The sequence below is a fragment of the Thermobia domestica genome, chromosome 16 (assembly GCF_964235325.1).
Source record: "Thermobia domestica chromosome 16, izTheDome1.hap1.1, whole genome shotgun sequence".
In the NCBI taxonomy this organism is placed as follows: Eukaryota; Metazoa; Arthropoda; class Insecta; order Zygentoma; family Lepismatidae; genus Thermobia; species Thermobia domestica.
In genome coordinates this window covers 96037141-96109229 of record NC_137469.1, presented here as the reverse complement: position 1 = coordinate 96109229, position 72089 = coordinate 96037141, and the positions used below count along the sequence as shown (strand labels likewise).

General features: G+C 36.6%; 1 protein-coding gene across 1 annotated transcript; it reads right to left on the bottom strand.

Moving 5' to 3' along the window:
- Nucleotides 1-36057: 36057 nt before the first annotated feature.
- Nucleotides 36058-38640, bottom strand: LOC145672543 (uncharacterized). Its single transcript, XM_081741702.1, has one exon. The coding sequence runs from the start codon at nucleotides 38638-38640 to the stop codon at nucleotides 36058-36060; it is 2583 nt and encodes an 860-aa protein (XP_081597828.1).
- Nucleotides 38641-72089: the final 33449 nt, after the last annotated feature.

Below are 72089 nucleotides of genomic sequence, written 5' to 3'. Positions count from 1 at the left end.
ACTCCTTAAATTGGGCATGTTGTTTACATAAGATGGATCCGAAATTATATCTTATTTATTCTTCGTTTCTATGACAACGAATCTCTATTATAACAAAACAGCAACGTATATCAACTGCAAAGAAATTACATCTACATATCCTTTATGTATATCCTTCTTCCTTTTCTTGAATAGCTTGTGCATAATTAAAAAGTATATTCTGCCCACAAATACAAATAAAGGTTGAAATACAAGTATCGTTATAGTAGAGCTGGCCCTGGGTAGTAGCTGTATTTTTAAATCGTGTCAATAGGTTCAGTCGTTTTATCTTGATGTGATCACGAACAAGATTATCTTCATTTTTAATCATATAGATTAGACAAGTGAAAAAATTAAGTGCTTTAAACGTACAGTACAGAGATTATTATTGTTTTCTCATATTTACTGCAATCAGTGCACGTACATTACTTTAATGAACCAAGATAAACACATATTTTCTCTTTCCATTTGTTCCAAGTTTATTAGCACTTCTCTATCCTCTTTTATGAGCTATTTTCACTCATGAATGGACCGCAGCCATTTTCTTTAGCGACAAACATTGCATGTAATGGGGGTCATCAGTTTATGACTCCATCACATGTACTTACTGCTACAAACGTCTACTATTAACGCTGCACTGATTTCTCTCTCTTCTTTTTTTTTTCTTTTTCTTGTTCTATACAACGACGCTAAAGTCAATAGGGACTGCCGCTATAAGATGTTATCGTTTGATGCATTTGTTCGCGTTGCGAGCTTGTATCGCTGTGTATATTGCTTTAACACAAAATAGTAAAACAAAAAGTAACTGCGGAACATAGAAAAAGATAACGCTAAATTATTCCTGTTACGTGCCTAAATTGTTTTTGTATTTTGCGAGATTTTGCAAACAGATGCTGGAAGTCTTTTTTTTTTTAATCTTTTTTTTTTTTTCAAATATGCCACATGTTATGTCGTATGATATATGAGATCCACAAGAAACAAAAATCGTAACAGCAAGTATAACCCTTTGAGAAGTTTAGAACATTGTGTAAATTTCGATAACGTAGATAGGTTTCCACCATACTGCATCACTCTCCAGAACAGAATATGTATATTACTCGTCATGACATATCACAAATCCTTACACACATTCAGTAATCACGGGACACAGTGGCTCAGTGGTCGAGATATCACCTTTGGTTGAGGATTCCCTGGTTCGATCTCTGGCCATGTAAGTTTGTGGTGGACAACGCATGAGTTTTCTCAGCTTCTGGTGTTTCCTACCGCTATACCAATACACATTTTCCCGCATATATGTTCCGTCTATCAATACAAAACTTGGGACACTCATTTTCTAACCCCTATAGTGTTTTCAGAGGTACATTTGGATTGTGTGTTTTTACCTAGGGTTACTCCAGAGGGGTCCAAAGTTGATGGTAGGGATTTCTGGAGGGAATTTTCCAGATATTCTCCCAATTTTCCCTGTTCAAGTAGTTATGGGCCCCAACACATAGAACCTCTGGAAAGCTTGTTTCATGTTGAAGAGAATGAACTATAAACCGTGACTTTCCAATGGACGCTGTTGATGCAATAGCTATTTCACTGCGAGTCTACGATTTTCTTTATACTAACAGGGTTAATGGATCCCCGGGACTTACTCCATTGTCCATGGACCTAACTTTTTGTGCATGAACATATCTTTATGTTTAACGAATGGACTAGGTTTGATTCGGATGTCCGGATGGCATGCTCCTGTAAGTTCCTTATCAGACGGGCAAGCTGATTTCGAAATTGCAAAGTTATACCTTTGAGATAGTAATTAGGAGAAAAGAAGCGAGAAAAAAAGGAACAAAAGGGATATCTTTGATTTTAAAAAAATAAACTAGGAGAAATGTAGGAGAACAATGAATAGATGATATTGCTAAGATGATGACATAAAACATTTAATTTCATAACAAGGGTAAATCTATACGTACAGTACTTCATATTCCAAATTGAAAACTCGTTTGATGAATGTTTGTTTATACCAACCTCAGAGATAATTCTAATAATGTGGTCAATATTTCACATTTATTTTTCATATATAGATGACTTATAATGTATATATATATATATATATATATATATATATATATATATATATATATATATATATATATATATATATATATATATATATATATATATATATATATATATATATATATATTTATCTATACCAATAATCCAATCAAAAGGAGACTTCAACGTATTACATTTGTTTTTAAAATTCAATTTTAAAACTAATTTTCTATGTCCCAAGCTCTATAATTGTGTGCTCGTCCCACAAAGCGCGTATTGAAATTGAAATATTGGAGACTCCCTACCAAGAATTGATTTGATGGCCACTTGATAATAAGGACAAACTAAATAATGCTTAACCACGCTAATTTACTATTTGCAGTACCAGAACATAAAATATTATATATATCCTGATCCTACCTTTCAGTTCTTTTTTTTTTTCAATTTTTAATTAAAAATGTCGAACCGTATCGGCAAGTTTATGTAATTTCTGTATTGATTTTACTAGGTATGTAAATAACTGATATTCCAAATTTTTTCTCACAACTGAAAGAAAAAGAACTGGCTTCAGTACTTCGTATACTTTTTATCCATGTTTTCTAAACATGTTCCTTTCTTTTAGCAACGTTTACTAATTTTTTTTAATTTTTTTTAAAAGCTTTCTTTCAGTTGAATACTGTTCAGAAAACTTAGAACTACTTTGAAATATTTCAAATGTATTCACTGAGCATTGATTTCGTTCATTTGCAAACATAGTCTCCCTTTTTGGCAGTACATAGGTTCAAATTCAGTGGAACGAAACGACTATCTCTTTAAACTCAGTTTGTTGGTTGCCATAGCTCATCCCTAAAAGTTTCTACTTCGACCATACACTATACCTATTCTTCGCATGGGGGCTGTATTTGGAATTCGACGCCTATGGGAATTTCACCATTCATCTCAGTAACGCGAAAATTATGGATTAGTCACCAATATCGGTCATTTAGAATTATTTTTACGTCTCGGTATCCCCCCTCGATGATCCCCGGCCCGCAGGTAAATGGGGTGAATTTGGAAGTTATTGCGATCGGAGTTTCACCATTGATCTCAGCGACCGCGAAAACTATGAATTCGACACTAATATTGGTCATTTTCTACTACTTTTACATGTCCTGGTAAACGCCCTTCCCTGAGAACCCCTTGGTTCGAATATTAAAAAACGCTTCGTCTTGGTCTGGGGTCTGAACCAAAGTACCCATGACCAAAATTTGATAAATCTGGGTTTACTCGTCTGGTTCCCAGGTCGGAGACAGACAGACACACAATCAAACTTTATTTTATTTATATTAGATGAGAGAGAAAGGTTCTACTGCAGATTTCCTCAGAATTTTCCCGTTGAATTAAGTTGAACTGCTGTGTTTCGTATTCTTATGCAACTTCAAGGTCAATAAATACAGGACCTACTATTAACCGGAGTTACGAACCACTATCAACCTTGAACCCACTCAAAGTATAGGCAGTTCCCTATCATATTATTTCGCCTACGACAGAACTGGATAACGGGACTAGGTCACCTTCCTCGGCTTAGAGCTCTGCTCCAGAAGAAGCTTTAATTATTTAATTATTTTATTGATACCGTCGTTTAATCCTGACAAGGGATGTATCTAAACCTGGACAGGAGAAACCAAATTAAGTATGTGCATAAGAGAAATCAGTGAACACAGAAACAGTCATCTTAGTCATTTTTACGCTAAACGCTGTGTCTGATAACAGCTGCTATTTTTTGTGTATAGACAATGAGAATAAACGGAAGGTACCAAAATAACAAATCATAATATTAAGAGGTAATATTTCTGTAATATTAAGAACAGAAATACAGATGCAAGAGTCGAGGATAGACGTAAAGTGACACAGAACTTGAAAATATACGAATTATTTTTCTACACTAGTGCAGATGTGGGATGTCAAGAAAATAGACAAAGCACAGTGAAAGTGGATGGCAAAAACTGATGATGTTAATACAACTCAGTTGTTACACAGGCCAATGGTCTCAGCATGACTACTACTTTAGCATGTAATTTCAACACCCAGTGACCGGTGTTGCGGTTAACACAAGTCTAGTGTTACTGGTTTGACACAGAGCCGGTGTTAAATTAAGAGACCGTGTTGATTTTGCAGCATGAAAATGATACAGTGGCAATGATGAAGAACTATATGGTTGAAAGTAGTATAATGCGGAAGTAGATGATCACTACGGCGTTCTTTCAATATATACGATCCTTTGTTGTTAGTAACACCCTGGTTCACATGATGAATACAAGTCACTCAGGTACTAATACTGATAGCTGTATTATTCATCACTGAGTTTATTTGCTAAGAATAATGATTCAACAAAGTATGATATGACAGCCGCTTCAAAATTCTGTGTATCTGTCAGATACAACTATACTGACATTTCTAGTGTGTATAATGCCTTGGAGACTGTTAGTAACTTGCATTTGGAACTGCAGATATTTACTGGAAGAAACAATTTGATGTGCTGAGTGAGAACTGGCGTTGTGGTGGTGAAGAATGGTGTGAAGACATGGGTTTGTTTTACACAATTCATTGATGATCTCCGACGAATAAATTGTTATATACTATTCAGAATTTACAGTCCTTCCAACTTCTAGAACTAGGTTGCCATGTTTGGTGTAACCGAAGAAACAATCAATCATTTGCTTAGCAGCACTTCTCCAATAAACACTTGTTTGTTTCACCTCACTTCGAAACATTCGAACAGTTGATTGCTTTTTAGTTTTGGGATCTGTGAATAGATTCAAGTTTTGTTCCCTATAACAATGTGGTACATTAAATTTTAATTAACTCGATTGAATCTTTTGAGCATTTCTTTACACAGATTGTTTCAGGGTTTTGCAGGTCATGGATCACGAAGTTCCTGACCAATTTCATTATTGCCATATGCACTGCATTTCTAAGGGATGTCACTACATATCTGTGTAGATGTATGTTCTTGGCTTACAAAGGCCCTTACATTTAAGTAGATTTCTTCTTTAAATAAGAAAAATTCCATTATACTTTCATCCTGAACTTTATTTTCTTAAGAAAAAAGGACAGTATTGTATAAGGTACTTGCGGCAAATAAGGTCCGGAGGGAAATAAAGCCCAGTGCAAACTTGCATAGGTTAGAATCACTGTAGGAGAAATCTGACAACATTACAAGTGGCGATTACTCACACAATGCCTGCTTGAGAGAGTTCGTCTTCTTGTGCATGGTTAGATGGAACACTGGCAGTATTGAAGCATCGAGAAGCCAGTTTCCATGTGTTAATATAATTTAGGGTGGCAAAGTAAGTTCATTTTCTTCTGTGTAGAATAAAGCTAACCCTAAATATTTTGTATACTTGTGAGGATCATAGCGTTTAGTATTTGGGATACTAGTTACTACGTTTCAGTTCGAAACATGTTTGTTGACTATGAGGTTTGAAGGTTCAAGTTCTGCGTTGTGTCTTTAATAATGTAAATCTCTATTTTTAATGCATGAGAATGGCTCATACCACTGTTTTTGGATATGTTCTAAGCACATTTTCGTGCGGTTCTGAGCGTTTGAGGTATCGTGGTATCGTTCATTATGCGACAAAGAATGGAACGATGATATGCGAAACTGTAACGAGTGCGGTGTATGGGTTTATGACAAATGCATTGGCTTGGTCGACGCCGAATATGAAGAATTCATTTGTTACAGGTATTATCAAGTCGAAAGTTAGTGTGAAATCTGTTTCCAATGGTGACTTCTTTATTATGTGTCCAAGCTTATTCTTTCAAATTCAATTAGTTGCAACGACATAACTAACGACTGCATACCACAAGGGAGATTACCTCTATCCTTAATATTTCATACCCATATTGTTACTAAATATCGTTTTATTATTAGTATTTGAAGTGCTGCAAAAATGTTAGGTATTAATTGAGTTTCAGTGGCCTCTCAGATTGTAAAATTTACTTTTCAAATAGTGTGCCTTATTTGCTTACGGTGCGGGTAATAACGCCATTTTGTATTTTCTCTTTCAATACGTTTTTCATACATTTAGCTCAATGTTTAATTTAAAAGATAAGACATTGACAAATTAAATGCATATAAATTTTTGTCTATTACATCATATGTATTTAAGTAATAAAGCATTTATACTTAGGTGGGCCTTATTTGCCGCAAGTACCTTATTCTATCCGATTTAAAGAACTCGTCCAATTATAACTAAACTTGGTAGGAACGTAGACTTTGACTAGTTTAGTGTGTAAGTCAAAGAATTCCCTCCAAAGTTCTTTGACTCTCGAGTTAAGAGCCATCAAAATTGGAGTTTGCAATTCGTCAACTTTTCACTAAAAGAAAAGAAATCCCTAATTGCTATTTAGAACAAAAATTTGTACTTTACGTACGCATATACATACCCACAATCGGAAAATTCATTAGTTTCCTTAAGGAAATACTATATTTTTTATGTTAAGAAACGAAAATTGACTTTCAAACTATTTGAATCGAATATTGAAACCTAGAGTTCCTTTGTGGCTAAGCGGTTAGTGTACGTATCTTCGGTGTAGGAGATCTGGGCTCGTTTCCCAGCGTAGTTCATGCGGTTCCCATTCCACGCTAATCAGTAGGTCCACGTCTCATATAGCCTAGTGACTGAAAGAGGCACTAAATTCAAACTCAAAATCAACCCAACGAATATTAAAACTGGACGTAGTTAATACATCTACACAGAGAAAAATCCGTTCTCCGGATAGCGGTATATTGTACAAATATAAGGTATGCTCTTGCTTACAATAGAAATCAGTACGGAACTTACGTTATACGTATACAACATAGGCACTGCCCCTAGATGTTACATCATCCCGTCGCAGGATGTCTGGCATCTAACAGTTTTCCGTATATCACATACATATACTTATGTTACCTTCGTCGGCTATATGTTATATACATCCATTTGTGAGATCCTCACCGCCTACATTGTTTCATACTGAAAGTGTGTATAGATGGAACACTTATACAGAAAGTATTATAAACACTTTCAGTTATACGTCTGATGTACGTTAAGTCCAAAAACTACAGGAATTGCACATGTAACCTATCTTTTTAAGTATGCCACCTACAATTTGTTTTCTCAGTGTACTACTTCCAGTTCCAATAGAGAGACATGATTGAACACATATAGAGACGCTGAATCCAGGCCCACAACCAGAGGGAGGCCTTCCCTCCATAAAATTTTCGTGGCCCCTCCAGACCTCAACACAAAAACAAAAACACAATTTAGATATGTGTAAGAGATTTTTTAATGACTTGGCCCTCCCTAACATATCCATGCCTCCCCAAACGTCTGTGGCTGGTTGCGGGCCTGGCTGAATCCGTACCAAAAAGAAATCTTTCTCATTATATTTACTACCATTTGTACGCTATGAAGATCAATATTGAAACCGGAAGTTGTAGTTGATATCTACAATATCCGGTTTCAGTAGAGAAATAAGAGGGAGATGGAATATATTTTTAGGGTGTTTAATCCATATACAAACAAGTAGCAGTACCATAATTTACACAACGTAAAAGAGTTTGGTTTGGTTTTTGATAAACCAAACTCCTTACAAACTACCAAGAATATGTTTACATATAGTATTTTACCTCAAACTAAATGAAGTATACTTAAGATCAATGAATATTTTAAATAGAAAAATTCAAGTCCTTATAGATTTGTCGAGTAAAAAGTCATTTAGTTTCATTTTAGCCTTGTATTCCATGAACAGATTGGTATTTTGTATCCTAAGCATTATACTAACCCGTTAATCACAACAGTACTGTGAGTATTCTATCAACAAGGATGATATCTATAATTCCTACCATAGCATTACACATGGGGAACGAGTATTGATTTTCTATATCTTGCAATCAACTGGATATATCCCTTCCATCAACAAACTCTATTCCTAATTTTTCACCCTCGATATCCTGGTCAAATTTGATGGTGATTCAAGAAATACTTCCTCAGATTTTGTCTCTCTTAGATTTGTTTGGGGGGGGGGAGTGATTCGTGACACCAAGATAAAACAAAAAGTATAGACCAACCTGGGTGCACAAATGCTTCCTTTCGGAGTAATAGGCTGCCAAGAACATGAAAAAAATGAATTTTAAAGGTCCATAGCTCCACAACTATGGAACCTACCGTAGTCGGGTCAAGACTTCACTTAGGAAATTATACGCACACTATCCAAAAATACATGTTTCAGAATCCTTCGATACTTCCGTGCCAATTTTTATAGAGGTCGTTGGTGAGTACTTCAAATTATATGTCCGTAACCAAACTCCCTCTATAAATATCGTTGTGTGAATACAGCAGGATTCTGAAACATATATTTTTGGATAGGGCACATATTAGTTCCTAAGTGAACTCTTGAACCGACTACGGTAGATTCCATAGTTATGGAGCTATGGACCTTTAAAATTCATTTTTTCATGTTTTCAGCAGCCCATAACTCCGAAAGGAAGCATTTGTGTACCCAGGTTGGTCTATACTTTTTGTCTTATTCTGATGTTAGGAATCATCTCTCAACGGTTGTCGGTGTTGTTTTGAAACACCCTGTATATAAAAAGATTTTGGTAAAGTAAATTCTTTAAATAACATTCCTAGCTATCTTTTGTCGCTTTTTCTCTGATACCTGTTTTTAGATGGACAGTCAAATAAACGGACTTCGTATGTATATGTGTAAATATGAAGTTTACAAAGGGAAATAAACTTTATATATGTATATGACGTTCAGTGATTCCAAAAGACAAAAATTTAATAAAAGAAATAGGTATTTCTAATACTCGTACATTCAGCTCTTGAAAATAATAACGCAATTAAATAAAATTATTAGTGATTAAATTGCATTCATAACAACTTTATTTTGTACTGAAAAAATTATAAATACATTTATTTAAAATATACTACATATAGGGTGTTCTAGATAAAACGTCTACTTGCTTATAAGTGTCGAACGATTGGAGAGTAAAAAATTGTGAAAGAAAAAATGAGATAACAAATAGTTACTTCGCTTACCCTACAGGTCTCTATCATGAAGCCTCAGGAATTTTCTGATAACTTTAAATAACAAAGTATGTAATTCCTTATACCAATTGTTTCCAATAGGTGTACTGCGCAGTCCCATAAGGTGTGTCACGATATTTTAGAATTTAAAAATCACTAAGCTTACTTTTGAGATAGATTTTACCAGTCACCAACTCCAGTGGCAGCAACAATGCTCAGCACTAACTACATTAAGTCACTACTTCATAGAATCTCATAGTTTTACACTATTATAACTTAAATTATTATTATTATTATTATTATTATTATTATTATTATTATTATTATTATTAATAATAATAATAATAATAATAATAATAATAATAATAATAATAATAAATCAAGCATGTAACAATGTAGGGAGTTGAGCAAAAGTATGTCGTCAATCAAAAAAGGTTGGGAACCACTCCCTTACTCCATTGAAAAGACCATTGAAAAGTTAACGAAAGTTACAAATAAATCAGTAATGGCTAAAAATAGAAGGATTAAAACAAAATGCCGGAAAGGAAAATTTCAGATGGCACTTAGAGTGGAGTGCTCTGCTTATCCAACAGGTTTCTCTATCATATTGAGGCCTTCAGAGTCGCCACCGAAAATTCTAAATGGTGATGGTGGCGACTGAATTTGAATCTGAGTTTCCGACGCAGAAACTTTGTCCACTAGCTGCCCGATCCTATTCACAATATGTAAATAGATTACGTAAAAGAGTAACGAAACCATATGCACAGTTAGTATCACATTTTTGAAATTATACTAATCGTTAGTAGAGATGCAAGGGCTCGGAAAAAAACGGCTTTTTTGAAAAAAAACTCGGTTTATTCTGCTTCGCTTTTTTGCTTGGGAAATTTTGGGCTTTTTTCAAAATTCTGCTTTAAATTGATAAATCAGATTTTGTTTCGCTTCTCTATAACACAAAAAGTCATTTACCTAGTGGTTCATGCCGATAATAATATAAAACCTCGAAAATAAACCATGAATTTCGAAAAGATATTTCAAGCAAATTTACTTCTCAACATATTTACATTATGAATTCCAAAGGATTAACCAATGCATATAATAAGATTTTTTTTAACCTCCTACATACAAAAGTGGGCAGGGTTGGCAAGAACCATGGTTGTTTTTGAAAATGCCAAAAACCTGTTTTGGGGGGGGAGTTTAAACTAGGCTTTTTTGGCTTAAACCAGGTTTTTTGGGTTTAGATATTTTGCTTTATGTATTTATATTACATATTGACAGAAATAAGTTTCTTTCGTCTTGGTGTTATTATGCAACAACGGGGTTATGCTGGAAGAGGTCACATAAGCTTAAAGAAGCCCGGTCAGTAAATTTCTTAAATTAGGAAACTCCCACCCTAGCCATCGGGAAAATTCCGTCATTAATCTAAATGTAAAGCAATAACGGAAAAATCCTGTTATTGCTTTGCATGTAAAATTTAAAGGTTAACGTATCATAATCAGTACACTAAAGCTGAGGTATTAAATTACAAATTTAGTACGTACACTTGTGTCCAAAATTGTTGTCGCATGTCTTTAGAAATTACATAAATAGAAATAACTCTCTTTCTTGTGATAGAAAATGTCATATTTCTTCTTGGAAATAAGCAGAAAAACAAAACACATATTTCCAAAAAATATTTCAATAAAAAATTAAGAAATAAGCAAGTTATAATTAAAAAAAGAAATCTCCGAAACTTTCATCGAAAAATTCTAAGTTCCATTTTCGTAAACGTGGCAAACGCGCAACGAAATTTACAAAGAGGGAGGGAATTTTATGCTTTGTTAGAAATACAACATAAATCTGTCATAAGGTTAGTTACTATACATGTGGCACAGCTCTAACAATCATTGCTATTAAGCATTTTACATTTAAACAAAGGACTAAATAGAAATAAGCTACAAAATGTGCGAAGCGATCAGGCATTTTGTGTTAGTGGTTTTGTTACATTCGTCTGCCAAGGTGCAACCTTTACTGTGCCCTTTGCAACCTTTACTGTGCAACCTTTGCCCTTGATTCAGAAATTAATTCTTGGCCAAGATCGCAATCTTTTAATTCATTATTTGGATCATTCCTAAAATTCTTTTATTTTTACGTTTCGACGATATAGTCAAGGTTGATTTCATTTACGCAATATACTACTTGAAATGCCGGTTCTTGTGACGGGAAGATTAGATGTATGGAACCTATTTGAAAGGTATATTTGGGGACTCTTCCCCTTTTAGGATGCCTCTATGAATTAAAGTGAGATGATAAAAACTCAGGTAGACGCAAGTCACAAATTCATTTTAAACGATGTAACCATTTTCACATTTTGGTTAATTTATGAACAGACTATGGGAAACTAGAATAAAATGGAATTTGGTATCCTCATACCCATAAATCGAAATGTTCGAAAGCGCTGGGACTCATACTAGCTTAGATTTAATAAGGAACTTATATACTGAGTTTCATCTGTTGAACTTGAGTGATTTCCAAGATATATTTTTGGCATACATTTTGAATGTCTCTAATCTTTTAGCAAACATATTTTAATGAAGGTAACATGATAATAGCTACGAATAGTTAGCACTGTCTTCCACCTCAATGTTTTATTCATTTATTTATTTATTTTACTTTAATAAGGACGGACACATATACTAAGGAGGGCAACATGATCCAAAGTATACATAAAAATAAAGTATCTTACGAGATCTTTAAGTTAAGAATATGAAAGTCATCGTATATATTCCTAATTTAAAATATATAGGTACTCGTTCTATTATTTTGGACAATTCCGTTTTCACGTAGGGAAGGAGCAATTTCTACCATGACTTTTTTCGCATTCGAATACAATACAGTCTCATCATGATAGGAAAATTTCTTAAGTGTTTAAATTGAAGTTATGAACAGTTAACTCGACATTGCTTTTGTCATGTTAATTTCATTAAAATGCTCTAGGGGGATAGTCGGTTTAAAAATTATGCAATATATATACTATATATATATATATATATATATATATATATATATATATATATATATATATATATATATATATATAGTATATCACGAACCCCAAATGATTGGAATATGGAATCTGGTATATGAACTCCTTGTTAAAACTCGATGGACACAAGAGCCAAAGTTTCCGAAAATTTCGCTTTTAGGAGGAAGCGCAATTATTCCTCTATGTTTTCTCAATAAACAGTATAAAATTGCATCGATATTTTCTGTTTCACCACGAAAAACGACTCAATCATTAGAAATGAATTTGTGCACATAGTAAGCACTTGAGTCGAGCTTAGTTTTCATCAGTTCACTTCAATTCAAATATGCATTCTGAGAGGAGGAAGAAGGTCCAAACAACCTTCAAAATATTTTTCAAATAAAACTACTTTTCCCGTACAATGAACGGACATCTTTGCTATTAAAGAAATAAATGTAGAAATTTTACGTTTTTCTTTGAAGCAATCAGATGCAGGTTAAAAAGCAAGCACGAAATACACCCTTGATAAATAGATTACAGCCTACTATTTCCTAGCGATGGCCAAAATTTTTCGCGATCCGGAATCCAGAAAATTTATTTTCCGGAATCGGTAAGTTTACTTTCCGGATTTCGGAAAAATTTCGATGTCTGAACAATTCCGGAATTTAGAAATATTCCGGACTTCGGAAAAAATACGAAACTTTTCCGACCGGAATTTTACTGAAATCCGGAATTTTTCCGAGTTCCGATTTTTTTCCAAAATCGGAATTTTCCGAAATCTAGAATGTTTCCGATTTTACTTTCCGGATTCCGGGAAGTAAAAATTCTGGAATTGGCCATCGCTATTTTCTATTTCAGTTGTACTTATTTTACCGGTAAGTTGTATACATACATTAAATAGGATTTATTGTTACGAAGAAAATTAAAAATGAATCAAATAGGGTCTATATGTGATTTAAAGTGGTTCAGGTATATATAATTTAAAGAAATGTTGCGTTCACTTGCGGCTAAGGGGTATCCTTGTGAAAGGAATGGGGGCTCTTTGGATTCGATTCAGGCCGGTAGCCAGCCCAAAAATGTAAAGGGGGTCCGACTGAAGTTAGGGGAGGCCCGATCCAACCATATTATAGTTCATTTGCAAGCCTACCGTGAAACGTTTAGGGGGCAGCTAAAATTTAGGGGGGACGGCCCCCTAGACCCCCTGGATACGGGCCTGATTCGATTATCGGTGAATGTGCATTTGTTCAAATTAAACGCTAGTCTGTAAGTCTACGTCTTATATAACCTCGGTGCTGTAAGAAGTATTCTAGATGTCATTGAATGAAACTGAGGGATATACATATATACTGTTACTAGTTCTGAAGTTAAGTGTGTTTGGTTATTGAAACGCCTAGAGAATACAAGTTACATTATGCACATTCAAAGGTAGAGATGCAAGGGCTCGGAAAGAAACCGGCTTTTTTGGAAAAAACTCGGTTTTTTCTGCTTCGCTTTTTTGCTTGGGAAATTTTGGGCTTTTTTCAAATTTCTGCTTTAAATTGATAAAGCAGACTTTGTTTCGCTTCTCTATAACACAAAAAGTCATTTAATTAGTGGTTGATGCTGATAATAATATAAAACCTCGAAAATAAACTATGAATTTCGAAAAGATATTTCAAACTATTTTTCTTCAACATATTTACATTATGAATTCCAAAGGATTAACCAATGTATATAATAAGAATTTTTTAACCTCCTATATACAAAAGTAAGCAGAGTTGGCACGAACCATGGTTTGTTTTGAAAATGCCAAAAACCCGTTTTGGGGGGGATGTTTAAACCAGGCTTTTTTGGTTTAAACCAGGTTTTTTTTATTTAGATTCTTTGCCTTATGTATTTGTATTCCATATTCACAGAAATAAGTTTGTTTCGCCTTGGTGTTATTGTGCAACAGCGGGGTTATGCCGGAAGAACTCCCATAAACTTAAAGAAGTCCGGTCAGTAAATTTCTTAAATTGAGAAGCTCCCGCCCTAACCATCGGGAAAATCCCGTCATTACTTGAAATGTAAGACAATAACGGAAAAATCCTGTTATTGCTTTGCATATAAAATTTAAAGGTCAACGTATCATAATCAGTACGCTAAAACTGAGGTATTAAATTACAAATTTAGTGCGTAGATATCATTGAAAGTCAAATCCAAGCTGATGTTAAAAGCTACGTAGACAATCGATAAATTTTGCCAATTTCTATCAATATATTTAAGCAATCTTGGCTTCTTTATAAAACAACAGGCATTTAGGCATGCAGGAATATACAATTTGGTTTCGTTTCGTATGTTTAGGCTTAACATCCTTACGAAATACCGAGGTTATCAAGGAGAAGACTTTCGCTTAAACTGACATCTGAACCGCTACTTGGTTTACGCATGAAAGAAGGGTTATGGTTCGACCGAGAATTGAACATGGGACACCTTGATTAAAAGGTGAAAGGGAAATAAAACTATTGCAGGTGGTTTGATATCTGGAAACGTCACCATGAAGTTCACACGATTCGCATTTTTCGTTCTTTTTATTTTCTGGTTTAAACCAGTTATTAAAAAAAAGTTGGTGTAAACCAGCCAACCCTAAAAGTAAACACTTCTTTTTAAAAAATACACAAATAACTAGCAAAATTGTATGTAGTATTTTTACTTCAAAATATTCCATATCCTCTTTTTGAAACAAAATAAAATTAAAATAAAACAAGAGAAATACTTCGATTTATACGATACACTTAAAGGCTGCACATCTAGAGCTTTTGGTTCTGTATATTCTTGAAATTCTACAGTTAAGTTTTACATAACCACCATCATGGTTTACCCAATCCTCAAGTTTTCTGAATTTTTAACAAGAGGGATTCAACATATCATTACGGAACTCCTCCCGCCCAAAAAAGGACTACGGAATATATGTAACTTAAGCTAAATACAACTGCACAACAAAAATGAGTGAGTGATTAGCTTTTGCGCTTCTATCGGGAAGTCCGGGATTCATAGGGATGCGCACGAGACGAGTCGAGACAGGATTTTCCTGACAAAATTCGAGTCGAGACACGGCTCTTCCAATAGAAAAATATATATTCTTCGAGTCGAGACATCACCTTTACAGCACATTTTCGAGTCGAGACAGTCATAAATCTTGTCTCATGCGCATCCCTAGGGATTCAATCCAGCATTCGACCATTCTGACAAAGCTTTTCTTCTTTCCATCTGTGAAGTAGAAATAGTGCGTGTACCGTGAGTTGGCCGACTTCCTTTCTTATTGTTTTTAAATCGTTATTATTACTAATTACCAGCAGTGACAGTTTTACGAAGGTTAGGGGGGCGGTCTTTCGGACTGAAGCCTGTACCCCAAAGTTACGGAATGTCTGCAACAAACGAAATATCTATTAGTTATGCCTTTAGTCATAAACTTTAAGCTACCGTCAAATAAAATTACAAATATTTAGAAAAACTAAACATTAGTAAGAAAAACCCTTCCCAAAATACTTTTCTAAATCCGCCACTGATTCTCAGTATAAAATGATCTTTAAGGCTGTATCCGGAAGATTATTGCTAAACATATAAACGAAACGAAATATTAGTTATGCCTGTACTCATAAACTTCAAGCACCTCCCAAATAAAATTAGGAGTTTTTAGAAAACGAAACAATCAGAAAAACCCTTCCTAAAGTACTTTTCTAAATCCGCTTCTGATTATTTGTATAAACTAGTATTCAAGGTTGTGTCCGGAAAATTATTGCTAAATCACTTCACAACTATAGTATAACAGAAATGTGGAAGTACGGTTTGACGGATATACTGAAAATCGTACGCTTTGACGGATAAATAGAAAAACGGGCAAGTTTAACTTTGGCGCTAGAAGTTAGATTACTAAGCTCTTAGAAATGAAAGACAGATGACAAACTAAAATGATCTAGAGAAGAAAAAAATGTCGATAACTCAAAAGTAAAAATAAAGTTAAATAGCCTCTAAAATTGCCCTCAAATACTACATTCTTCATGTTAGCTTTAATTCGTAAAACATGTGCTCCATCCATTTTGATGGTGAATTTCAGAGCGAAATATCGCATTTAGGTCATGAAATTCTTATCTAACTATAGAATATACTATAAAAAAGCTATTTAGGTAGAAAAATCATGAAAATGAAAAAAGCCAAAATTTCCAAAATTCTCGTTTTTTTCCAAAAAAGCCGGCTTTTTATGTGCAAAAAACCATCGATTCAAAAAAAGCCGGCTTTTTTGCATCTCTATTCAAAGGTAAAGCTGAAAGAAAACGCCTCTGGCTGTGTTTCGTGTGATACTGTAGGGCTATTAAGTAAGGACTCAATTCACACTACCAAATATCTGATATTGACAACCAATCAAAATTCGATAAAAGGGAGTTCGTGTCTAATAAATGCCACATAATACATGGGATTTCTTTTAGATAGACATTCGCTTACATTTGAGTGGTAGGCGTCATGGAGGAAGCAAGAATTCGTTTCATAACGCTTCTTGACGAAGGTTACAGGGCTAAGCAAGCCGCGGAACATGTAGGCATTCACCCTAGAACAGGTCAGCGGTGGGCACACAGATATCGTGTTACCGGGGAAACAATTCGTCGTAGTAGTAATGGGAGACGGCAAGTTACTACAAACGAGCAAGACCGTCGTCTGGTTGAACAAGCCAAGGAAACTTCCCATTGAAATTCGCGTCAACTGCGACAAGCCGCTGACTTTCCTGGATCACGTCAAACAGCTATTAGGCGACTCAGGGAGGCTAATCTCTTCGCTCGGCGTGCAGCCATTAAGGAATTTCTTTCTGCGGAACACATCAGACGACGATGTCAATTTGCAGAAGAAAATATGCATCGGAACTAGACAAGTGCCATTTTCAGCGATGAATGTATATTTTCTTCTGCAAATGATGGACCGGTCTGTGTCTTTCGTGAGAGAGGTTCCAGGTTCGATCCTCGATACATTGGCACAAGCGTTCCAGCGGACGCATATCAGTGGCTGTCTGCGGCTGGATCTCTGCAGATGGATTTGGATATCTTCACAGGATTGATGGGCGTCTTATAGGTGCGCAGTATAAGTTCATCTTGGAGAATATTATGCTGCCATCTGTTCGCGAACGTTATCCTGAGGGAGCAATCCACTTTCAACACGATCGGTCACCTGTCCATATTGTTGGGCAGAAAGTGTTTACAAATGTGATACTGGCGGTTACCAAGTAAACAAGAGTTAATCTGTGCAAATAAAGATTAGAGAGGATATAGATTTATGACAGTTTGGTTGAAGATGGATTATGTTTTAAGATTATAAAGATAAAAGAAGTATTTGTTAAGAGAATGATTTGAAATATAAATGTGAGTTCAAGGAAGATTAGGTGTTATAGAATTAGAAGAATGATACGGTGAGGATTAAGAATAAAAGGATATATAAGATATTGAGTTTTTTTTGAAATTGTAGAAGGCTGTCTTGGTAGTAGTAACATCTTTTGTGATATCACGATTATTTTAGAAACTAACACATATGTCACGAGTTGTCCAAGAGTGGCTGGCAGAGCAAACTGATGTAGAGGTAATCAATCCACGCGGAGCCGATCTTAACCCAATAGAAAATGTCTGGGCAGAGGTAAAGAGGTGTTTAAGGGAGAAATTGGCTAATGAAGTTCCTAGAACTTCCAATGAGCTCTGGGATTCGGTCGTTAATGCTTGGGAAGATCTGGCTACGAATGGCACGGGCTATGTCCGTCGAATGATAGAAAGAATGCCTCGTCGAATGTTAGCGGTTGTGAAGCAGGTGGTCACTGGACATCATATTAAGAACGTGTTTAGTTTCAAACAGCCCTTTTAAGGACTACATTTCATCCATAAAATGTTATGTGAATATGTGATTAAGCATGCAGAAACAACTGTGATGCAATCATCGAAATATATTTTAAAAAATATTTTTTTTGAGTGGGTTTCGATCTCGCAATCCTCAGTACGTAAAGCCGAAATGCAATCTCTGCTCTAGCCTCTCACTAGCGGTTACGGCAAGCCGCCAAAATTTCGTACGTAACATTCCTTCGTAATTAAAAATTATATACAAGAGAGATACCTAATTACTACCATTGTTTGGCATTATTAAGAAGACGTCTCTTGCATTGAAAATATATGACTTCATTATTGACTGATAAAAAAGAAAATGCAATAGACGAAAATTGTATTTTCTTTGCAAGTGATTTAAAGCAAATTCGTATTCATAACCAAACTTGAAATGAAGTTGGGTTGAGTTGACTTTGAGTTTAACGTCCCGTTCAGCAGCGAAGCTATATTAGACATGGACCTACTAACTCACGTGGAAAAAATGAAATCTTTGAGTTTTACGTCCCACGGTTATGCCGGTTAGGCTAAAGGAGACGGTGATGATGAGTAATGAATGAAATGATGGAATGAAGAAAGTGGGAGGAAACGGGAGAACACCGAGAAAACCCACGCACACGTAACTCACGTGGAATCCGAACCACGTGAGCTCCCACCGGGAATCGAATCCGAGTCCTCTACGCCATTAAAATAAAGTGGATTCGTATCTCTAAATTGGGATAAATTTCTTAAAGTACTTTTGAAATTCTTAACTAGATTTTCGCGTGTTTCCAAAGCAAATTTGATAAACCTTACTGAATTTTGATTATTATCTTTTTTATACTTCTGAACCATACCTATTATTTGGTATCAAATATACAGAATGTTTCAAAACAACACCGATAACGTTTGGGAGGTGATTCCTGAACCAAGACAAGACAAAAAATATGGACCAACCTGGATTCAGAAATGTTTCCTTTCGGAGTTATAGGCTGCCTTATACATGACAAAAAAAAAAAAAAAAGAAAGAATTTTAAATGTCCATAGGTTCAAAACTATGGGACCTACCGTAGTCGCGTCAAGACTTCACTTAGAAACTAATATGTGCGTTATAGAAAAATGCATGTTTCAGAATCTTAAGGTACTTACGCAACAATTTCTATAGAGGGAGTTTGGCTAAAGGCATATAATTTGAAGTACTCACCAACTACCTCTATAAAAATTGTTGCGGAAGTACCGCAGGATTGTGAAAGTTGGATATTTGGAGAGAGCACATATAGTTCCTAAGTAAAGTCTTCACCCGACCACGGTAGGTGCCATAGGTTTGGACCTGTGGACTTTTGAAGTTCATTTTTCATATTTTTGGCATACTATAACTCCGAAAGGGAGTATTTGTGCACCCAGACTGGTCTATACTTTTTGTACTACCTTGGTGTCATTAATCACATCCCAAATATTTTGTCGGTGTTGTTTTGAAACACCCTGTATAAAACCACTAACTAGAAGGATTGCACATGCTAGTATTCAATCTTATCTGAATAACTGAATCTCTGAAATTAGGGAAATTATTTGATTATCAGTATACATACAATATGGTATTCACATTTATTTTAAACGTTCATTTAGAATAAATAATTTATATTTACTGTCTTCATTGAGCTGTATAATGTTTTGTAAGAGTATGTTTTGACTTTACTCTTGTATTCAATGTGGGATCAAATTATGGTGATTGCGTTATGTGTTTTATTTATTTAAAAGATTTTAGATAAAGTTGATAGCCCAAAAGATCCAGGTGCACTGAAACATTAACAAAAAATGAACAGAATATTTATTAATTCAGTCATGATCTATATATTAAAAATATGTATCCCTGCCTCCGCGTAATGGGATGGAGAATCTCTAGCCAAGAAGGCATATATTTAATTGAAACACGGAGATCCCTGATTTTGAAGCGCCAGTGCTAACTGCACACCTACATTCATTAGTTACCATTCATGTGATAAAGTTTTTGAAACAATTGTTTTTGTAAAATATTTATTATTTTCTGCGAGAGTTAATTTAATTATGTTCCCTCTTCAAAATAGTGTTAAGTAATAAATAATAATTTAACAATAGAACAATGCTTAATCCCACACCCCTTAGCATTAATACACTCTAGAGCAACCTAATCATCAGATAGCTAAGGACTCTCTTCCTATAACTTTTACAGTATATAAACTCTCAAGCTGATATAACATCTATAACAAGAGTTATACATCATATTAAATTAGAAATAAGTGTGGTTATAATAATTGCTTGTTACGTCAGAAAGAAGTTTCTTTGATTAATATCATAGATATTAATCTATGTATTTTCGTGTACAGAAAAGAAATAAAGAATTACGCTAGGAAGCCAATTAACTCGTTAAACAAGAAACTCTGGTATTTTCGTCACTTAAAATATAGACGTCCTCAGATTTCTGAATTAAGAATTGCAATTAGGAATCCATCAAAGTATTTTGAATGTGTTTAAAATCGTCTTAATGCTCAACGAATTATTTTTCAATTGAAAGTTTTGAATAAAAATCTAAAGATGACACTGCTTTTTTACTTTCTTGTGCACTCTCCTTACGAACAATTGTTCGGCATACCTTACATAGTACGGCAAAGTACTAGGTATCCCCTGTAATCCATAATGTGTACGAAGTATAGATTTGAAGTCATCCTTTGTCTGAACGAAATTCTATTCAAAAATATTTCACTAAAACGTAAATTATGACTACCACCTCAGCAGATATGTCTACAAGATTAAAAACAAAAATCAGTATTCGGTGAAAGCACTGTTTCTTTCAGAATTTATATTCCGGGGGGAGGCACACTAACAAGGAGAAGGCAGACTTTGGTAAGTGAACTTCGGCGCTACATTTTGCGAGTTGTTAGTGCACATTTAAAGAATTAATATTGCAAACTGGGAGAGCGCAATGTCCAAAAATAACGGAGATAAACCGTTTTAAAGTTTTCTATTCTCGCTGCATATATTGTACGACACACACATTTACCAAGTGTCGGCGTGGCAAAGTGAAAAGTCTTTGACTCATGCGTAAAAGGTTCCGAATTCAATTCCTGTTCGAGTCATACATTTTTTTTTTTTTTTTTTTTTTTTGCTTCAACCAATAAAGTAGCCATTTGTAACTATACGTAAAATATTACTTCATTATATGTTTATAATGAATAAAACAATAGAAATTTTCAAATCACTTGTAAAATCTTTCAATGTTCCATTTTAACTATGGTAGAAACAAAATTTAATCTATTCCGTAAATATTATTGTTACCGCAGTCGTTGTGTAAAAAATGTTCTTGATACTTCGTGTTTACATCTGTAGACAGTGTGCGAATTACAAGGGGAATGAGGAGGAAATTTCCTTTGGTTATAGCAACATCCAGTATTAGCAAAGAGGATTTTCCCCTCAACTCCTTTGTAATTCGTACATTGTCAACAGATGTAGACACGAAGCGTCAAGAACATTTATTACACAACGATTGTCGTAACCAGTGGCGTATTTAAGGGGGCGCTTCCGGGCTTAAGCCCCCTGAAATGTTATTTACTATATATAAGTAAATTAAACATCTTGAAGAATTTTCACATTTCCAGGACTAAAGTTGGCAAAGCCCCCCCCCCCGAAATAAAATCGCAAATACGCCACTGGTCGTAACCATAATATAACTCGTGATATCAGTATATTTACGGAATAAATTAAATTTGGTTTGCCAGTTAACATGGAACATTGAAAGATTTTACAAGTGATTTGAAAATTTATATTGTTTTATTCATTATAAACTTACGATGAATTAATATTTTACTTATAGTTACAAATGCCTACTTTATTGGTTGAAGAAAAAAAAGAGATGTGTGATTCGGACAGGAATCGAATCCGGAACGCTTTATACACGAGTTACAGATTTTACTCACTCTGCCACACCGTCAAGTGGTAAATTCGTACGCCGCACGATATATACGGCGAGTAGAAAACTTTAAGACGGTTTTTCTCTGTTATGTTTGGCCATTGCGCTCTCCCAGTTTGTAATATTAACTCTTTAAATGTGCACTACCACCTCCCAAAAAAATGGCTCCGAAGTTCACTTACCAAACTCTGCCTTCTCCTTGTCAGCATTACGGGGGGAGGGCACTGTCAGAGCTTGTCCGGAAGAAGCACTGGGTGTGTGTGTTAAGTATGAAGCGTTTAAGATCAATCCTTCAAACACTACTGAAGGGGGATTTCTAACTTAATTTCATACATATACCTTAAAATAAAAGATTTCGACTAACATTGCCACTTTAAAAACTTCATTTCAGAGAATGACTATGAGAAATAATAAGGTCACTGTAAAATACATTATGAAACACACACACTCAAGACTCTATCTACCTTCAAAATGACATTTTCAAAAGTTCAAACGCAACTAAATAGGTTTTTCAGACCTGAAAATGTTAACCATTCTGAAGTTCATGCAAATATTTGATCTTTCTTCCGAAATAAACTCTTCCAAGTCACCTCCGATTGGGATTTCTCCTTGAAGTGAAAACTGTTCCTTCGTGATTATAAGGTTCACGTACGCCTTTTCGACGCAAAAGATCCAGTTCGGATTCCCGGTGAGAGCGCATGTGTTTCAGAACCCACATTAAGCTGTAGATCTACGTCTCATATAGCCTCAGTGCTCAAAGAGACGACAAACTCAAGATCAGCCATCAAACCGAAAACTTATTTACGTCACCTTTTCACTCTCATCAAAGAGTAGTAAGCGCTTTCTTTTTTTAATATTACATTTACAATCAAAGATATTAACTTGGAGTGCTATCTTTAAAAATATTTAATTTTAATTTCACATATATATTAGACAACTTCGCATAAAATGATACTTGTAGATCTTCATATTGACCAACACTTTTTTAAATCGCCAATTGATATATATTTTTTATATTATATTAATTATTTCAACTACATTTACGTATAACTTGCAGTGCATATGTAGAGTAAACAAAAAAAGCAATCCTATTATGGTCATTTTTATGCAACAAAACATTGAATGATGATTTTAAAATATTCTGCCTTGAATTAGAAGAAATTTTTGATAAAATAATTTTGATACTTTCATACTTGTTTATGTAGTAATGTAACGATTTATCACAGCATTGTGTACAAAAGGAATTAACAAATGTAGTTACTTTTTCTAGAATATTTAAATTAATTTGTATTGCAAAATTATACAACAAATATAGTTAACACTACATGATGCATAATAAATAGGAAAGTGATGTTTTATTAAAGTTGCGGGTATGTTGACTAAACTTTTATTAAAGTTTCATTTTCAGGTTGTGACAATCAAGTTCCTTCTTTTTATTGAAATCTTGATAATTGTAATATTTGATAAATATAGAAGTTTGAATTATACTTTATGCACATATTCATATTGAATAGCATTAAATTAGTAATATTGAGAAATATTTTTTGGATTAAAAGAGATTGTTGAGTTGAGTTTAACGTTCCGTTCAGCAGCGAGACCATATAAGACGTGGACCTACTGATTAACGTGAAATCCGAGCCACATGAGCTCCCAAAGGGAATCGAACCCGGGCCTCCCACGCTGGATTAAAAGAGAGTTGTTTAACAAAATATCACTAACAAAATGTGAACATAATAATAAATAAAATAAAAAACTAGTATGCCTGATTTGAACTGCTGATCATCACCAAACGTGAACATTTAGGGAGAGCACACTAATTGATTGCTCCACGATTGCTAGTTTATTAAATACATCTCGATAACACATATAAAGAAATTATACGAAAAGAAGTGGTTGCTTCATTTTTTAGTTTATTTAAATGGTTTTCTGAACATAATTAGCAGTGTCGTCTTGTCAATGTTTTGTTAAAATTTGCATCCTAGGGGGGAAATGGAATTTTAAAATTTAACCTATAAATAAAGTATCTCCAAAGTCCCTCATGTTATATAGATGAAGTTTGATATATAAACTCCTCACTAAAATAAATGGTTCGGTGTAATCGAGTTTTCGAATATTCAGCATCTACAGGAAAAGGTATAAAGGTAATTTATATAATACTTTCTCAACATATAAATATGAATCGAAGTTTTCTGTCTCCTGATCACAGGTAAACGCTGAACTATGTAAAACGAATTTTTGAAAATCAGAATAACTTGGCTAGAGTTGAGTTGATTTCGAGTTTAAAGTCCCTTTCAACAGCGAGGCTATATGAGACGCGATCTACTGATTAATGTGGAATCCGAACCACATGAGCTCCCTCCGGGAATCGAACCCAGGTCTCCCACGCCAAATCATTTGGCTAGAGTCGTGATTTCACCACCTCACTGTCGCCAAAATATATATCCTAAAGCGGAAGGAGATTCACAATACATGATAAAATAGTGTATCCTGCAAGTCCGTCATTAGGGATTTGAATCTACTGATATAAATTCGTCAATGAAGTAAGTGAAGACTTATTCCAGCGTTTAGGATAGCTTGGCTTCTAAAAGGAGAAATGGCAATTTGTAAAAATTAAGTTGATTTTACCACGTACTGATGATTTCAGGGGGTAGCACAGGGCCACATTTTCTCCTGGGACCAATAAAATTCTTACCACCTTCGTCCAAACTTCCGAAGAAACCAGTACTTTTGCAGTGCTACTTTTACCCTGTGTATTGAAATTCTCCCCCGGGAGAAATAGTTTGTACTCATCACTTTCATCACGGATAATGGCTTCGAAGATAGTCGAATCAGTTTTCTTTTTTATCATATTGCTTTCATTAGAATCGGTATCCTAAGGGAGAAATCGTCTCCAAATTTGTGATAAAAAATATAGTATCTTCCGAAACTCTTAAAATAGGCAGATTAAATTTTGTTTATAAACTCCTTTTGAAAAGTAAGATGACACTTGTCCTAATAAAGGAGTATGACCCACATGCGAAATTCTTGGCCATCCTTTGTATAGCCATGGTTTAGCCCCTTCGTGATAAAAAAACGAAAGTATTGTTTTATTAAAATTAATGATATGTTGATTAAGTTTTATTAAAGTTTCATTTTTGCGTTATGACAATGAAGCTGCGACTTTTTGTAAAACTCTTGATAATTTTAACACGTTTAAAAGCAAAAATTTGAATTGTTTGCCCATATTTACATTACTAACATAAGAATAATAATATCAAACACCTTTTATTAATAGAAGAGAGCTGTATAACGAAATCTCGCGAACAAAATTTTAAAAATACTGTAGGTACGGAGCTGGAACTAATGATCATCGAAAAAAATGGGGGCACTAAATCATGCTTTAACAAATCACCCTACTACTTGTTGGAAAACACTATAACGAATAGAGAGAACAAGCGTTTCTTAAAAAAAAAAACTGTAGGGTATGTGATTTGTACTGATGGTTATGGAAAAATAAAGTATAAAGAGCAAGCGCTAAATAACTATTCTACAAAGGTAAGTTAAGAGCAGACTACTTTGCAGACGCATATAAGAAAGCCACTAACACAAAATGCATGATCTTTTCGCATATTTTGTAGCTTATTTCTATTTATTCCTTTGTTTACGTGTAAAATTCTTAATATCATTATTAGAGCTATTCCATATGTATAGTAACTAACATTATGACAGATATACTTTGCATTTTTAACAATTTCTGAACATGAATCTTTGAACCTTATGCACTCTGAAAGGAGACTCAAGTAGAGATCTTAAAGATAAAACATGTCTAAAATATCAAAAGTGAACTTGACTCCCTCGTGCACTGAGTGTGCCAGTTTTCAGTTAAAGATCAATTCACACATAGTGTATCATGCCCATGTCATTCCCCTACCATGATCCGTCCGTGTCACTGCCGTGATCAATCACACATATCATGCCGTTCTGTAGCGTGCCACTATTTCTTTCTACACCCTTTCCCTTGGTTCGGATCAACTTGGTGTCCCATCGTGTGCTACGAAGAAAACCGAAGGATCGCGGCCGACACAGTTTCTCTTCAAGCTATCGAGTAAGAGTGGTTGAATTATATAATTGTATTTTATTTATTTATTTATTTACTAAACAAATTTCCGATATAGCAAAAATACCATTATTTTGTTCATTATTTTCATGAAACAGAGAGAATTTTCTACTTGGCTTTAGAACTATCCTCACTAATTTTTAATCGACATCTAATAGTTTACGTTCATTATTTATGTCTATTACCTGCATATTACTTGCAGAAACTATGCGGAGTAAATGTTTTATTTAATTACTGTTTTATGAAATTTTAGTCATATGTTAATTAAAATTCCACTATTTGTAAGTTTCTCATTTCGGTTATGAAAATGATTATAAATGAATCTTCCGCTTTTTATAAAATTCTTGACAGTTTTAATGTTTTTAAAGACATAATTTTAAATTATTTGGAAATATTCAAATAAACTAGAATGAAGAGAATAATACTAACGAGCATTATTAGAACAAAACATTGTTCCTTAAAAAATTCACAGAATCAAGCTTTTCTAAAAAAAAAAAAAAAAAAAAAAAAGTTACTATAGGGTATGGGATTCGAAGTGATCATCGTGGAAAAATAAAGTATGTAAAGAAGAAGCTTTAATCGACTATTCTACGAAGGCACGGCAAGGGTAGCACCTTGGCAGATGCATGTAACGAAACCACTAACACAAAATGCCTGATCGCTTCGCACATTTTGTAGCTTATTTCTATTTAGTCCTTTGTTTAAATGTAAAATGCTTAATAGCAATGATTGTTAGAGCTGTGCAACATGTATAGTAACTAACCTATGACAGATTTACGTTGTATTTCTAACAAAAAGCATAAAATTCCCTCCCTCTTTGTAAATTTCGTTGCGCGTTTGCCACGTTTACGAAAATGGAACTTAGAATTTTTCGATGAAAGTTTCGGAGATTTCTTTTTTTAATTGTAACTTGCTTATTTCTTAATTTTTTATAGAAATATTTTTTGGAAATATGTGTTTTGTTTTTCTGCTTATTTCCAAGAAGAAATGTGAAATTTTCTATCACAAGAAAGAGAGTTATTTCTATTTATGTAATTTCTAAAGACATGCGACAACAATTTTGGACATAAGTGTACATATCATTGAAAGTCTAATCCAAGCTAATGTTTGAAGCTACAAAGGCAATCGATAAATTATGCCAATTTCTATCAATATATTTAAGCAACCTTGGCTTCTTTATAAAACAACAGGCATGCAGAAATATACAATTTGGTTTCGTTTCGTATGTTCAGGCTGAACATCTTTACGTAATACCGAGGTTATCAAGGAGAAGACTTTCACCTAAAGTTACATCCGAACTGCTACTTTGTTTACGCATGAAAGAAGGGTTGTGGTTCGACCGAGAATTGAACATGGGACACCTTGATTAAAAGATAAACACGAAATAAAACTAATGCAGATTGTTTGATGTATGGAATCGTTACCATGAAGTTCACACGATTCGCATTTTTCGTTCTTTTTATTTTTTGGGTTTAAACCAGTTGTTTATTAAAAAAAAAGCTGGTGTAAACCAGCCAATCCTAAAAGTAAATACTTCTTTACATAAAATACACAAATAACTAGCAAAATTCTATGTAGTATTTTTACTTCAAAATACTCCATACCCTCTTTTTGGAACAAAATAAAATTAAAATAAAACATAAGAGAAATACTTAGATTGATATAATACACTTACAGGCTGCACATCTAGAGCTTTTGGTTCTGTATAGGCCTATTCTTGATATTCTATAGTTTTGTATGACCACCCTCACGGTTTACTCAGTCCTCAAGTTTTCTGAACTTTTAACAAGAGGGATTCCACATATGAAGGGTGTGAGGCAAGAAAATGGTAACCCACAATTTTACTATTTTAAGAAATTAGAGATTTTCTGCTGCACAATCCATTTTGAAAGTCGGAAAGCTGATGTTTCACATAAGACTATACATGAAGGACTAAACGAAGCGGTGTGCGTTGCTGTCTATCTGCTGCATAACTCAGCAATTGAAAATTTGTTGGTTACTATGTTCTTGGCTCACACCCTTCATATCAGGGTTGGCAAAAACCATGGTTTTTATTTTTAAAAGTTTTTTTTTGGGGGGGGGTTAAATAATTTACTCTATGTATTTATATTAGATATGGACAGAAATTTGCTTGTTTCGCCTTGGTGTTATTATGCAACAACAATTTTATGCTGGAAAGGGTCACACAAGGTAAAGCGGAATCAAAATTGTTTCTCGGCTTACATCCAAAAGAAATTGTCCATTTGGATACGAAACCGGGACTAATTGGTCACAAATGCTATTGCCGACTCACTCACGAAGGATTCCTGATAAAAATACGTTGTACTGATCTTTACATAGGCGTACTTGTTAATATAGTTGTCAAGAGTCATTTCAGAGGGACAAAAAGATAAACAGTCACAGAAGTAAAAACATTATACCAGAATTACATACAAATTGGGAAACTCCCGCCTTAGCCATTGGGAAAATCCTGCTATTACTTTAAATGTATTTGTATGTAAAATTTTGAGGTCAACGTATCATAACCACTACACTAAAACTGAGGTATTAAATTACAAACTTGGTATGTAGATATCATCCAATAAAATAAAAACCAAGTCAAATCCAAGCTGATGTTGAAAGCTACGTAGGCAGTTGATAAATTTTGCCAATTTCTATCAATATATTTAAGCAACCTTGACTTCTTTATAAAACAACAGGTATTCATTCAAGTAGAAATATATAATTTGGTTTGATTTCGTATGTTTAGGCTTAACATCCTTATGAAATAGGAAGGTTATCACGGAGAAGATTTTCGCTTAGAGGGACACCTCGAATCGCTATTTGGTTTACACTTAAAAAATGAGTTGTGGTTCGACCGAGAATTGAACACGAGACCCCTTGATTAAAAGGTGAAAAGTAGATAAACGTAATGCGGATGGTATGATATATGAAAACGTCACCATGAAATTCACACGATTTAAAACATTTTTCGTTCTTTTTTTTTGGGGGGGGGGGTTAAATCAGTTTTTTTTTTAAACAGCAGGTTTAAACCACGGTTTAAACCACCTTGGTTTAAACCAGCCAACCCTGCTTCATTCATATCATTACCGAACTCTCTCCACCCCACCACCACCACACACACACAAAAAAAAAAGGACTACGGAATATATTTAAGTTAAGATAAATAAAACTGCACAACAAACATGACTGAGTGGAGCTTTTGCGCTTCTATCGGGAAGTTCGGGATTCAACCCAGCATTCGACCATTCTGACAAAGCTTTTCTTCATTCCATCTGTGAAGTAGAAATAGTGCGAGTACTGTGAGTTGGCCGACTTCCTTTCTTATTGTTTTTAAATCGTTATTATTACTAATTACCAGCAGTGACGGTTTTGCGAAGGTTAGAGGGTCGGTCTTTCGGACTGAAGCCTGTTCCCCAAAATTACGGAATGTCTAAAACAAAGGAAATATCTATTAGTTATGCCTTTACTCATAAACTTTAAGCTCCCGTCAAATAAAAATTATGAATGTTTAGAAAAACTAAACATTAGTAAGAAAAACCCCTCCCAAAATACTCTTCTAAATCCGCCACTGATTCTCAGTATAAAATGATCTTCAAGGTTGTATTCGGAAGATTATCGCTAAATATATAAAAGAAACGAAATATTATGCTGTACTCATAAACTTCAAGCTCCTCCCAAATAAAATTAGGACATTTTAGAAAACGAAACAATCAGAGAAACCCCTCCCAAAGTACTTTTCTCAATCCGCTACTGATTATTTGTATAAATTAGTATTCAAGATTGTATCCGAAAAATTATTGCTAAATCGTTGCACAACTACAGTATAACAGAAATGTTGGAAGTACGGTTTGAGGATATATTGAAAAACGTACACTTTGACGGATATATAGAAAAACATAAGTTTAATTTTTGCGCTAGAAGCTAGAGTACTAAGCTCTTAGAAATGAAAAACGGATGACAAACTATAATGATCTAGAGAAGAAAAATGTCGATAACTCAAAAGTTAAATAGCCTCTAAAATTGCCCTCAAATACTACATTCTTTATGTTAGCTTTAATTCGTAAAACATGTGCTCCATCCATCTTGATGGTGAATTTCAGAGCGAAATATGGCATTTAGGTAATGGAATTCTTATCTAACTATAGAATATACTATAAGAAAGGTATTTAGATAGAAAAATCATGAAAATGAAAAAAGCCAAAATTTCCAAAATTCTCGTTTTTTTTTCAAAAAAGCTGGCTTTTTATGTGAAAAAACCCATCGATTCAAAAAAAGCCGGCTTTTTTGCATCTCTAATCGTTAGTTTCGTTCACGTTTCCAGTGCTGGGACCTATTTCAAACGAATGTATTTTAAATATCTATTTAAAATACAAAATACAATTCTTTTCAAAAACAATTTTTATTTCATATTTGAAATAGATTTTGTAGCACATTTTGGTATTTTCCATAATATGCAAAACACAAAATAGGTCTGATCTTGACAATAAAACATTACACAGTATATGAACCTACACTCAGGAACTATAAATTAACAGTTACAAACATTTCGTGGCGGCCCCATTGTAGGTTGCCTGCTGTTTAGTAACCGGTTTTCGGGTATGCTCACGGCGGCGATGCACTTAATTGTATTGATCTTTTATGCCGAGTTCATTCCAGAATTTATTCGCATGACGAAAGTTCTTGAAAAACTGGAACTCCCTTCATTAAAGTACTATAATCGACTAGAGCCTTTCTATTTGATCTGTGCCCCTTCTGGGGCTGCAGTCGATGTGTGCTTTCCCGTACCTCTTTCAAAAGAGGAGGGAGAAGTTGTTGCGGCAGAGATCTTTCAATTGTTAGATGCGGAAGTGTTGTCACAATGAATTATTTCACGGACTTCGCTGTCCTCTATCTTGTTAGCCATTCTAAGCAGCCTACGATCTTCACTCGTCAAGACCAAACGATTGAATGACAAATTGGCAATACAGCTGAGGTCATTCACTTCTTTTCCGTAAGCAAAGGGAGAATTATCCTTCGTCAGAGGATAGCGGGGATGGGGCTGAAGTATAGTTCGCATCTTCCCGAGGGCATAGATGAGATAGACAGGCCCTAGTGAAGTTATTGTTAAAGAGTATGGACAAAAGATTCCATGAATTTTTAACCTTGGAGTGAATGATGCTATCCTTGCTTCTGTCACTCATCCGTTTTTTCCACAAATGGATTCCCAAGGAAAACAGATCACCTGTGAAAGATGCATTTACGGAAAAGATTCGCCAAGAACCCTCAACTGCGAAGACTGTACCATCAAATGATGAACAATATCACTTGTTCGAATCGGAAACCAGCCATCACGAGGAGAATACCTATTCGTCCACCATTTGCTTCTCAGTTGCAATGTCTCCAGTAACTTGAGGATTCAGATACTTCACTGTGTGTACTGCTTGTTCTCAAATTATTTAGAAAGTTTAATACGTGTGTATCAAGTTCAGCAGCTGTTGAGCGCCTCATTATGAGACCCCACAGAATGAGTATAATTGATAAAATGTTCGAAAAACAATTGCTGGTGAAAGCGAATAAGCATTTCCTTCAATAAAAGAAGCGTGTCTGACGTGGGTTTGATATTGGTTGCAAAGAAAATGGATGTGTTTGGTGTCCAAACTATTATATAAACAAAACAAAAAATTTGCGGAGTAGTATGAATAAAGTTAGTGATCTCTATTTTGTATTTTGCAAATGCACTTGAAATACGTATTTTGTATTTTATATTTTTATATTTTAAATACATTTCTGAAAACTAGTTTGTTTGCCCATCACTGCACATTTCCGTCCTAGATTGAAGTACATAACTTTTACATTTTTACATCATTTAAAAGAACATGAAAAAAAAAACAAGAACTGTTGTAGAGAAAATCTTTCGTGTGAGGTATTGTTTGCGTAATGGTTCCCATATATCTAAGTGTGGGAACATTCAACATGAGATGATAGCATTTAGTAAATGGTGACCCACACGAAAAACTTTTACTTCAAGAAGATTCTTTTATACCTTTTTAACCATGAAAAATATTGTATGCCTTGTTATTTAAAATTATCAAATTACGAGGGCCTGTTACAGAAAAGCCTGTACGGTGAGCAGAGCATCCCAACCAATACGGTTTCTGACTTCAATACTAACTTTTTTTTTTAAATATTTTTTTCCCAGCCGTTCATAATTTTTTGCCATTGGGTATTTCATCTAAATATGCAAAAACTCAAAATTAAATGCTGACAATTTCGTAAACGGTATCGCACACGAAATCCCATCTCTTACGAATTTATTTGTTTTTCCATGATGTTTCAAATGATGTAAAAAAAAAAAATTACATTGTTATTTAAAATTTTCGATTGACCTACGGGATCTCATGGCATGGAATGGAATATTTCAATTTTACGTTCCATAGTTATGCCGAATAATCTAAAGGAGAAAGTAATAATGAAAAATGAATGTAATATTTGAATAAATGAAGTGGGAGGAAACGGGGCAACCCGAGATAACCCACGCACATGGTGTTTGTAAAACACAAAGTCCACTTGGCGCGAGCTAGGATGTAACAAGGAACTCCACGCATCTGGTGGACGCTTTACCACTGACCCACCAAGCCCCCTCCCCAGTCTCATTATAGGCTGCGCTGTAGGGCAAACAAATTACGCCATTTGATACAGCCTCTGACATTTTCCTATGTCAGTTTTGGTTTTAACCTTTTATTTGTAGCCATTTGTGATTTGTAAGCTCCGAACGTTTTATCTGAAACACCCGGTTTATGTAAGCAATTCTTTTCAGAACGGAAAAAAAATACAAACATTAATTAAAAGGTATTTTCCCGTTTCAGTTTCTCATTCCATTAGATTGTGAAAGCTGTTTTCATTCTCGATTTTTCTCGATTAAAAAAAATGAAAGTAAAAACAAACACAAGCGTTGAAGTTGATTGTAATCAAAAAGTAACTTTTTAATCAACTTAGTGTACTGCATGCTTACAGCAAAATTTGTTACCTAACCACATACCTTTGCATTTAAAAAAAAAAAAAAAAAAAGCATGATAAAATGAAAGTTGAATAAAAAAGAGGTTATGCAATTATTTAACGTTGATGACGTAAAATGCTCTCTAACGTAGATGAAATCAATAGTTTAGTTGCAATTGGTTAAGTTAATATTTCTTTTTTGCATTTCTTTTCACATGTCCTATGTAAAGCATTTAACTTCCTTTGAGTTCACGTTATATAGAATAGTGGAATATTAGTTTCAGGTCTAAACTTAATTGAATAATCTAGTAATTATAATCCAATTTGGAGGTACGTATGTAAACCGAAATTTTAACTTCTCTTTTGTTAAAAAAAGAAAAATAAAATTTTCTATATAATATTCTGTTGATATTTTCTTCTTTTGTACACTTATGTCCAAAATTATTGTCGCATGTCTATAAATATGTGGTTGTAGGAATATAATTTGATAACGAGTTGAGTTGATTATAGTTTAGCGTCCCGTTCAGCAGCGAGGCTATATGAGACGTGGACCTACTGATTAACGTGGAATCCGAACCACATGAGCTCCCGCCGGGAAATTTGATAACGAATTCGCCCAGTATTTCTCATAATGTTAGTATGTGTATAATCGGCAAAGACATGTAGATGGCAAATTTCATGTCAAAAGAACAGTAAATGAAAACAATAAAACAAAAATAAAATTTTCTTGTCTATTTAGAAACATTTTGTTTTACTTATTCTAATTTTCGTATTTATAATTATTTTCCTATGAAATTTACCACAAATATACATTTCCCGATTATACACATTGTATCAGTATTAAAAGTACCCTGCAAAATCATTATCAAATTATATTCTTACAAGAAGATAATTATAGATATGCAACAATCATTTTGGACATGAGTGTACATCATGCAATATATTTCATCTATGTGTCTGTTTCGCATTAAAAATAAAAAATACAGAAGGTTATTCGCTTTACATCGGACCATTTTTGACGGGTACTCACCTGAAGAGATACCGCGCTGCCACCACTGATCACGTTCTATTGGACCCCCACCATTGTGGGCTATCCCACGGCATCGCAATTTTCATTCCAGCTGCCGGCGCAGGACAGGCATGGGAGTTCTATCGCACTCCTCCCTGCAAGCTTTCCATAGACCATCCAGGGTTGCGGGGACGGCGATATTGAAGATGTCGTTTCAACAGTCCAAATCTGCAAAAATCCATTGGATTTGGTAGGTCCCATAGTTTTGGAGCTATGAACCTTTAAAGTTCATTTTCTCATGTTTTCGGCAGCATATAACTCCGAAAGGAAGCATTTGTGCACTCAAGTTAGTCTATACTTTTCGTCTTATGTTGGTGTCAGGAATCACCTTCCAAACGTTGTCGGTGTTGTTTTGAAACACCCTGTATATATCACAGTACCTTGATAATAATCTCCTTTTAGTACAACATATGTTTTACTTTATGATCAATATCACTTCAAAGAAAGCAAAAATGTTAGAAAAACCATATGAAACTTAGAAGGCCACAAAGAAAAAAGATACACCCACTTCACCGTTTACTTGAGCTTTTACAGATAATCGGTAATGCTGTATCATTTGCAGTAGCGTAGAGTGCTATGAGACATTGAGACACTGTCTACCCTTTCAAATTAAAAGAACAGCTTTAGAATTTCTTTATTAATAAGGACTAATATACATTTCATGTTGAAGAAAAATATAGAAATACTAGGGCCAACGATAGCTTGGCTATAAGGATAGTAGTAGAGTCTTTCTAAATAATTTTACTTTTCAAAACTCGGGAAAAGAGTTCTATCTCCGTCAAACAGGCTGCAGAGAGACAACCAGGAGACGATAAGAAATATGTCTCAACGCACTTGAGAAAGCGGCGCGCGCATGTGTCTGTAGGCTTCTCACTCGCTGAAACAACCTAGCAAAGAGACATCGAGCAAAACGTCTCAGTAGCAGTGATGCCATACTTAGCGACATGATAACATTTTAAATCCAGTAGACTTTTCATTCTTCCTTTTAGATATTCAATCATACATCAAGGAAAATTATTAAGAAACTAGCTGAACCTGCGCTGTCTACACAGCGCATCATTTACATCTCGGCATGAATCCCCTTGTCATTCCCTAAAACACCGGTACATGTCCCTTTACAGAAAGAAGTGAAGGACGAATGGACTTACAAAAGGAATATTCCTATACAGACAAGGATTTTTATCTTAACACTAAAAAATTATTATTGCCATCAGTTTCCAAATCAAAGAACCATTACAAATATACTTGTGCCTTTCTTAGGCCTTTTCTCAACTCATACATGTACTATGTCATTGTTTTTTTGTCAGTATTTCAAAATTGACCTTTCATTGAAGTATTGATTTCAAACCGAAATATGTTATGAAACAATCAAACGCTTATCTCACAAACTTATGTAAAGTATTAACATTATTACAGACACCATATAACTGCAAGAAAAACACACTTTTGGGAAAGGTTTTCAAAGATGCCAAAAACAAAGAAATGCAAGATTAATAAAAATTTATTTACATTAAAGAATTATGCTATTTAATATTATGCACTTTTCCTCACATAATAAACAAAACAATCACTCACAGTTGGGTAAATGTGAAACTCGGGTGTTGTTGATGAATAAGGCGATCTCAATGAAACCCAAAATATAGAAGTATTACAAAAATATCCCGAATGACTAATGTCTTGCGCTTCTGCTATCACAATTACTCGGGTACAATTTAGTTGCAAGCACATCACATTGTCATATACAACAATCCATGGGCAAAGACGTCCTGACCGTTAAGGTGTACTTACAATTTTTAATTCGTATGACTTGGTCCTGGATTTCTATTATGAAGCTCTCAATCTCCCCAAAGATGCACTCATCTGTCAGTGACTTTTTGCTCAGTGTTGTATACATGTGTTCGACAAAAATCCTTCGTATATTCCTCATGTAGTTCCTTGAAAGGTAAATTTGACACATAAATTTGAGATTCATTCTCCGATGTTAATAACATTCACTGTGGGAATTTCTTTGTTATGACAAAACTTCTCTGTAGACAACATTTTTTGTATAACATCCTGTTTCTAAGAAACCTTGATTTTTTGTACTTGAAATGTAGACCCTGATGTTCTCTTTCTTCTTACATCTAGAGAAAGCTACGTATAATTGACCATGAGTGAATACAGGTCTTGCCAACAAAGTTCCCACACGATCTAACGTCTGTCCCTGTGCTTTATTTATGGTAAGTGCAAAGGCTATTTTCACAGGAAACTGATGTCTGCTAAATACAAACGGCAAATCTGCTGATGAAGATGTGAGTGTTATTCTTGGTATAATGGCTGCGTCTCCTGTATTTTTGCCAGTAATAATTCTAGCTAATAAAACATTCTTTTCCAACTTCTCTATCACTAATCTTGTGCCGTTGCAAAGACCTCGAGATGTATTCAAATTCCTCAGAAGCATAACTATTGTTCCTACTTTCAGAATAAGGCGATGAGGCGGCAATCCTGATGGAGTTAAAGTGTTGATAAATTCTAGTGGATAGTGCTCCTGTGGGTCATCACATTCAACACTATCCACGCTCAAATATATACATTCATGTCCTTCAATTCGTTTTACAATTTGCTCATTCCCAGCATCAACATTTTCATTAGTTGGTGCCAAAATCACTCGAGATCTCATTTTTTTTAAATCTTGTAACGAGATTGAAGTTCCGAAAATGTCATCAATAATGTTAGAATGAGAAATGAAATCTTCAGGAATATTAACACTTTCATTTCCAAATATAGTGGTCTCATTGAGTTCACCATTACCTAACCTAAGAAGCCATTCTGAAAATTCATATTCTTCTGAGGACAATCTCTGGTTTACATTCAACTTCATGCATATAAATGAAGACCACAAAGTACTTCTCTTAATACACTGCTCAATAATTTGTAATTTCGAACCATGTTTCACTACAGGCAAACATTGTCGAAAATCACCTCCAAGGATCATTACCTTTCCACCAAAGGGACTTTGTGAGTTCATTAAATCTTTAAGAAATCTATCAACTACATCTAGAGCGAACCTTGATGCCATAGTTACTTCGTCCCAAATAATAAGAGCTGCTTCCTTAATTCGCTGTGCTTGTGGACTCGAAAGTCGCAGATCAGGTGTTGACCATGGTTCAATTGGAACTGGTAATTTGAAAGTAGAATGAACAGTGCGACCTCCTTCTAATAATGCAGCAGCAATTCCAGTCCATGCAATAGCTATAACTGATTTGCCAATACACCTTAAATGAGAAATGAGTGTGGAAAACAAATATGATTTACCACTGCCTCCCACCCCATCAATATAGATATATCGCTTTGACTCCGATTCATTTTCCACAGCATTCATAATGGTTTCAAAAACATGCCTCTGCTCATCATTTAATGTAGCAATTCTATTTTGCTCTTCGTCCACTATTTTCGTTAATTTATTGAAAGTACACTCTTCAGAACGTGGACATCTTAGACCAAATTCAGCACATGATTTCCCATACAAACTCAATGTGTCCTGAATATCGAGTAGAGCAAAATTTTCTACTTCATCACCTACATAGGTTTTCAAAAAGTCTTCCATCAGTTCACTTTTGTACTTATTCCATAAATTCTTTGGATATACTGGATTGCAGAATACAAATATCAATGCTAACAATTGTCGTAACTGCTTTGGCATCCTAAACGACACTGCTTCAGTCATACATCTATCCCATTCTTCATCATCTTTTAAGAGATTTCGTCTCCTTGCTGCTTCTTTAAATGTTTCACAAACAACTCCATCCACAGTCTTCAGCTCATTGAAATTACGAGGTCCTTTTACATGCAGCAGCAAAAGCCGTAGGTGAAATTTTTCACTTTCCATTGGACTCACAGTGTACATACGAGTCACAATTCTATTTTCACCTCTTTGTCTTTGCTTCCATTCACCATTGTAAAACACGTAATATTCAGGAATCTCTGTATAAAGGTACTTCCTTGCATTTTCATCTCTTACATTCAATTTAAAGAAAGCGGTCAGAGTAGTATTTCTTCGAGCGGCTCTCTCAAGTGCTACTTCTTCATTGCCAGCTTGAAAATACACAGGTTGCATTTCTGGAAGATGAACAGCTAATGTGATGACATGGTGAGAATGATCTTGCATTTTAAATTGAAAAAGCCTCCAAACAGCCTCAGGAGCACTAACATACCTAGTGTCAAGAAACATTTTAATTTCATCCCAATCCATGACTCTATTTCCCTCTCGTGTAATTTCTACATTTGCACAATCATGCCCCTTGTATACATATTTGTACAAATACTTCACACATTTCACTGTTGAACAAATCTCAACGTTGATATGGCAATTGTATTTCAGGAGTAAATAAGGATTGTAAGAAACGACCCAACTATTGTCCACTCTGTATTTCAAAGAACCATCTTTCTTTAGGATATCTATGTGTCTATTATCATCTCTCCTCCTATACAATGGATAACCATCAACATTAACTACACTGTCATTACTGAACTGTTTGGGATACTCATATTCGGAATGTCCCTCAGTCATACATGGGGATGCTTCATTCAATGTACCACACGGTCCATGAATCATATTTGATCTTACTATTCTATGCAATCTGGGTTGATTTACAGGGTCTGGTATTTCTGCACAAACAACTTTATCAATATCATCTCCTCTAGCGCCCCAATCCCTGGAAGGCTACGCCTAAGTTTGACGCTCAGTGCCGGAGCACCGAGTTAATAGATGTATAAAAGGGGGTCGCCACCTGAGAACGGCTTGGAACACAGGAAAGAGGTGAACAAAACATGTATAACCGAATACAGGATGAACCTGCGTCTAAGAGATACTAAGACTGCAAGAATAAATAATAAACAAAAAAGAGTACAACGGTAAACGAATCCAACCTGTGCGAGACTGCCCTCTGTACACTCTACGAGTGCACAGGGAACACCCTTTCCTTGTGCCATGATTTCCTTAACCTGAAAATAAAACAAGGAAAACTCAACTACTAAACACACACCTGTGAGGTTTGTTTTCTCTAAATATAAACATGGTGATTATATGGGTTGTAATATTTATTTGACGGAGTATATTTTCACAAGCAATATTATTCAATACTTATTATACATGTGAATATGTAATGATTTGGTCTTCTGACACAGAGACTAGCTTCAATTAACTTAGAATTTCTATGACTTTAGAATTAGCACATTGGTGCAGCTAAACAAACTCATAATGCACAGAATAATAACTTGGAAAAAAAACATACTACTTAGTTACACCAATACTCAAAGAATACATACATACTCACAACAAAATAGCTCGAGTATTTTAACTTTGAGAACCACGACTAGTCGGGTGGACATAGAATTGGATACTGTATTAGCACAAACAAACATCATACACTACTGAATTATTACTAAAAGACGAATGGACCCTTTTAAAAGAAACATCATGTTATATTAATGCTTCTTACGATAAACGTTGCCAAAAAAAAAACGACAAGCGTATCCTGATGCTGGCGGTGTAGGATTCTCTACGGTGGACAAGTTTGACAAACATGGCTACAAAGACATTGTGACAAGCCGTAATAACTGACATCGTGACATAACATAATAGAAACCCATGTAATCCATCTGCTGTGGCATACCAATGCGGTGGAGATACCTTCAGGCAGAGATTAAGAAGAAAGAACTAGAGCGAGAACAGTATGAACTTTTACAGTGAGTTAAATCAGCTGTAACATAACCATAGTAACCAAAGAGGACAACACTCTCAATCAACTTGTGCTAAGTGGCCAAGCAAACTTTAAATGGGGGAGGCATGCTCATAATCTTGAAAGATAGTTATAAATTGTGCCATTCATCTCACTCATGAAATGCTTATTATTCAACTAGGACTCTTAATAATTACAAATAATTACCTGCGAACCAATATTTTGGTAATGCACTTGCAAATCCACAACAAGGGTGCAATACGTGCACATAGTGACAATGAATCATTATAAATGACGATACATTCTGTACAAAGCAGAATTACTGACCTGCTGCGAGGGCAGGCGCTTATCCCGTAGGGATACTTACCATAATTGCAGGCATAGAATAAATCTTTCTCGCTATTATTTTCTTAGAAGCACTAACTACACAAATATGCAACACTTTAAGAAAGAATAATGAGCACACGAAAACACACAAATTGCTGCAACACTCCCACACATAATATATAGATCTTGGAAACATTGATAATTCACTATCACTAAGTTGATCCTCTTGACTGATCAATGCTGGAGTTTAATTATAGGAAAAATGTCCTCTCTGCAAATGACTTTCCCCGGGCAGGGTAAAACTGGTGGTACATCCACTTCCTGGATAGTACTGGGCAGTCCCAATAATATGGTGACTATACCGTAATTGCAGATGATACGCCTGAGTAAGTTGTATGGAAAGTACAAACACTGGGTCATCACAACAAAAATTGAGGCTGGCTAATTCCACCAACATATTTAAGAAATACTAGAGAAGATATGTAAAAATAAACTTCATGACAGGTGAATATATATATATATCTACCTCCAATGCACAAGAATCTATCTCACTTGAATGATGCAGTATTTCATCTTCACTTTTACACGTAGAGAATGGATACAAGTGCTCAGATTGGTTATAAGGCTACATGAGCTTAAACTACTGAGCAATGAATTCATAGTTTTCATCATACCGCAACAAGAACGTATCAACACTGACGGATCACTAGACATGTTGTTTTGACTGCTTCCCAAAACACTTTCACAAAAACTAGTCAGTCTTAGATAGGCTGACGATAAGATCGATAGACTTCCACAGAGGAGAAACAACATTGAAGCAGGCTAATAATGCAGTAGAAGGAATACTCAACCATTGTGTTATTTCATTGATAACGTGGATGGGTTGGGGGCCCCGCTAATAAGAGCTTATCTGCACATGCTGATGCTTAACTTATGCTGGGAACTGAACTTGCATGCGACCACTGACATAATCAACAATCTGATTCACAAATAACGCACCAACTGCGGAAAGATGCTTCTACGAAGCCACTGCAAGGAACGTGAGAAATTTTCACATAATGTCCACTCACGTGGAGAACTGAAGCGAAGGCGTTTCCCAACTCCATCTGAAAATTGCCTCAAATTATGTTGATTGTGCAAAATAACTGGGTAAAGATGCTTTACACTTCGCAAAGTGAGTTAAACCAACTATTAAGACTTAGATGCACACTATTAAACAAGATATATTGAAAATGAGTTGACCAGGTAAAAATGCTAACACCCATTACGTTTTCATCTTCTTGCAGAGTACACAGAGTTCTTTGCGCGCGCCCGCGAACATGATGTTTCTACAGGGTTCAAAACTATAATATTGTTACAAGAAGTACTTTATAAGTTACACTAGTATTACAATACTAGTTAAATCATATAGGGGCGTTACAACCTCGCCCTGGCTGAAGAAAAAAAAATTTGACCAAATAGTTTTTTTTATAAGTACGTGTTCACTAAGAGTTCCTGGCGCTTTTCCAGGGAACAGTTGAACAGTTTAACATTGTCCAAATTATGAGTACCAATCCATTCATTATTTAAATTTACCAAACTTACTGCGTTTTTTCCACACCTATGACTAAAAATTGACCTAAATATTTCAAAAAAAATTTGCTAATGGTTTTATCTATCATAGAGCTGTGTTTCTGATTCCTTACAAGAACAAGATCACCAATTTTGATTTCAATACCTTTAGTTTTAACCTTGGAATTATTCTTTCTGAGACTTTTTCTAGTATTTAACAGTACTGACTGGTGTCTGAACTTATGATCTACTTCACCAAATTCTGAAGGCCAATCTAATTCTTTCTTGAAATTATCTAGAGCTGAAAAATTGAGAAAAAGCTCTGAAGGAGCATAACCAGTAGCAAGAGACACAGAGTTATTTAACAGTGATCCTTGTTGATAAATACTCTTAACAGGCGAGAAACTTCTGAATGATACCTTTCTACCGGGTTAGATTTAGGATTGTACGGACTCAATAACAAGTGCTGAATGCCATTCCTACGACAAAAACGACGCCATAAGCAACAAACAAACTGTGCTCCCCTATCAGTAATGAGCTCCTGGGGAATGGGATAATGGTAGAAGTGCCTTTTAGTGAAGATAGAAATGATTTCTTTGGCATTAGCATTCCTTACTGGATACAACACAAGAAATTTACTATAGACGTCTAAGACAGATAATATGTATGAGTAAGAATTACTTTCTGGTAAACGCCCTATGAGATCTACACTTAATTTACAATGTGGGCGGTCTGCCTCTACATGACAAATTTGATGTATTTTGGCCTGTGAACATGGTTTAGTTGTTGCACAAATTTCACAATCGTTTATAAATTTAGCGATGTCACGCTTCATATTCGGCCAATAGAAAAGCTTTTTACAATGCAGGTAACATTTCCTGGAACCAAAATGTGCTTCCTTGTGAATTTCGTCAATTACTACATGCACTAGACTTTTAGGAATAATTAATTTCCAAACATTAGATTGCTTAACATACACTAAATTCAAATGTTTACAATAATTTGAGTTACCTTCTTCCAATTTAGTTAAACATTTACCAACAAAAGCATCTTTTTGTTGTTCTTTAGACATTAGCTGTAAAAAAGAAGATTGTGTTAAATTTCGAAATACAACATTCACCGTATACATAGTATTACCAAACTCATCCTCATCAGGAGGATTACGTCAGATGACGTCAGCAATATAGTTCTCACCAGAGGACAGGTGTTCAAATTGTAAATTATAATCCTGAAGTTTTAATAATAATCTAGTGGTTCTGGCATCTAGATTGCGTATAGTTTTTAAGTGCGTTATGGCCTTGTTGTCTGTATGGACAACAGTTTCTCTACCAAGAATATAATCTGCGAACCTCTCACAGAGAAATACTACAGCTAACAACTCTGTTTGGAAAATAGACAATGACATTTCAGTAGGTTTGATACGTCTACTAGCATAAGAAATAACTCTAAATTCGTCACCTTCGTATTGACCAATATATCCGCCAATGGCTATGGCAGAGGAATCTGAAAAGATGTGGAAAGTTTTACTCATGTCAGGCAACGCTAAAGCAGGAGGAGAGATTAACTCTCGCTTTAGTAACTCAAAAGCTTCCAGTTGCTTTGAACCAAATTGAAATTTCACTTCCTTACGCAGGAGATGCACCAAATCTTCGGTTAACTCGGCGTAATTGTTAATGAATTTACGACGCCAATTGGCTATGCCTAGGAATTGACGTAACTGCTTGCGAGTTCTTGGCAGTGGAAAATTTCTGATAGTTTCGTTTAGCTTAGAGTTAACTTTAACTTCTCGACCAGAGATGATGTGTCCTAGGAATAACAATTCGGGAAACAAAAATCTACATTTACGAAAATTTAGGGAAAAGTTCAACTTGTTTAATGTGTACAAAATAAATTCTAAATGCTCGAAATGCTGATCTATAGAGGGTGAAAAACAAAGAAGGTCGTCTAAATAGCAGGAGACAAAATGTTTTGTGGACAGGTCAAAAATGCTGTTCATGACGAACTGGAACAAACTCGTGGCGGATTTTAATCCCATCACTAAATAACGAAAGCAGTATTGCCTTCCTTCAAATAAGAAAGCTGTCTTCTAGTAGGATTCTTCTTCCAGGGGTAGACAGTAATATCCATCCTTACAGTCGAATGAGGAAAACACCATAGAACCTTTGAGGCGAGCTAAAATGTCTTGTATGGGCTCCACGCGCACATTAGCAGTTATTACCTTCCTGTTTAGGTGTCTCAAATCTAGCGTGGGCCTGATAGACTGCTTAGCTGCCTTGTAAACACAATGCACAGGGTTTAAATACGGGAACAATCTTTCTTCGATCACTCCCCATTCAAGTCATTTCTGCAGGAGTTTCCTGAATGGTTCTCGCATTGAGTAGGCTATTGGGTACGGCTTGCACACCACTGGCTCGTTATCGGTGAGCTCGATCTTTAGAGGCTTTATCTTCACTGGTCTAGGTCGCTCGGAGAATAACTCTCTGTAACGAGTTAGTAAATCTACTAATCTGGACTTAACATCCGCAGATAAATCAGTTCTAAACAAGATGGTATCTCGAATTTCACTCACTGGCACCAAATAATCGTCTTCTTGGTTCACTTCCTGTATTAAAGGTTCCGGTTCCACTGAACTTATCCATAAGGAGTTCAAATTTAACTTCGCTGGCTTACCATCGAGATCTTTGAAGGTAAGGATACGGTTAGGAAAGTCTACCACACAGCTGTATTTATTCAGGAAAGGTGTTCCTAGAAGAACATCTGATTTCATATCTTCCACAATGAAGAAAGAGATTTCAAGAACGTGACCAGAAAATTCTAGATACAAAGTCTTTTGATCTTTAACTCGGTGTTTGTTATCACCCACGAAAGCTTGCAAAGTTACATGCTTAGCTGGCACTAGCTTGGCGGTAGGCAACACTTCTACGATCCTTTTCCAATTGTCGTAACTCAAAAGGTTAGCTTCACACCCACTATCGATTATGCAAGATAGAGATAAACCGGCTATCTGACCTGATAAACAAGGTGACTTTACGAAAGTACTGTTTTCACTAACACTGTCATGTGAGTTTTCATTTAAAATAAAGAAAACTTGGAGAGGAGACTGAGTAAACCAAGTACCGTTAGTTCTGTTAGATAACATAGTTTCTGGCCGCTGACTACAATCTTGGCGGGCTCCAGGCGACCAATCAGGAGTCTGCCCTGTTGATTTAAAGCTGCATTACATTGAGCATAAGGCTCGGAAACAGTTTGTGAATTTACACCCACACTTTCATGGTTGTTCCTAAAGTTAGGACAATGACTACAATTACAACAAGATGAAATAGGTTCAGCCTGTTCACAAGAATTTCCTGACTGATTGTTGGTGTTTCTGGTGAAACCATTATTAATGCTACGATTTCTAACGTTAACTCTTCTGACGTTGCGGTTATTCTGTCTAGCTTGAAAACCATTGTTACCTTGTCTATTATTAAAATTATTACTACTATTGTTATTGTTACGGTTACCAAAGCCAAACCTTCTTCTGTTATTACGCCTGAAATTAATATTATTACTATTACTATTGTTATTATCAGGAGGATTATTACCTAAGTAATCCTTTACATTGGCATACCCCACTTGAGCCCATTTCTCTTTAGTGGTTACCTTATTTTCAGAATTGGAGTTCGCACCAGAACTACCTTGTTCATTATTATTTTCATTGATCATAGTAGTAGCAAGGTTAACATCGAAATGTACATTGCGTTTCTTACTCTTACTAGGAGGGTCGTTATCATTGCCTGCTTTGCGCTTAAAACTAAATGACTCTAAAGACATTAAAGGACTGTTTAATAGTTTACTTTTATCAGGCACTTCCAATCGCATCAAGCGTTCAGCGAGCTCAGAAACAGAAGTAATTTCCACTTGACTTAAGGTGAATTGATATTCTGGAGGTAACGTGTCAATCAGATAATCCACTAATTCTATTTGTGACATGTTATTCTTAAGCATTCTCAAACCTTTGGAAAGTTTCCATACAAACTCCGAAGCTTTTCCATGAATGCTGGGATTATACTTAGACAACAAATATCTCCACTGAGCCCTACAAACTTTTGGATTGAGATACTGCGACAAGAAAAGACGTTTAAAGTCATGATATGAACGAATTTGATCTGAAACCTGCGAGATCCAACAAGCAGCAGAGTCTTTCATGGCTCTCATGGCAACTAACACTTGATATTCGGGATCAAGATTCAACAACTTGAAATTCTGTTCTAATTGTTGCAAGAAATCAAGCGGGGAAATTTCCAACACATTCCCTGTAAACTCAGGAAAATGACTCAAGTCTGACAAACGCAAAGACTTTGAACCATGACCATTGTTATTGTTACCATTAATACTAGACAATGGACAACCATTGGATAAGAATGAAGGGACATCTGGTTCCAATGTGGAAGTTCTTGGGTAAGCAGAGTCACCTTGACCAACACTGACTAACGAGACACAAGGCAAGTCATTCCTTGATTTGAGATTTTGAGAAATAATAGGATTGAATAAATTGTTTCGTTCATAACCAGGAAAACTATCAGCTCTCCGACCATCCAAACCTTTGTCACGACTAGGCTGAGAATGAGTACAATGACTATGCGGCATACCATGAGAAGAAGCGGTGGACACACAACTAGCATTATTAAAGAAATGCTGTACCTGGGACAGATTGACATTAGCAGGGCGAAAACAAGAAGTGGTGGTTACTGAAGTAGTTCCAATCAACGGACTAGAAACAACCACTGGGATTTCAGAATGACTACTACTTTCACAAGTATTAGGATTAGCAACACCTAAAAATCTTTCAAAGTCTGTGAAGTGCCTACGCTCCACATTAACAGCATCAAAATTGGACTGATTGCCCTGTTCTTCCCCTTCTTCATCGTAGTCTTGATCAAACAGGCTATCCACCTTCTCCTTTAAAGCTTCCAGGTCATCTCTTAACCCTAAACAAGAGCTGCTGGCTTGGTGAATTTCTTTAACTTGGGTAGACAAAGCTTCCAATTGACGCTTACACATACTATTGTCCCTTAAGCAATTAAGTAAGGTTTCTTCCTGAGAAGCTAAATTCTCGTTCACCACTCCTAGCTGATGATTCAATTCCGCCGTGTTATTTTCCAATTGGTTGCTCAAGGCTGCTATACGAGCGTCCTGCTCTTTAATGTGACGATCCACGGTGTCCTTCAGCTCAGCCATTTCCTTTTCTACGATTTCAGAAATTTCAGTAATCACTGTTGCTTTAACCTGCGAAACTTCTTCAGTTACGGCCGATTTTAATTGGGAATTTTCGTTAGCTACATCCAACCTTAACTGCGTGGTTTCTTCAATCACCTTTGACTTCAGTTGTACGGCTTCTTCTGTCACAACCACTTTAATAGAATTTATTTATGTAGTGAGCTGTGCTAGCAGCTCAGAAAAATTAGAAGCAACAACACCAGTTTCACTACTACTTCCGCTTTGACTCTTCTCTACCAAAGATCCAGTGTTTAAATCATCTATTTCAATAGTATTATCTGCTACGTTTGGAGATTGTACCAAACATAAATTACAATCCCACGAAACATTAGGCTTGCCCTTTTCGGCAAAAGCTTCTTCATTTAATCCTGAACACTGTTTACAGTACCAAGTATTACAGGAAGTACACTCTACTAAAGTGCCTGAATGGCCACACTGACGAGCTTTCCTCTTAGACTTGTTCATTCTGGCACTAACAGTTTAACACATGCACTCAAATTAAAAGAATACACTGAAAAAATAGTTTATGTGACGTTAAGCACTCAATTAACTTTTACTTCACTGACATGATGCGGGTCCCCAACCCAATCCGACACTGTCAACAAAGAGCACTCTGCACTTCGCCTACAATGAAAGTTGACCTAAAGCGACTAGGCTTTTTTTTAGGAAACATTCAGGGACGACGGTATCCATCTTCGGAACTTAAGAAACATACAAGATATACAAGATACTGATAAACAAGAATTGTAACACGACACCAACAGGATCCTATATACAGAAGTAAAAATAGAAATCACTAAAACACAAGAAAAATCAAAAGGTACCAGCTGATATCCTGGCGATCAGGTCGCCAGAAACGACAAACGATCCTGGCTGGGTCGGCCAGAAACGACAAACCGCTGTAGCGCCCCAGAGGGCCCCAATCCCTGGAAGGCTACGGCTAAGTTTGACGCTCAGTGCCGGAGCACCGAGTTAATAGATGTATGAAAGGAGGTCGCCACCTGTGAACGGCTTGGAACACAGGAAAGAGGTGAACAAAACATGTATAACCGAATACAGGATGAACCTGCGTCTAAGAGATACTAAGACTGCAAGAATAAATAATATACAAAAAAGAGTACAACGGTAAACGAATCCAACCTGTGCGAGACTGCCCTCTGTACACTCTACGAGTGCACAGGGAACAGCCCTTACCTTCTGCCCTGATTTCCTTAACCTGAAAATAAAACAAGGAAAACTCAACTACTAAACACACACCTGTGAGGTTTGTTTTCTCTAAATATAAACATGGTGATTATATGGGTTGTAATATTTATTTGACGGAGTATATTTTCACAAGCAATATTATTCAATACTTACTATACATGTGAATATGTAATGATGTGGTCTTCTGACACAGAGACTAGCTTCAATTAACTTAGAATTTCTATGACTTTAGAATTAGCACATTGGTGCAGCTAAACAAACTCATAATGCACAGAATAATAACTTGGAAAAAAAAACATACTACTTAGTTACACCAATACTCAAAGAATACATACATACTCACAACAAAATAGCTCGAGCATTTTAACTTTGAGAACCACGACTAGTCGGGTGGACATAGAATTGGATACTGTATTAGCACAAACAAACATCATACACTACTGAATTATTACTAAAAGACGAATGGACCCTTTTAAAAGAAACATCATGTTATATTAATGCTGCTTACGATAAACGTTGCCAAAAAAAAAACGACAAGCGTATCCTGATGCTGGCGGTGTAGGATTCTCTACGGTGGACAAGTTTGACAAACATGGCTACAAAGACATTGTGACAAGCCGTAATAACTGACATCGTGACATAACATAATAGAAACCCATGTAATCCATCTGCTGTGGCATACCAATGCGGTGGAGATACCTTCAGGCAGAGATTAAGAAGAAAGAACTAGAGCGAGAACAGTATGAACTTTTACAGTGAGTTAAATCAGCTGTAACATAACCATAGTAACCAAAGAGGACAACACTCTCAATCAACTTGTGCTAAGTGGCCAAGCAAACTTTAAATGGGGGAGGCATGCTCATAATCTTAAAAGATAGTTATAAATTGTGCCATTCATCTCACTCATGAAATGCTTATTATTCAACTAGGACTCTTAATAATTACAAATAATTACCTGCGAACCAATATTTTGGTAATGCACTTGCAAATCCACAACAAGGGTGCAATACGTGCACATAGTGACAATGAATCATTATAAATGACAATACATTCTGTACAAAGCAAAATTACTGACCTGCTGCGAGGGCAGGCGCTTATCCCGTAGGGATACTTACCATAATTGCAGGCATAGAATAAATCTTTCTCGCTATTATTTTCTTAGAAGCACTAACTACACAAATATGCAACACTTTAAGAAAGAATAATGAGCACACGAAAACACACAAATTGCTGCAACACTCCCACACATAATATATAGATCTTGGAAACATTGATAATTCACTATCACTAAGTTGATCCTCTTGACTGATCAATGCTGGAGTTTAATTATAGGAAAAATGTCCTCTCTGCAAATGACTTTCCCCGGGCAGGGTAAAACTGGTGGTACATCCACTTCCTGGATAGTACTGGGCAGTCCCAATAATATGGTGACTATACCGTAATTGCAGATGATACGCCTGAGTAAGTTGTATGGAAAGTACAAACACTGGGTCATCACAACAAAAATTGAGGCTGGCTAATTCCACCAACATATTTAAGAAATACTAGAGAAGATATGTAAAAATAAACTTCATGACAGGTGAATATATATATATCTACCTCCAAGGCACAAGAATCTATCTCACTTGAATGATGCAGTATTTCATCTTCACTTTTACACGTAGAGAATGGATACAAGTGCTCAGATTGGTTATAAGGCTACATGAGCTTAAACTACTGAGCAATGAATTCATAGTTTTCATCATACCGCAACAAGAACGTATCAACACTGACGGATCACTAGACATGTTGTTTTGACTGCTTCCCAAAACACTTTCACAAAAACTAGTCAGTCTTAGATAGGCTGACGATAAGATCGATAGACTTCCACAGAGGAGAAACAACATTGAAGCAGGCTAATAATGCAGTAGAAGGAATACTCAACCATTGTGTTATTTCATTGATAACGTGGATGGGTTGGGGGCCCCGCTAATAAGAGCTTATCTGCACATGCTGATGCTTAACTTATGCTGGGAACTGAACTTGCATGCGACCACTGACATAATCAACAATCTGATTCACAAATAACGCACCAACTGCGGAAAGATGCTTCTACGAAGCCACTGCAAGGAACGTGAGAAATTTTCACATAATGTTCACTCACGTGGAGAACTGAAGCGAAGGCCTGTTTCCAAACTCCATCTGAAAATTGCCTCAAATTATGTTGATTGTGCAAAATAACTGGGTAAAGATGCTTTACACTTCGCAAAGTGAGTTAAACCAACTATTAAGACTTAGATGCACACTATTAAACAAGATATATTGAAAATGAGTTGACCAGGTAAAAATGCTAACACCCATTACGTTTTCATCTTCTTGCAGAGTACACAGAGTTCTTTGCGCGCGCCCGCGAACATGATGTTTCTACAGGGTTGCCAACTACAATTTTGTTACAAGAAGTACTTTATAAGTTACACTAGTATTACAATACTAGTTAAATCATATAGGGGCGTTACACTCCATCATGAAGTTTGTCCTCATCTGCCAATGTCAATAGTATGTGTGCATGTGGTAGTCCTCTTTTCTGAAATTCGATAACAATTACCATTGTTATAATAGTTCCAAGAACGTGTTTATTCAGAAGATCATCCAATAATTCTTTAACTTTCATGTGAAAGACTCGTGCAACCATATCAGGACGATCATGAGCTTTTTGAAATTTCTCTATGTTCCTTTGAATATCATCCCACAATGGGTTACATGTCATGGTAATGAAAAGATCTGGTTTTCCAAACTTTCGCACAGCAGCCATGGCATCCTGATATCGCGCTTGGTATGAGCGTTTGCTTCCTTGGAATGTAGAAGGTAGAATGAAAATTCGTCCTGCAGGTACACCCCTCATGTTACATTCATTACTAATGTAATCCATCAAGCCACTGTATAATTCAACACGTAGCTTCTCTTGATTTTTTCTGATGAACTCCAGTCGGTTACCTTCAACTTTCACATACGCATCAACAATATATTGTTGTGTTAATTTTCCGGCACACAACACCTGATTAAAACCTTCTCTAACTGCTAATCGATAGGAATAGAACTGTAGCAGAGTCACATTTCTATTACCAACGCAATGTTTTATATCTGTGTTCCAACCCTTCTCTCCGTGAGGAAAGAAATGAAATGAAATGTTGAGTTTTACGTCCCACGGTTATGCCGGTTAGGCTAAAGGAGACGGTGATAATGAGTAATGAATGAAATGGTGGAATGAAGAAAGTGGGAGGAAACGGGAGAACCCCGAGAAAACCCACGCACACGGTTTCTGTCCACCACAAAGTTCACTTGGCGGGAGCAGGGTTTGAACCCGAGACCCCTAGCACCAGAGGTGAACGCTCTACTACTGAGCCACCGCGGCCCCTCCGTGAGGAAAGAGTAGAGGGTATGTCATGGGATCGACATTTTCACTCAATGGATTAATACGTTCAAGCTTCCCAGGTTCTGTGTGTATACAAATATCTCTATTAGTAGGTGGTTCACCATCATCTCCACAAAAAATTACAGCAACCTCATTTGCACTTGGTACATTATACCGTCTTGTTTGAAATGTATCACGGTTTCCTGTAATCCACAAAGTCAGTTTTGGATAATTTCCTACCATGTTTTCTCTTTGACTTTCATAAACATCTTTCAACATTTTTAGAGACTGAGCATAAACATTTACGGACCGTATGAGCTTATCCAAAGTTTTCAGAATACGCTTATCTAGACCTTTACCTTCATTGTTTTTAAATCGTTCATTCAAAGCCTGTTCTGAATCAAGAAAATATAATTTTGCATACTTTGCAGTTTTATTTTCTGCAGGGAACAATGATGATGTGTTATGATAAATTTGACCGTGAACTTTAAAACAATATGGGCCTTTACCAGTCAACGTTTCAATGAATGCACCAAGAGAAGCAAATGCGAAAGCACTATTGTATGACCTAATATTTTTTCTAAATTCACAACATGTATGATTACACTCACTTAATAAATCTTGTAGATAGAAAGGATATGGAACTAATGGATCGAGTGATACTTTTCCATTGTGACAACGTTTTGAGAAAACAGACATGTGCTTTGGATACTCTGCAGAGAAGTTTAAAGAATGACAGTGCTTGCATTTTCTATCTAGATCACCACAGTCATATATAAATATTTCATGATCGTTTTTTTTTTTTTTTTTTTTCATTTTGTATATACGCAGCACAATATTTGAGGTGTTTCTGTTTTTTTGAGTTACTAATACTGGATAATCTACACCGTCTATCAAATTCACTTTCATTTTCAATTTTTCTTTTTGGCCTTGTAAGTGGCTGCATTTTCTCGATATCTGTCTCCTTTTCTCTCTTTTGACTCACTTTCTCCGACATTTTACTTACGCAATCGAGTCTTTTTGAATCGGTTTCATTATCTCTCATCTTCCACTCGTACTCTGCCTTCTTCCGTCGGTTTTTGAGGGCCGTAGGCAACGAATCCGAGTTATTAATTTCAGTCTCACAATATTTCCGATTTTTCCAAGCAATGTAACACGTCATAATGACCCCTGTCATATTCTCCACTGAATAAAACATTTATACACTTTTGTAAATTGTTCCCATACACTCTTGGACTTTGTTCAGGAAGATTTTTGAGGAAAACTCTTATAGTTACATTATATTTGACGGCAATCGCTCCAATTTCTACTTCGTCACCATATACACCATTACGGTTCATGTAACTACTGTAAGCGTCCTTCGACACACTTTCGGATACAAAATTGTATGCTTCTAAAAAGAGTACATACTCGTCCCAATTTCTCAAAACTGTATCTACTGCTTCCCTTCGAATTTCTATGAAACTTTCGACGGACCCCAATAGCAGTAGGGATAAACACCTAAATAAACAATTACCGTCACCTATCATTGGGGTAATTTCATAAATGTTACTTCCTAATTTTATTGTCTGAAGTTCTATGTTCACACCTTTACTTTTCTTGTAAGTTTCTTTTCGCTTAACTGCCTCCTTTTTACCTGTTAATGTCCTTTTCCTTCGTCTTGCCATAACTATTGGCTATTTTCTTTTTGACTATTAGAAGTATTAAACAGTAGTTATATAAGTATGTGATAGAAATTGTCTCCTGTACTTACAATAATGAAGGGCAGTAGGAAAGAAATTAGAATCTTCACCGTACTTCTACTACGAATGTTCAGCACACACACAGATTCAAACTCAAGATACGATAGTTTTAAATCTCTCTGAAAGCACACAGAAGAAAACATTAATTCAGTGGGAAGTGAAATCGTATAACGTTAATAGAGATGTATCAAAAGAAATGAAGTTATTTTTTCCGTAGGTTTTGTGGTAGACGAACACACTGTGCATGAGTTTTCTTCTGGTACTTCCATTTCTTCATTGACGTCTCTGGCATGTAAAATTTGGGGGGGACATCAAAGGAAATGATCTAACTGCTAGTATCTCAGTGGAATTTTAGATTGTGTCACTTCAAAATATTGGGGGGACGCGTCCCCCCCGTCCCCCCGCCAGAGACGCCCATGCATTTCTTCCCCCATTCTTTTCTCCAAGCTATCATCCATCTAAACATCACCATCTTGTTAGTATCAGTCCATAATCGTAGGACGTTAAACTAAAATATATATACAGTCAAGATGATTATCTGGATTGTCACTTATTCGCATCGATTAAAAAAATGTTGTTGCGAAAAATAATGATATCGCTTAGAATACTGTAAAAGTGAATAGAGAAATAGCACAAATGCGAATACCTTCAACTGCTCACAATGAAGCAATTGAGAAAGTGAAAGTGACCCTAGGCACCGAGAAGTTGATTCTTTTGGGTATGTTCAAGTATACTTGCATACCAAACAACTGTCTTTTTATATCGCTTCTATTTTGTGTGATTTGTACAATCACCTAAGCCCCCTACATATTAAAGTACAGCACTTTATTGCATTACTACTTTACCACAGTATAGCGTACCATAACTCTTTTTTTCCTTTTTGCCCTTTTCCCCTTATCCGGATTTTTGATTATCCGGGTTGGATACTGTCTCACACAGCAAACAATGTGTTAAATCAACACCATTTTGGCGTCCCTGCTTGACTACCAGTTTGCTCGTGTTATTTCAACAAGGGTCCAATGTAGCGATTTAAGATAGGTTTAGTGTTAACAATTTAACACAGACATGAAGTTGAGCGGAAGTATATGCGTTTCAATTTGCGGTAATTAACATAGCATTAACTTACTTTTCTGGCATTGTGTTGTTATACGCTAATCTTGTGGAGATGGTTGCTGAAGGTGAACATGAACTCTTGGAAATAATTCAGTATTATGTTCCACAATTATGCCCTGTACACTGAAGGAGACAGAAATGGTGAAAAAGGAAAGTGGGAGGAAACGAGAGAATACTGAATAATCCCACTCACATGCTGTTTGTCTTCCACAAAGCTCACTTGCCGAGAGTCGATATAGACACAGTAACTCAACACACCAGAGGTACAGCTCTAATGAACTATTGATTACTAATATAAGTGACAATGTTATTCCTCAGTGGGCAGTGAAACCCATTAAGATACATATTTGAATTAAATCTTAACCTCTCACGTCACCTTTGACTATTTAAAATTTGATCGAAAAAAAGTTGTCCTGTTTAGAAAACAACACATACCGATTTTTATCAAGATACGTACATATACCAAATTCTACCTTGCTACGACAATCCTAACCCCAACTACCCTAGTTAGAGTTGTAAAGAGTGGGATAACACTTGATGCATGTATGTATCTTGATAAATATCGAGAGAAAGCATCATAAAATTGGTATTATTTCGAATATATTTTTTTAGATTCCTTGCATCGTTTGCGACATGTAAGAATAATTCCTGTCTTTGGGTTAGAACTGTCATGTGCAGATGAAATTTTGTATTTGTATGTATATTGATAAAAGTAAAGGCAAGGAGTTTCATAAAGAGGAGATTGTTTTCGAAATTTTTCAACATTTAGTACCGTTTGTGATATATATTAACCTGCTTCTGGTTTAGAAAATTCAAAATTGCTGTCTCTAGAGTTTGAGACTTGAAGCGTTATTTCCTAGAGGTTTTCGTTAACGTAACGCAAAATTTGTGTTTAGTTTCCGCTAATCAACATCATAAGTGCTTTCTGCAATTTTTGCGTTGCGTTGCGTTGCGTTGCGTTACGCAAATATGTGAAGACTAACACGTAATAAGGGTGTTGTTACGTTAATGTATCGTGATAGCCGTAAATGACTTTTACTGGGTTTCTCGAAAAATAATTCAGAGTTTATTTTATTTGATAATGGGCCACATTCTGTAACAGTTTCTGTAAAATTTCCATACAGGGAAGCAACGGAAAAATGAGAAAACAAAGCCAATCATCGTAGACTAAACACCAAATCTACCGATATGGAATGAGGGGCAAATTGGTTTGTTTCTATTGTCGAATTCGCTTGCAAAATTGATTTTGGATCTTGAACCGAAACTTTATATATGGGTTTCGGTTTCGCAAACAATATATATGGGTTTCGGTTCTGGAAATGAAGTTATTTTTTCTAAGAATTTTGGTTTTGGTTCTGGAACGGAAACGAAGAATCCATTTACACCTATCGTCTCCGTTACCGCTAACGACGCTATAAAACAACACTAATAGTGTGTTATCAAAATGAAGATTTATCTAGTCAGGGTGTTGATATAATCACTAACATATTAACAACATATTTCAAAGTGTAATGGGATTGAAGTAACACCGTGATTGTGTAAAATTTTATCACCAAATTAACACCGAACCTTTGTGTTCAATTAACATAATCATATTTTACGGTTCAATTAATCCGACAATCTGTGTTCTCCTGTTTGTGTATTATACGTAATAGTATTCCAAACTTTAAGAGTAACTTGAAGAGATACATCCCTCCGCCTTTTACCCTTGATCGGAATATTACAGAATTACTGAAATATAATTTTACTCACACACCACTTCCGACACCATAATTTTTTCTAACATATGGATCAATGATCCAGCAATGTTCTCCACCACGACAGCTTTCTGTATAACAAGGTAGAAAAGCTTATTGATACTATGGCTGTTATTTATAAACGTTTTGTCTTGTTTATCGCTATATTAGCGTGGTTTGACTATGCGTTGACTAATTTCGATATTTTTCGATTTGTTCTAGATTATAGCTTCTCCTTATGCCGCAAGAGATAAGCTACGTCACTTCCACAGGGTTGTCCAAACACATACGAAGTGAATATTGTTACAGATTGTACTGACCATATATAAGGGTTTAATTAATTAGTTTATGTTAATGTTTGGAAAACCCTGCAGAAAGTCGTGGCTAATATTTGCGTTGCTAACTTAAACAACATATCAAATTTTTAGTCGTTTAGTAGTATAACCATTAGTACATTGCTAACAGAATTGAAAACGTTTCTGAATAGGGCTGTAATTGTTAAAAGTTGTTATTAACGATACCTTGCATGCGCATAAAGTTTTGCATTGTTTTTCGATAATGTTTTCGCTTATGGCAAAAGCAAAGTAAAAAAAAATGAGTCAGTGTGTCATTCAACTGTTGGTAATTGAGTAAAGCTCTGGCTTACTTTACTTTCTATGCTAACATATTCACTTAGACCCTATTTAAATCTGATTTTTGTGTATGCCTTCTTCTTTTTGAAACGTGACTTACATCACTGTACCTTAATCCCGTCCATATATTTGTAGAATTCTAGTTTACCTGTTAAGGTCCGATTTTTTTTTTTTTTTAACAAGAGTTTCATTCCCATCCAATGGATGGGCGGGCCGTAGAAGGCAACACCTTCTCTATGGCCAGAGATATTTTTAACCTTTTTGATTTATAGGACATGGAGAAAGATTTCAGGCTATATAATAATGTGGATTTAAGAAGGGAACTAATAGCAAAATCAAGTTGACGAGAATGTGTCAGAGTTGGCTATTGTGTTAAAATGTTTCTTGAGCACATGTACGGAGGTTATGGGCAATATATATGTGGATTTTCGTGGTAGATACGGCGGTCAGGATTATACTGATCTATGGCTTCGGTACTTTCGTGTATTGCTAAGAGATGATCCAGTGGTGGGTAGGCATAGCGTGGTACAGCAGGAACTTGGTCTAAGAGCTCATGGACGATGGGATGTGCCAATTGGATTCGTGTCGCTATGTAGCGCTGGCGTAGATGGTGGAGGTGTGGCAAAATGTTTGGAAATTGCGCACGACGATATATTTCAGCAGTGGGAGTATCGAAAGCGAGAGAGTAGGCCAGACGTAAGGCATGTCTTTCGAGAACTTAAGGTCCGATTTTCTCGTCTTGCCTTAACTATGGCACTTACCGATTTTTTCCTTGAGTATTAAAGAGTATTGAACAAATAAAAGGTAATTGTTAAGAACAGCTACTTCTTATCTCCGATGCACGAGGATACTTCTTAGTGTTGCACTAGCTACAAAATTGATTCTATTTGATGTATAAGTGGTAATGCAACACAGAAGAAACCCAAATCATGTTGTATTCACACTCCAATATGAAGTGAGAATGCAACGTGATCTGGGTTTCTTATGTGTTATATTACCACTTGTACATCAAATGAAATCAATTTTATAACTAGTGCAACACTAAGAAGTATCCACGTGCATGAAATATGCGATATGCGTTCAATTGGCCCCACACATACTCATACATTAAGTACAAGGGCACTACACATATAAATTAAGTACAAGGGCACTAGACAAACATATATATTAAGTACAAGGGCAACATTTAAAAATGCAACGAAAAGGAGAATAACGACCAGGAAGCATTCATTTTCACACACCTCAAATGGTTAAAGGATTACAAGGGCACTACAGGGATACACATTTAGTACAAGGGCCAAATTAAGAAATGCAACGAAAAAGAGAACAAGGGCCAGGAAGCATTCATTTTCACATACCTCAAATTGTTGAAGGATTACAAGGGCACTACAAGGAAACACATTTAAGTACAAGGGCCAAATTAAGAAATGCAACGAAAAAGAGAAAAAGCGCAAAGAAGAATTCATTTTCAAATACCTCAAATGCTTAAAGGATTATAAGGGCACTACAGGGATACACATTTAAGTACAAGGGCCAAATTAAGAATTACAACGAAAAAGAGAAAAAGGGCCACGAAGCCTTCATTTTCACATACCTCATATGATTCAAGGATACAACCGAGCGACTTCAAACTGTCTTTTTTCCCTTCGAAGTAATTCTTATTTCAACAACATCTACTCAATAATATTCCATTAGTCACACACTCACATAACTATAATCACTGGTAATCACTCCCCCCGACATTTTTTTCTTACCGTGTTCTCAACACATTCCACGTGCACCTCGTCGCCATATTACTCTCCCTCCTCCTCCACTCAGCTGCCGCCTATATCAAACTGCGCAGACGCACTTCCATGATTCAATGACGTCACATAGAACATGTGAAAATCGCAACTCGTCAATGTATGTAAACAACGTTCTAAACTCAACGAGAACGGAATACACACACGTCTTCTTTTATTTCAAATCACTCATTAACTAATTAAAATTGGGTATATTACCAACTTTTTAAGTAGGTAGATATTCAATGAATAATTCCTGAAAGTATGGCGTTTCTCGTCCTTCCCTAAATGGGAAGTACGTCTCCTTAACTATAACCAAATAAAATGTGTATCTTTTACTTACCTCAAAGAAGTGTTGTTCTTATGTTCTTCTCAATTCTACAATAACAATTACTACGATCACACCTTCTCTCGTCGAAATCAACATGAAGCAAATACTACATATATACTGAACTCCAAAACAAAATTTCCGCGACGTAGTACAGCCATCTAGTGGCGTTTACTGTAACTACTCGTTTATAAATATGGTCGCGGCTCGATATGCCAATTTTCAATTTTTTTTCAATATCTCGCTCCATTTGCGAGATATCAGCTTACTTCCGGTTTTGGTGTTAGAATTGTTGTAGGGAGGTAAAATTTGGCATATGTTTTTATCTTCATAGAAGTCGGCAAGAGGTATGGTAAAGGGGAGATTTTTTCGATTATTTTTTCGATATCTCACACCGTTTGTGAGATATGATCCTACTTCCGGTTTTGGAGTTACAATCGTCGTAAAGAGGTGAAATTTGATATATATAATAGGTGAAACTTACAAGGGAGTTAGCGGAAGTTGTGATTGCCATTGCAACAATGTTTTTGGTTTGCCTGTAAGAGGGTTACATGTACATTACAAATATATGCACAATATTTGCCATCGATAATTATACCACACTTTACAATCATGCGCATGTTGAGTCACCGAGTTCAAAAAATGGGTTGTTGGTAGCTCTGGACAAAATATTAGGAGGATGAATATGACGACAGAATATGAAGTGCCGGAAACAAAGTTGCTTATCACAGTAGAAGCATGTCATGAATGCCTGTATTAAGCTGTCTTCCGAGTCACACTGAGTTTGAACATAAAAAATACGTTCGGGTGGTGTTTGAAACACCTCTGTTCGGAAGTCATCATATCCAGCTACTGTCCAGTAGTACAGAACAAAGTCTGCGGAGATTGAACAACAGAACTGATTATGTAGAATACACATAATCGACGAAATTGAATCCCTCAACGATGGTGTGAACTGATAGTCGTGAAGGATAATGTGATCTTCAATCCGCTTCAGCACCACCTTAAACAGTCGGAAGAATAGTACATCAAGTGGCTGAATGTATACACCATGTTTTGTGGTCGAATAGCATCGATATGGGTCCTGTCATGATATGTCCTGAGCGAATCAACCAGGAGAAGAAACTCCTCCGTCGCATATAGGAAGTAGACATCTTCAAAGAATTGTGTCAGGATTTGTTTCGTAATTAGGTCGGACTTCGAGGCAACTTAAACCAGATTCTGCGATTTCAGTATGTGTTGCACTACTCGCACTCCAAACTGACCTAGAGGTTCCTGATAAATTATCAGCATCTTTGAAAACACGTATCCACTTGCCGACGTAATGGGTTGGATGGTGTAAGAATGAGTTGTCGCACGATCACTCCGCACCGAATTTCTTACCGACTTCTCTCCCTTGAAATGCATAGTTTCTTCTGTTTTTCAAGGCCGGAGAGGGGGACATGGTCCCCCCTTACTAACCCATTTATACATGGGGAAAAAGTCAAGTAAAGATGGAAAAGTGTGAGTGAGTGCGAAAAAAGTAAAGTAAAAGTCGGCAATTATGATCAAAAAGTCGGCAATTATGAGCAAGTGCGAAAAAAGCAAAGTAAAAGTCGGCAAATATGAGCAAGTGCGAAAAAAGCAAAGTAAAAGTCGGCAATTATGAGCAAAAGTCGGCAATTATGAGCAAGTGCGAAAAAACGCAAAGTAAAAGTCGGCAATTATGAGCAAAAAGTCGGGCGAAAAAAATAAAAATAAAGCAATAGTGCCAATGTTTTTTAAATATTCAATTAGAACTGGACAATCTACATGAAATTTGCAATTGATCAGTGAAAACGTCATCTTTCTAGAGCCTGTAGTTTCCGAGATCTCATTGTCGAAAGGATAGGACACATACATATACGCGTATTTTAAAAGAGCTCCAAAGATGGCAGCACATTTCATTTGCATTTATTTCGGAGAAGGCTTATTGAAGGCAAAGGCCTTCGAACAATAATTTAAAAGGATAAAAATTTTCTCAAAAATATTTGTTTAGGTAATTTATTTAAAGTACACTCTTTTAAAAATATTTGTCTTTGTTATAAACGTGAAATCACAAATAACCGTCAATCAAATGTTTGAAAGCTAAGGTTATAGGTTAGAGCTCGGTCGCTTCTTATAACACAGCCCATAGCCCAACAACCTATCCTTCACTACCTTAGTGATCCTCTCAACTCCCTTCCCTAAAAGAGGGTGTAGCCCTCTTAAAGGTTGCTAGCCCATGGCTAGCCTTAAAAAAAAAAAAAAATCTCTTCTTAGCAGGTCTAACCTCTCTTCTGTTAGTTAATGTGCTAGCTACGATCAAGTGTTGTAATACGCATTTGGGAGCACAGCACACATACGACACTTAGAGGGCTGACGGAAGTTTTCACTTTCGGAGGGCAACTTGCTTTTTGAACCTCATTCATCTTGATCATCTTTTCTTTCTTCTTCATCTTCGTTTGGGCTACTTTATCACGATGACGGACTCTGGCAAAACAAACGGTCTATCTCACCTAGGACGACATATAGGATTACCACCTACACTTCCAACGAATCCAAGCACTTCCTGCGATCAACCTACATCTATGGGATCTCGCAGCCGGACTCGGCACTTTTCTTGGGGAAGTCAACCGATAGCAAGTACATCTAGAGATAGGCATCCTTCTACAGAATCTACACAATCTGCTAAACGTGTTCGATCAAGGTCCCCTATTACATCAATGGATGTCGAGGGCAATCCACAGCATACTAATAAAATAACGGGTTCTGTAGATCATTCCTTACCAAGTTCAACTTTCGATCCTGTTTATCACTTTCTACTGACAGAATATGACACTAAATTCACAAATTCCAAAATGATATTTCTGCAAATAATGAAATACGTTCCTAGGGTACGGGACACTCTAGTTCAAATCGTTTCCACTAGGAATGGCTACATTTTGAAATCGAAAGATCCGAATTTTGGAATCACCATACGGAATAAAGCTTCCTACGAAATTTTCGGGAAAAATGCTAAACTGACGAAATTGACAGATAAGCGTCAAAAGCAGCCTCCGCCACCTCGACAACCATCTTTTCTGTCTGTTGTCATTAGAGGAGTCTCACCTGAACTAACAGATGCAGAAATACACGAGGAACTAGCGCAAGAAGGGATATCAGTTGATAAATGTCTTCGCATTCGAAATAATAATGGTCCTACATACATGATCCGCGTTCTTTGTAAGCGACAGGACACTATTGACTATTTATTGCGATATGGTGCGCCTATTTATAAGAAAATACACAGAGTTGAACCATCTAAAACTCAAGGACCATTACCAATTCGTTGTGAAAAATGTCAGGTATACAATGATCATACTACCGCAAACTGTTCAAATCCTTCTAAATGCGGATACTGCTCAGGGCTACACGAGACCAAGGCATGTCCCAATCTACAAGGACCACCGAAATGTAACACTTGCAGTGGGCTTCATCCTACTTACAGTTATCGCTGTAAAGCCAAACCAGCACCGACCCCTGAGCATCCAGAACTGACGGTACCGCTAAAAACGGCTGATAAAACAACTCAACCGACTCAATCCATATTACCTCCGCTAACCGTCGAAGATCTCCTTCGTTATATCAGTTTGGTGTTACAAAATATATTTCCATTTCAGCGAGCTCATATCTTACACCACATAATCTCTGCTGCAAAATCGATTTTTCATATCAATCTCCATGCAACTTACTCTAACAATTATGTTCATTTTCATGTTGGTCCGCTGGAAACTGCTGTTTAAAGCCATGCATATGTTACTTTACATCATGGGGATTACTTTCCTATTCGTTAATATTCGATCCTTTTCACAACATAAGCTGCTATTCGAAACATTATTATATGAGGAACATATTAATGTATTTGCACTTAATGAAACCGCCTTAAGACCGAACATGTTAGTCCATATTTCTGGTTATCAACTGCAGCGCCACGATTATCCCAATCATATGGCACGTGCTCAAGGCGGAGTTGCAATAGGTTATTTTTCCAAATATCCAGTAAGAGCATACACTCCTCAAGTTTTTGCCGATATGCCGGAATACTTACTTTATTCTATATATTTTCCATCATTAATAGTTAATTTTAGCACTATCTATGTTCGACCACGCCAACCCATACCATTACAGTATTTTGAATACATAGCCCATAACTTTCGTAATATTATCATCATGGCGGATATTAATATCCATAGTCGTAGTGCTCGCGAAAAGGCAAATTTTCAGCAATTCTTAACTGAAAACCTACAGCTGCATCTTCATGTCCTTCCTAGTCACACTAGACCAATCAATCAGACTACACCAGATGTCGTCATCACATCTATAAATCTTATTAATGACTGCCAGCTTGAAGTTCTCGATTCCATCGGAAGCGATCATCATCCAATTAAATTAACATTAACTAGAGGACAACCGCAACGACCGGTAATAGCCCCGCGAAGTGTTCCTAGATTTGACAAAGCGAATTGGCCTCATTTTCGGCGAGACATCGAACACTCTCTTTCAAGTGTAACAGCACCCACTACCGAGCCTGAGTTGGCTTCGTGTCTTGCTACTCTCACTGAGGCAATACGAACCAGTGCTCATCATAATATTCCAACTGTTCAAGTAACTCTCCATAAGCCAAAATTACCACCGACGTATGTCACTTTAATACACAAGGCTCGTCAACATCTCCGTGAATACTATCGAACAGGGATTGATGTCTATCTACATCAACATCGCCAATGGCAACGAGCGGTTCGCAACTATCTTGCTGCATATAAACGTCACAGTTGGATTAAGACTTGTAATACCTTATCCGAAGAAGCACACCCATCTCGCTATTGGAAGAGGTTTAATCAACTAACTGGCAAGAATACGTCAACAACTTATCCTCTACTTGCAGATGGCACTCCTCTCTTCTCCGACGAAGAGAAAGCAAACGCATTTGCTAGTCAGCTACAGAGCGTTTTTACTCCAACAGCTGCCTCTAAGATCTCTGAACGGATAGACATCTCTTGCATTCCTGCTTTACAACCTTCTGCCGATCATGCCATTGATCTGGAACATCCACTCACCGCACCCATTACTACTGATGAACTCCATATAGCCCTCAAGCGGAAAAAGAACACAGCTCCTGGCGTTGATAACATATGTTATCGACATATAAAAGAAGCCCCGCAATCACTTCTACTACTACTGGTGGCGATATACAATTTTATTCTCAGAACTGGTTTCTATCCTCCAGATTGGAAAGTCTCAAAAATTTGCATGTTCCATAAACCAAACAAGCCAGTGCATTCTGTTTCATCTTACAGACCAATTCAACTTACATCAATATTCAGTAAAATATTTGAGATAAATTCTTGTCTGCCGTCTTCATAAGTATCTTGAGACAACTACTCTACTACCCATCCATCAAGCAGGCTTTCGGCCTAATTTCTCCATAAATGACCAGCTACTTCGTCTCAGCACCATAATTACTAACCAGTATAATAAAGCCTTCCCTTCTTGCCTCATTCTTATGGATTTTGAAAAGGCTTTCGATAAAGTTTGGCATTACGGCTTAATTAAAAAATTGCAATCATTTAAGTTTCCAATTTGCTATTTGAGGATAGTATATTCTTTCCTTACAAATCGCATTGCTTATGTTACAGTGGGTAATGCTCTATCTTGGCCTATCTTTCCGCTTACTGGAGTTCCTCAGGGTTCGGCTCTCAGCCCTTTATTATATATCCTTTATGCTTCTGACATCCCTACAGTTCCACGTAATGTTTTTACTTTTCAATACGGCGACGACACAGCTTTTCTCGCTCTTGGTAAAACTATCCAACAACTTAATACTCTTTTACAACAAACTCTCGATAATTACATCAGGTGGTGCAAGAGATGGCATTTAACTATTAATACAGAAAAGACGCAGGCAATCGTGTTCTTACCTCCGAACAGGCGTTCCAGAGTTTACAGATATCCAAATCTCTTGCAAGTAAATGTTGATGGGTACCGAGTACGCCCTTCCCCTACTGCTACCTACTTAGGCGTGGTCTTTGACTCAAAGCTCACTTGGAATGCTCACCTGAAAAAGTTAACAGCTAAGGCTAAAATTCGTTTAAATCTATTGCGTCGTCTCACAGGCACAACTTGGGGTCTGAAAGCTGAAGTGTTACTTCATACTTATAAGGCGTTTCTCCGTCCCATCCTCACTTTTGGACACACCGCCTGGAGCAATGCTTCTGCGTCATGTTACGAAAAACTCTGCATAATGGAGCGACATGCTATTCGGCTGGCGTATCGTATTAAGCTTCCTTACCCTACATGGCTTACATATGAGTATATCGACTTCTCAAAACTCACAAAACACCTCGCAGAACTACGACTAAGGTATATAATTTCACGTATACAAACAGGTCATCCGTTATTCTGGGACATTCTGCAGACTGATGCTCTTACTGATGCTACATTTCGGTATAAACACTCACCTTTAAACATCTTAGTATCACTGTTTGTTCAAAATACACATCTGACTGCTGATGAACGGGAAATATATGATATTTACCTCATTAATGATCATCTTCCTCATATTTTTCCATATTAGCACGTAATCCTCATTATTAACAAGGGCTTCCCCCTGTCCTCATCAGTCCTGAGTCGCCCCGGGACAGAAGATTTAACACTGCATCTGTCTTGCTAATACAACTATGTTTGTGTCGTCTCTGCACTTCATCTCATATCTCATCATCATCGCTCTAAATTATATTACTTTAGTGATACATTTTGTTTTCCATCATCTTAATACCTTAGCACCTCGTATACATACATATATATATATATATATATATATATATATATATATATATATATATATATATATATATATATTTGCACATATTTATTCTACTTTTCATTTATTGTTATTATTGTTCTTCTTATTATTATTTATCAGTATACCTAGTTTTATATGCTTACTTTTCCTCATGTTTATATAATTGCACTTTGTCCATCCCACAATGTTTAACAATCCATGTATATCTACTGACACCTATGCCAAAGAGAGGGCGTAACCCTCTAATGGCTGGGAGTAAGAGTACCATCTTTACCAAAGCAGTACATAATTGATTAATAAAGATTTATCCAGTTCACTTATTACCTTATTCCCATACCCCTAAAAAAAAACGCTTCTTAGCACCATTCTCACCAGCTGTGACGTACCATACGTCAAACCAGCTGATTTTTGAAATCCTTTCCACATTCCTGGGACTTGCTCGTCAGATATTCGCTGAGCAACAGCTATCAGACTTATCTCAGCCAAGGGTAGCTCGTTGCGACACGTATAGACTGGGGCATTTCCTCACCTAAGCCACTATCCGAATGGGTGGCTTCTACCTGCTTACCATACCTCATTAGTTGTTTTGTGTGCTCATCATCATGGCTACTGGGCCTCACGCTTCTAATCTTTCATTGGGCCCCTCTGCTCCGTCTGCATCCGCCGACAAGCGAAGGGAGAGCTCTAAACGCACAACACGTAATGAAGTTCATCCGAATCATCCTCAGTCACCTAAACCAAAACGCCATCACACTCTCAGCGAATCATCTACTGCATCTGATTCATCTCATCACATGGACGCTCAAACTTCTTTCACTTCTGTTAAACCAGCCATTTCTACATTTCTTCTTACCAACTATGATCCTCAGTATCTTGATCTCAAGAAGTTGTATCATCGCATTGTCAAATACATACCTCGCACGAACATCGCACAAATCATTTACACCCAGAAAGGCATAATAATTAAAACGCCAGACGACCAATTTGCATCTACCCTCCGCAATACTTATTCCTTTGAAATATTTGGTAAAAACGCTTCTATCTCTAAACTCAACACTCCATCAGCCAAGCAACCACCGCCACCACGCAAACAACCTGCTTTGTCAGTTGTCATCCGAGGTGTTGATCCGTCCTTTACAGATGAAGAAATCAGTCAGGAACTTCAGCTTGATGGACATTCTATCATTAAATGTATCCGTATCAAAAACGCACAAGGAAACACCTACATGGTCCGTGTCTTAACCAATTCTCATGACACAATAGACTCTCTTCTCTCAAATGGCGCCTTTATTTACCGCAAACGTCATCGTGTCGAGCCTTCTCGTTCTCCTGCTCCACTTCCTATGCGGTGTGAAAAGTGCCAAGTATATAACGATCATCCGACCGGCGCATGTCCAAACCAACTCAAATGTGGATTCTGCACTGGCCCTCATAGCACCCGCAATTGTTCTAACCTGAAAGAAACTCCTAAATGTTCCACCTGTAATGAAACTGGACATCTTACTTACAGTTACAAATGCAAGGCTAAACCTACTGCGGATCCATTCAAGCCCGAATTAACGGTACCATTAAAACCGCATATCACTCAATCAGCTTCTGTTCCTCAAGATATCTGTCAACCAATTACAATCACCCAATTCTTGTCTTTTCTTACTGTTACTCTCCAAAACATTCATCCGCTACTTCGCAACCATATTCTTTGCCAAGTCCAACAAACTGCCAAAGCCATACTTAACATCAACTTCACTGCTACTTACTCTGGCCAAACTGTTTACTTTCATTCAGATCCGTTGCAAACAGAAGTTTAAGTCACTCTCCGACAACATCTGGTTTCTTCACATCATTATGGACATTACTTTTCTGTTTTTGAACATTCGTTCTTTACCTCAACATAAAATCTTATTTGAACAGCTCCTCTTTGAAAAACATGTTGCGTGTTTCGTTTTGAACGAGACACATCTTAAGGCCCACACCCACGTACAGCTGCCAAATTATACTATGCTTCGACACGATAACTTGATACCAGCGAGGAGGGCAAGTGGTGGGGTCGCCATAGGATTTTCACCATCTCTTCCTTTTCGCCGCACTACTCTTCCCATAACTCCACTCCCCGAACATCTAGTTACTACTTTATACTTCAAACAGCTCAACATCACTGTTGCGACCATCTACATCCGTCCTGGACATCCTCTTCCTTATCCGTTCATTCAGTACATTTCAGATAACTATCGTACTTACATCATTCTAGCGGATCTGAATTTTCACAGTCGCACTCCTCGCCAGCAACAGGATTTCCGCAATTACCTTCTAACGCATACTTCAGGACACTTTCTTCCGATACCTAAGCCTACAAGACCTTGTAGTAATACAACACCAGATGTTATCACTTCTCTCAACCTACAGACTCGGTGCACCTTAGATGTCCTGGATCCTCTTGGCAGTGACCATGTGCCAATTCTTCTGACCATTACAAATCCACGTTCTGCTTCTCGCACTACTCCTCCACCCCCATGCTCTTATCTTCTGTTCGACAAAGCAAACTGGAACGGTTACCGCACCTTACTTCAAAACCAATTAGCAAATGTCCCGGATCCCGAAACAGAAGATGACCTTTATATCGCATTAGATACTATTACAGCTTCCATCCACGCTGCCTCAGCCCAACATATTCCACATCGGACCGCACATGTTTATAAACCAGCTCTTCCTCCTCAGTATCTTACACTTATCAAACGTTCCCGGGCACATTATCGAGACTTCACTCACACTGGTAACCTTGAGTCCCTTCGTCTCCACCGTCAGTATCAACGCACTGTTCACAACTACCTCGTTGCTTATAAACGTCGTCGTTGGATCACTAGCTGCAATGATCTTTCCACCATCACCCATCCTACCAGGTACTGGAAGCGATTCCACCAACTCACTGGCCGATCATCTCGTACACCGTACCCTCTCTTAGCTGGAGACGAAGCTCTCGCTGACGATACTGCTAAAGCAAATGCTTTTGCCGATTATCTTCAAGGCATTTTCACTCCTCTTGCACCTGTCCCATCAATACGCCGTCATCCAGCAGAAAATCTCAATCTTTCTTCACCCGATCTCCAACCCAATTCCAACCACCAATTACCTGCAAATAATTATCTTACTGCCCCTATTACGGTCGAAGATATCCGCAGTACAGTCGCCAGAAAACGTCAGTCGGCTCCAGGCGCTGATCGTATCTCTTACCGTCATATCAAAGAGGCTCCCTATGTTCTTCTCCATTTACTTTCAGTTATTTACACATTTATTTTGCGTACGGCCTACATTCCGACTCACTGGAAATCATCGATCACTCTAATGTTTCCCAAACCAAACAAACCTCCACATGATGTCTCTTCTTACCGGCCTATTCAGCTCACTCTTGTATTCAGCAAAATTCTGGAACGCATCCTTGTCACACGTCTACATCGTCATCTTTCCGATCATAATCTTCTTCCTCTTCCACAAGCTGGCTTTCGACCTTCTTATAGTATCAATGATCAGCTTCTGCGCCTTACCACCCATATCACAATGCAGTTCAACACATCCAAACCTTCCTGCCTTGTCTTATTCGATTTGGAAAAAGCTTTTGATAAGGTGTGGCATCTTGGTCTTGTGTACAAACTCTTCTCTTACCGCCTTCCTCTGTGTTACATCCGTTTCATCTTCCACTTTCTTTCTTGCCGCCTTAGTTATATATCTATCAACAATCACCTCTCGCACCCTATATTTCTCCATTCTGGTGTTCCTCAAGGTTCCTCACTATCTCCGTTATTATATCTGTTATATGTGGCCGACTTTCCTATTTTGCCTAGAAATATCAGTTTATATCAATTTGCGGATGACACAGCCTTTCTCGCCATAGCCAATACTATCCAAGAGATAAATCGAACTCTGCAGATTGCTATTGACACATTTCTCTCATGGTGCAATCACTGGCGACTGACCCTAAATGCTGCTAAAACACAAACCATTATCTTTCTTCCTCCAAACAAACGCTCTCGCGTGTACCGCAACCCTGCTAACTTTCATGTTCATGTCGACAACGTTCCTCTTCAGCCTCAAAACACCGTCACTTATCTTGGTATAGTTTTTGACAGACATCTTAAATGGACTGCTCATCTCAGGTCCATCTGCGCCAAAGCCTATAATCGCCTCAACCTTTTACGCCGTATCACTGGTACTACCTGGGGATTGAACACACATACCTTATTAACCACCTACAAAGTTTTTCTCCGCCCAGTTCTCACCTTCGGTTTTACAGCCTGGATAGCCGCAGCTCCCTCATTTTATACCAGACTTCAAATTCTTGAACGGCACGCCCTCCGATTAGCTTTCCGTATCCGCCTTCCCAGCCCAACTCATGAACTCTATGATCGCACCCCATTTCCCCACATACTCTATCACCTTGAAACCCTACGCCTCCGCTACATTTCAACTCGCTTTCAAACTCATCATCCCCTCCTACTAGACACGATGCATCACTTTGCTTTACACCCGACCGATGTCCTTCTCCGTCATACCCCTCTTTCGCTCCTATTTACCTTGTACCACTTCTCCTTACCACCTGACAGTCCTGACCATCTTTTCATCACAGACTACATCACTGACACGGCATCACCTTGCATTATTCCATCTTATGCACAGTAGTCCTCTTGTTTAACTGGGCTTCCCCTGTCTCCATCAGATCCGGAGTTGCCCCCGGATCAGAAGATAACACACATCTGTCTTGCTAACAAAACCCGTTGCTGTGACGTCTTGTGCACCTCATTACCATTCATTCCCATCCACCTTCAACTATGATTATGGTTAACGGCCATAATGTCCAACCCTTCTCATACTATATGATATACTAGTCTGTTTGATCTGAAAATGCTCCAATATATTTATGATGATGTAAAATAAAATGTTGAAATAAAGTTTAATAAATCTACGAGTACCCATCCACAATTTTCCAATCCCCATCATTCCTTTACTCCACTTCCCGATATAAAGGGCGGTACCCTTTGGGCGGGAGCTAGTCGTCTACGACTAGCAAAAAAAATCGCTTCTTAGCATCCAATAACTGTTGAAGACCTATTACGCTTCCTCACTATTTCTCTACAAAATATCCATCCTTTTGATCGCAATCATATCCTGAATCAGATCATGTATGCAGCCAAATTACTGTTTAACCTACAACTTCATGCTACATATTCCGGACCTACAGTTCAGTTTCAAATTCAACCACTCGAAGTCTACGTTTAATATGGGTACTTCTGCATACGCTAGAATAATACGTATCATTATGGCTTATAACTTACTTTTTCTTAACATTCGATCAGTCTTAACACACCATGTGCTCTTTACACAACTTCTTCAAGAAGAACAAATTGCAGCCTTTGCACTTAACGAAACGTACCTCGCACCACATTTGAACTGTTACTTTCCGAAATATCACTTGCTCCGACATGATGCTCCATCTGGTCCAAGAGTCTACGGAGGTACAGCTATAGGTGTTAGCCAACGCCTTCCTTATAGAGCAGTCACGGTTCCACTTCCGCTCACACTCCACCTTCCTGAGCATAATGTCACGACTATTTATTTTCGAGGTCGCACTGTTACCTTCGCTACCATATATTTTCGACCAGGCAAACCAATCAACTACGACTTTTTTTCGATACATCGATTCTACCTTTCGGCACTACATTATCATGGCGGATCTAAACATTCATAGTCGGTCACAGAGGGACAAAACTAACTTTTTAGACTTTCTTCACACTGAAACAGTTGCTGAGTTCCATGTTCTACCGAAACCTATACGCCCCGTCAGCAATACTACTCCTGATGTTGTCATCACATCAACATCTCTTTCGCAGAGTATTCATATCGATGTGCTTGATTCAATTGGTAGTGATCATGTGCCTATCAAACTTACACTTCACTGTTCTCCTCGCTCTCACTCTAACATACCTCCTCAGAAAGTATTCTGCTACAAACGAGCCAATTGGGAACAATATCGCTCCGATCTGGACACTGCTGTTAATAACTTGCTCATACCTACTACACAATACGATCTTGATCACACAATTGCTAATCTTACTGAATCTATTCAAGAAGCAGCACACCGTTCCATTCCAACAGCAGAAGTACAATTACATAAACCAAAATTGCCTCCGCACTATTTACGTTTCATATCCGCTTCTCGTCGAGCACATCGTGAGTACCTCGCTACGGGTAATCTTGAAGCGCTTAGACTTCATCGCCAATACCTTAGAATTACGCACAATTATATTGTTGCCTATAAGAAACGCCATTGGATTCAAACTTGCAACACACTTGTAAGTGAATCACACCCCAGTAAATATTGGCGCAAATTCCATCAACTCACCGGTACAGTATCCCGCACACCATAT

What these genes read in the sequence shown, in the direction of transcription:
- LOC145672543 (XM_081741702.1), bottom strand. Translation starts at nt 38,640, where the DNA reads ATGATTCATGGACCGTGTGGTACATTGAATGAAGCATCCCCATGTATG.